Here is a 70,730-nt window from a genome sequence, read left to right as displayed (position 1 = left end):
GGGGGGAGGGGAGGGGAGCTCTGGTTGGAGGTGCTCTCCTGGGGTTTCGTCTCCAAACCAGGTATTTAGGCCACACCTGAAAACTCAACGCACAAGACAAAGTCCTTCCGTGTGTCACGTGACGTGCTGTACACGTGGTCTCAAAAGCCAGCAATGGACGAGGGAAAGAGAGAGACCCGGCAGAGGAGGGGATGGAGGGGGGTGAAGGAGAAGGTGGAAGAAGCGATGACGAGCCAAACATTCACCACGGTGTCCTGATACATAAGCCCGACATGGGTTTATACTCGCTGGATATTATACCACAATTGGAAAGAAGGAGATGGAAATAGGTCACACTATCAGTTTTTAAAAAAAATTTTTTTTGGCGGGGGGAGTGTTCAGGGCCATCCCCGGAGGTCTCGGGGCCACTCCTAGCTCAGTGCCAGGGAGGGTCACTGTGGGAGGTGCTCAGTGACCGTGACCAGGGACCGAGTCGGGGGCCCCCCGCATGCCCAGCCCGTGCTCAGCGCCCTGAGCTGGCTCACGCAGCCCCAACATAGCGTCTTCACCAAGCGTTCTCCGGACACGTGTCCACCACACACAGCGCATCACGGGCCGGAAGGACTGCCCCCGGGAGCCCTACGCCTAGGAGACCCGGTTCCGTTTATGGCAACACACGGTCCTTGAGCACTGAGCCAGGAGTCACCCCTGAGCAACCCAGATGTGGCCCCCAAACCAACCAAACGAAAAGGAAGTTGCAGGGCTGGAGCGATAGCACAGCGGGGAGGGCGTTTGCCTGGCACGCGGCCGACCTGGGTTCGATTCCCAGCATCCCATAGGGTCCCCTGAGCCAGGAGTCATTCCTGAGTGCAGAGCCAGGAGGAACCCCTGAGCATCGCTGGGTGTGACCCAAAAAGCCAAAGAAAAAAAAAAAAGTAAGTTGCTGATGAATCCAGAGCATGTGAATGTTAAAATACCTACAACTGGGGGTCGGGGAGGGGCGTTGCACACAGGAGGCCCTGGGATCCATCCCCCGTACGAAAACAACAACAACCCACAAAAGCCAAGGAACGAAGCCCTGGGAGATACAATCCCAGCAGGACCCTGGGAAGTGCAGGAGGATTGGGAAGGGTGATGATTCCATTGTTCCTGCTTCTCAGACCTTCCAGTTTGTCCCTCCCCTCCCCTCGCCCTTTAACCTCATAGTTCCAATATCGGTGACAGCCTAGGTACCCAGTGACACCTGGGCCTTTGCCTCGGCCAGCCCCTCCTGCCCCCTGCCCGCCCCTCACTGACTCGTCCCTCCCTTCCTTCCTCGAACACTTTCCCCGGCCAGTCTGGACACGACCTTTCTACCACTGGCCTGTCTTTCCTTCAAGCGCGTTTGCCTTTCACACGACCACGGGCTTCCCGGGAAAGGATATGAGCCGCGAGCCAGGCAGGAAGCAGGGCCCCGGGGAACCGGGTACCGTCCCCAGCCGTTTGCCTTTCACACGACCACAGGCTTCCCGGGAAAGTCTATGAGCCGCGAGCCAGGCAGGAAGCAGGGCCCCGGGGAACCGGGTACCGTCCCCAGCACGGCCAGCAGTGACCCAGATACCGCAGGGTACGCCCAAAAGACAAAGCCTGACCCCAAAGGAGGAGAACTCAGAGAGCCAGAGGGGAGAGGGAGGGAGAGGCAGGGGGCTGGGCTTTCTCTCCAGCTTGGCTCTTCTCCCCACGTGGGATTCGGGCCCCACTGGTGTTTTCTGTGGCCGACAGCATCTGCCTGAGGACACAAACGGGCACTGTGTCCGCTGGGAAACCCTCATCCTTAGGAACAGCCAGGTGTGCACTGGAACGCATTCTCGGAGGCACGATCTTCACCAGAATAAATGCATGTCTTGGGGTGTAGGTCTGTACAAATGAAAGAGAATAACTGCAAACCAAAGTTGGGAGGCGACGTTTGAGCAGGCCGGGGTGTGGTTCCACGGGACAAGCCGGCATTAGCCCCCGGGCCCAGCTCCTGGCACTGCAATGGAAATAAACGACAAAACACAGATGTCGGCCGCACTCCTGGGCTCTGTGCAAGCAAGGAGGGCTCGCTTGCAGGAGGCAGAATGGAGGGGAAGGAGACTGATTTCAGGGAAACCCACCGCTGACAACCCCGAGAGCTCAATCGTCCAGACTCTCAGGAAGGAACCGTTCCTGGAAACCTGCGAGAAATACCCCCGCTGTCTTTCTGCAGAGGCGCTGGGAGGCGCCCTTTTCTCATAAGGGAAGCTTGTGTCAAAGGGGAAGAATTGTATCGAGCCTCAAGGTCTGTAGCACTGTATCACTGTCCTCCCGTTGTTCATCGATTTGCTCGAGCGGGCCCAGTAACGTCTCCATCGTGAAACTTGTTGTGACTGTGTTTGGCATCTCGAACACGTCACGGGGAGCTTGCCAGGTTTTTCCCTGCAGGCAAGATACTCTTGGTAGTTTGCCGGGCTTTCTGAGAGGGGCGGAGGAATTGAACCCGGCCCAGCCGGGCCGGTCGCGCGCATGGCAAATGGCCCTACCGCTGTGCCATCGCTCCAGCCCAAGCCTCAAGGTCGGGGATGAAGAAATAGTCCAACAGCCTGCAGGGCACTTGCCTGGCATGTAGCTGACCTGGGTACCTCACAAAGCTTGGGGGCAAGCACGTCAGCAGTAACCCCCGGGCTGGAGAGACAGTGTAGGGGGAAGGGCGCTCACCCTGCCAAGTGGCTGACTGACCGGGGTTCGATCCCCACCGTACCCTATGCCCCCGAGCACGTCAGGAGGGATTCCTGAGTGCAGAGCCAGGAGTAACTTCTGAGCTCTGTGTGTGGCCCAATAATCAAAACCAGACAAAAAGCAAGCTCGTTACCTCCTGAATACGGTATTTTTTAAAAAAGGGGGAGGTAGAGAGAATTGGTGTTTTTTAAAAATGTACAGGCCATGGGGGCGGGAGTGATAGCACGACGGGTAGGGCGTTTGCCTTGCCCGTGGCCGACCCGAGTTCGATTCCCAGCATCCCATATGGTTCCCCTGAGCACCACCAGGAGTAATTCCTGAGTGCAGAGCCAGGAGTAACCCCTGTGCATCGCCAGGTGTGACCCAAAAAGCAAAAAAAAAAAAAAAAAAAAAAGCAAAAAAATTGTACAGGCCGTAAAACACTATTCAGTCTTTATGGTTCTGTGTTTCTAGATATCTTTCTAGCAGACTTTCTATTTATCTACCGCTCATGCATGTGTGTGTGTGTGTGTGTGTGTGTGTGTGTGTGTGTGTGTGTTGTGCTGAGGTCCAATCCAGGGCGCGTGTGTGTGGTGTATGTTGCGCTGGGGTCCAATCCAGGGCGTGTGTGTGTGTGTGCATGTGCGTGTGTGTGTGTTATGCTGGGGCCCAATCCACGGCATGTGTGCGTGTGTGTGTGTGTGTGTGTGTCTGTGTGTGTTGTGCCGGGGTCCAATCCAGGGCGTGTGTGCGTGTGTGTGTGTTGTGCTGGGATCCAATCCAGGGCGTGTGTGTGTGTTATGCTGGGGTCCAATCCAGGGCATGTGTGTGTGTGTGTGTGTGTGTGTTGTGCTGGGGTCCAATCCAGGGTGTGTGTGTGTGTGTGTGTGTGTGTGGTGCTGGGGTCCAAACCAGGGTGTGTGTGTGTGTGTGTGTGTGTGTTGTGCTGGGGTCCAATCCAGGGTGCGTGTGTGTGTGTGTGTGTGTGTTGTGCTGGGGTCCAATCCAGGGTGTGTGTGTGTGTGTGTGTTGTGCTGGGGTCCAATCCAGGGTGTGTGTGTGTGTGTGTGTGTGTGTGTGTGTTGTGCTGGGGTCCAATCCAGGGTGTGTGTGTGTGTGTGTGTGTGTGTGGTGCTGGGGTCCAAACCAGGGTGTGTGTGTGTGTGTGTGTGTGTGTTGTGCTGGGGTCCAATCCAGGGTGCGTGTGTGTGTGTGTGTGTGTTGTGCTGGGGTCCAATCCAGGGTGTGTGTGTGTGTGTGTGCGGTGCTGGGGTCCAATCCAGGGTGTGTGTGTGTGCGTGTGTGTGTGTGTGTGTGTGGTGCTGGGGTCCAATCCAGGGCCGTGCAAAAGCAAAGCCCTCAACCGCTGCGGTGCTCTGTTCCCAGTCAAAGGTCCGGCCGGCCAGTTTCGGCGGTTGGGTAGATGGTTCAAAGGGCTGCTGGTCACGTGTTTGTTTTTCACTTTTCTTTTTTTTTCTTCTGGTTTTTGGGTCACACCACGCAGTGCTCACGGCTTCCTCCTGGCTCTGCACTCAGGGATTACCCTTGGCTCTAGGACCGGATGTGCTGCTTCGGATCGAACCCTGGCCAGCCACGTGCATCGCTCCTGCCCCCGGGGTCACATGTTTAACACACCAGAGGCCCGGGTTCCATTCCAGGTGGCTGGACTATGGCCCCCAGCACTAAACCAGGCCCCCCCCCCACCCCGCCAGGTGTGGCCCCCAGAGCCTAAACAAATAGTGTCATTCCTGCTTCAAAAAGCAGCGTAGCCCCGGGCTGGGCTTTGGAATCCCACCGAACAAGCCGAACCCCTCTCGGTGGGAGGCAGAGTTCAACGCCTGGCAGAGCACATGCCACCTCGTGGCACGAGTGAGTGTGGCCCCTCTTCTAACATATGAATCCATACATGCGTGCGTGTGCATCTATACACACGTACGCAGCAGGGAGAACCCCTCACAGGGCAGCGGAGAGAGGGGACAATTCCAAATCCACAAGGACCAATGGCCCGAGGCCACCCACATCCCCCGCGTCTCTGCGTCTCCGGTCTAGCCTCTCTTGGACTGGGGCAAGCGCGTCTCAGCTTAGGCATTCCAGAGTTTGTCAGGGCATTTCTTTCTTTCTTCCTTTCTTTCTTTCTCAAATATTAAGAGCTGGTTTCTCTTTTCACTTTCCTTTGATGAGGTCTGTGCCTTCTTTATTATTATTATTATTATTATTATTATTTTTGCTTTTTGGGTCACACCCGGCGATGCTCAGGGGTTACTCCTGGCTCATGCACTCAGGAATCGCTCCTGGCGGTGCTCGGGGGACCATATGGGATGCTGGGAATCGAACCTGTGTTGGCCATGTTGGCTGCGTGCAAGGCAAATGCCCTACCCGCTGTGATATCGCTCCAGCCCCTCTTTATTATTTTTTAATTTTTAATGAATCACTGTGAGACAGAGCCTTAAAAAGCTGTTCATGATTGGGTGTCAGTCCTACAGTGTTCCAACCCCCGTCCCTCCACCAGGGCACATTTCCCAGCACCAGGGTCCCCAGGTTCCCTCCCATCACCCCCCACCCCCCACCCCTGGAGTTTTTCTTCTCTCTCCCTGTCTCTCTGTCTCTGTTTCTCTGTCTCTCTCTGTCTCTCTGTCTCTCTGTCTCTCTGTCTCTCTGTCTCTCTGTCTCTCTCTCTCTCTCTCTCCCCCTCTTTTGGGCATTGTCATTTACAATATTGACACTGAAAGGTTATCAAGAATATCCCTTACTACTTGTAACCCTCAGATCTTGTCCAGCGTGATCCTTCCCAGCGATTATTGTCATACTGGTCTCTTCTCTCTCTCTTCTCTGCCCTCAGCCCCACACACACTCGTGGTTGATTCCAACCACTTGACCAGTCCTCCTGACCCCATTTTCCCTGGCCATGGATATTCGTCTTATGTATATGTTTATCTTCCACAAACGGACGCAGTCCTCCGCTACCTGTCCCTCTCCTTCTGACTCATCTCACTTGGCACGCGACTCTCCGTGTCCATCCCTTTACAGGCCACTTTCATGACTTCCTTTTGTGTCAGGGCGTTTCCTCATCTGCCGAGTCTGTGCTGACCAGCCGGTGTGGGTTTACGATAGTGACTTTAGAATTTTCCAGGAGAGCTGTTTCTGTTCTGTTTTGGCTTGGTTCTGGCTTATTTCTTTATTAATTATCCTGGGCCACATGGGAGTGGAACACCCCCCCCCCCCTCCACCACCACCACCATCACCACCTCACGCATGCAAGGCAAATACTCTGCCACTGAGTCACATCCTCCAGCCCAGGACGGCGGCGACTGAGCACGAAACCACACACGGAGCTGGGCTGGCGTGTGAAGAAGTTCCCGCCACTCGGTTACTGCTTTGGGTTGCCGGTATATGGAATAAGCCACAAGGGCTAAAAAAAAATTTCTTTTTTAAAGGCTGAAAATGACTGTTCTAGAATCAAAAATCCATACAAACTGTGCTCTCTCCCCCTACATTCCAGGGTATGGAAAAAGATCCTCCAACTTTTCTTTCAGTCCAGGCAGACACCCCAAGGCTTAGGAATTATTTCCGAGGAAGCGAAACTTTTCTGTGCCGTATCTTTATGAACAAGGCTGAAAAATCACCAAATTCCTCTGTGTGTAGTTTGCGTTTCTTTTGCCTATGACAGCATGCCAAGCTAGGCTTCCGTATATGCTGCTGTTTACACAGTGATTATTTTTGTTGGTCCTGTGTTTGGGGTCACACCTGGGGTCACACCTGTTCGGGGCTTGCTCCAGGCGGGCTCGGGGGACCAGATGGGATGCGGGGGATCAAACTTGGGTCAGTAGCGAGCAAGGCCGATGCCACAGCTGCTCTGGCCCCGGTGATTTCTCACTGAGGGCTTTCTAAGGCAAGGCTCCTACAACCCGAGCCTAGAGACGTCCCTAAGAAACCAGTCGCCCTTGTGGCAGGACTTGGAGATGCCGAATCTGCTTCAGTGGCTGCTTCCCAATTTTAAAAGTCCTGATCCCGACCAGAAAATATGCAAATATTAGATTTTCCTTGTTAACTCTCCGAACTGGTTCAGGACAGAATTGGGCGCCTCTGAGGAAAGCTCAGGCCAAAGTCACTGTGTTAACCGGGGATGGGGGGGAGTGGGGGAGGGTTGGGGGTGGGTGGGTGGGTGAAGCCCACCTTCCCTCCATGCCTGGGGACTGCAGGTGGCTGGTGACGAACGCTTGGTCCGAGGAGCCCAGGCCCAGGAAGCTTCAAGCCTGAGACGCGAGGGGGGATGCACAGGAAAGAGACCCTGCCGGCAGCAGCAGCGCATTTTACAGACGCACACGGTGACGCTGCCGGGTGTTTGTGGGGTCGGCAAAGAAAGTGGCTTTTTAGGAGGAGATCGGGGGCCGGGCAGATGAGGCACTTGCCTTGCACGTGGCTGACCCAAGTTCCATCCCCAGGAATCCATCTGGACCCCTGAGCACCTTCAGGAACGAACCCTGAGCACTGCCAGGTGTGTTCCAATAAATAAGTGAATAGGGGCTGGAGCGATAGCACAGTGGGGAGGGCGTTTGCCTTGCACGCGGCTGACCCGGGTTCGATTCCCAGCATCCCCTAGGGTCCCCCGAGCATCGCCAGGAGTTAATTTCTGAGTGCACGAGCCAGGAGGAACCCCCTGTGCAAAGCTGGGTGTGACCCAAAAAGGAAAAAAAAATAAACTGGAAAAAAATTTTTAAAAAAATGAGTAAAGAGATAAAGCCTAAAATAAAAAGGTGCAAATTTTAAAATAGTTTTTAAGAATAAAGTAGAAACAATCCATGTGCCGCCCAAGGCACAACTGTGAATTAACTCTGATATCTAACACCATGATCAGGGGTCTTAGACAGTTAGACAGTGCAGGGAGGTTAAGGGACTCGTCTCGCACGCAGCCAACCAGGACTCCATCCCCGTCCCCACAGGACCCCCGAAGCCTCAGCTCTGCTGCTGGGGCCAGACCCTGCTCCTTGAATGAACCCGTATATGCTTTACACCCGCACTCAGCAGATGGCTTTCTGGGGGGGTGGGGGGGGAATCTTCCTGGACTCTTGAGTCTGGCTCCTGGGTCGAGCAAATCAAGCAGACAAGGCGGAAAGATGAGATCTTGGTAAGGCGGGGTGGGGGGGGGAAGCAGGGGAGGTTTAGTCCTCTCGAAGCGGCTGGTAGCTCGGGTTCGAGTCTCGGGGAGTCTTAGGATGGGAGATTAGGAGGTGAATCTGGAGAGCGGGCCAGCTCGCCCCAAGGCTTGCAGGGAGAGACGCTGAGCTGCCTCCCAGCCCCATGGGGGACCCCCGGACCCCGGGAGCTTCCGTGCGTGCAACCTCCATCCCGGCCAAGTGCTCCGTCCCTGCAAACGGCCATCACAGTCCCAAAGACGGGACGGAAGGGTGGGCTGGAAGCAGGATGGGGGCGGTTCGAGCTGGCTGGGAGGGCAGAGTCCTCTGCTCCTCGCCCTAGGGGAGGCGGGGCCCTGACAGGAGTGCTCCTCAGACTGTGAGTCAGAGTCAGGCCAGGCTGGGCCGGACGCTGTTCCCCGGGGGCGGCCGCCACCTTCAGAGCCTTCAGCCTTTAGGCCAGAGGGGAGCCCCGTCCCTTCCACAGAAAGCTAAAGCAGGTGCAGAAAACCAGAAGTTACGGAACACGAAAGGAATCTGTTTTTTTTTTTTTTTTGCCTTTTTGGGTCACACCAAGCAATGCTCAGGGGTCACTCCTGGCTCTGCACTCAGGAATTACTCCTGGTGGTGCTTGGGGGACCATAGGGGATGTGGGGATCGAACCCGGGTCGGCCGCGTGCAAGGCAAACGCCCTACCCGCTGTGCTATCACTCCGGCCCCAGGAATCTGATTTTGAAAAGTAGCATTGTCCTCCCGTTGCTCATCGATGTCTTCGAACGGGCACCAGTAATGTCTCCATTGTGAGACTTGTTACTGTGTTTGGCATATCGAATACGCCACGGGAGCTTGCCAGGCTTTGCCGTGTGGGCGGGATACTCTCGGTAGCTTGCCGGGCTCTCTGAGAGGGGTGGAGGAATAAAAAGATTAAAAAAAAAAAACAACAACATAACCATGAAGAGACTGGATAGTGGGATAGGAAAAAAGAAGAGCACTTTGGGAGTTCTCTCTCTCCTTCCTCCTCCCCCACCTCCTCTTCGCCTCTTCCTTTGTCCTCATCCTCCTTTTTTATTTCTTTTCCCAGCAGTTCTTGGCTCTGCACTCAGGGATGGCTCCTGGTGGGCTCCAGGGCGTCATGGGGGATGCTGGGATCACCCCCAGGCAGACGCCCCAGGCAGATGTGCCCGGCAGACGCCTCACTGCTGCACTGTCTTCCGAGCCCCTGGGAGTTACTCTTTGGTTTGGGGTTCTGTGTGTCTAGCAAAGTCCTCACCTCCAGTACATTTAAAATTTTTTTTGTGTAGGAGTACTGCTATTTATTCAGCCACTGATTAGCTGATTGAATTGGGCATGAACTCCACCTTAATTTTTTTTAATTTAATTTTTAATTTTTATATTTATTTATTGTAAAGGCCCTCCCGTTGATCATCGATTTGCTCGAGCGGGCCCAGTAACGTCTCCATTGGAGACTTTGTTGTTACTGTGTCTGGCATATCGAATACGTCACGGGTAGCTTGCCAGGCTCTGCCGTGCGGGCGAGATCCTCTCGGTAGCTTGCCGGGCTCTCCGAGAGGGGCGGAGGAATCGAACTTGAGTCGGCCAGGTTGGCCATGTGCAAGGCAAACGCCCTACCGCTGTGCTATCATATTGAATCACTGTGGGAAAAGTTACTAAGCTTCCAGGTTTAAGTCTCGGTCATACAATGATCAAACCCCTTTCCCTTCACCAGTACTTATTTTTCACCACCAAGAACCCCAATATAACCCCCTCCCACCCCTTCTGATGCCTGTGAGGCAGATGTTTTCTACTTAACTCTCTCTCTACTTTGATTACATTCATTATTTTGACAAAAGATGCACCATTATTGTTTAGAACTCCCCCCCAACAATCAGAACTGCTGAAAAGGCATTGTGAAATAATTTGTTTTCTATAGTTGGTTATGAGAATCATAGAATGTCATGCGGCCACAATTTTGGATTTCTGCAAAGAGCCAGATAATTATGAGATTGGTTTCTGTGTGTCTGGCATTATGGCCGTGCCAGAGAGCCACTCGTGGGAAAGGGTGCTGTTCTCTTCCGCCTTTTCCTCCCCTGGCAGCAAGGTGGCCACCACCTCAGAGCTTATTGGAAAGCCAGGTATGAGCCGGCAGTGACGGGGCAACTGCAGTCTCATGGGAAGGGGGGCGGTACCAACTCATCCTTCACGCCCTACCGAGGTCACGAGTTGCCCCCCACAAGCGGCTCTCTGGCATGGCCATGGCTCCAGAGGCAAAAGGACTTAATCCAGAACCCGGCAGCTTGTGGCAGAAAAGTGAATGGACCATGCGTTAAACTGATTTTTTTTTAGTTTTTTTTTTTAGATTTTTGGGTCACACCCAGCGATGCACAGGGGTTACTCCTGGCTCTGCGCTCAGGAATTACCCCTGGCGGTGCTCAGGGGACCATATGGGATGCTGGGAATTGAACCCGGGTCGGCCACATGCAAGGCAAACGCCCTACCTGCTGTGCTATTGCTCCAGCCCCAGTACATTTTTTAGAGGATGAAGGAAGAGATTTAAATATTTTTGTTTGTTTTTTTTGTGTGTGGGGGCCGCACCCGGTGACGCTCAGGGGTCACTCCCGACTCTGCACTCAGGAATTACTCCTGGCGGTACTCAGGGGTCCACAGGGGATGCTGGGGATCGAACCCGTGTTGGCGCCCTCCCTGCTGTGCGATATGGCTCCAGCCCCGGTTTGAGAATGTGAGAGATTCAGCGAGACAGGGAGGGAGTGGAGGAAAGAGTAAGAAGGTAGAGAAAGGAAAGGAAAGCACGGAGGAAGACAGAGGCACATGTGATGTAGGATGCTAAGGGCTTGTGCTTGTTCCAGCTCAGGCTCCCTGAGCACCACTGGGAATAGCCACGGTGGTCGCAGCATTTCTGGGCTGGGCAGTGCCCATCACTGACCCAGCATTCAGCCTTCTGCTACACAGAGCCACGGATCCAGGTCCCCTGAGGGCTACTTAAGGGGGGGAGAGAAAGAGAGAGAGAGAGAGAGAGAGAGAGAGAGAGAGAGACAGAGAGAGAGACAGAGAGACAGAGAGGAGAGAGAGAGAAAGAGGGGGGGTGTAAACATTGGAACCGGAGTGACAGCACCGGGGTAGATGCTGGCCTTGCATGCAGCTGGCTCCGGTTCGATTCCCAGCATCACATCTGGTTCCCCCAATACCACTATGAGTGACCCCTGAGCACTGTCAGCTATGGCCCAAAAAGAAGCAACCAAGAGACAGATATTTACCAAGAGGTAAAACTAATGCTTCGAGACAAGAGCTAGTGGTAGGAAAGGGTTCTAGTACTATGTGGTTTCTGTATTGATTGTATGTCTCATCACCGCAAGCGATATGATTTTATTCCCCACTTTAAAACGGCTGTCCCCATCAGAGCCTGGGATAAATACCTCACTCAGCTACTCAGCTGCCTCGAGACACCCACGATTATTCATTCCTGGCACATCCTGGATAGATCTGCTGGCATTTCAGAAGGTAGAACCCACTGGAGGAAGGCCCACTAGAAGCTTCTTTCCTCTCCTCTGGCCCCTCTATCCTTCCCTCCTGCATTGAATTTAAGACCTAGATACCACATTTGAATGCATAAATTATAGGAACATTTCATGACACTGAATTCTAGAGGCATCTTCAAAGATTCAACGCCGTTGGCCACGCAAACGGACGCAAAGGTCAACAAACGGAACCACATCAAATTAAGAAGCTTCCAGACTGCATAAGAAACATTGACCATGTGGCTGGAGATGATAGCACAGCGGGGAGGACGTGTGACTCATACGCGGCCGACCCGAGTTCGAGTCCCAGGATCCCATATGGTTCCCTGAGCACCTCCAGGAGTAATTTCTGAGTGTGTGATCCAAGAATAACCCCTGAGCATCGCCGGGAGTGACCCAAAAAGAAAAAAAAATTAAAAAAGAAACTGTCACGGTCCTCCCGTTGATCATCGATTTGCTCGAGCGGGCCCAGTAACGTCTCCATCATGAGACTTGTTACTGTGTTTGGCATATCAATTACGTCACAGGTAGCTTGCCAGGCTCTGCTGTGCGGGCGAGATACTCTCAGTAGCTTGCCGGGCTCTCCGAGAGGGGCGGAGGAATCGAACTCAGGTCGGCCATGTTGTCTGCGTGCAAGGCAAACGCCCTACCGCTGTGCTATCGCTCCAGCCCACAAAAAAGAAACACTGACCAGAATAAAAAGACAGCCACAGACTGGAAGGAAATATTTGCCCACCACTCAGATGATAAAGGGTTAATAGCCAAGAGACATAAAGCACTTATAAAACCCAAGAAGAAATGACAACCAACCCCCTCAAAAAATAAGGGAAGAGAGGGACAGAAATTTCCTTAGGGAAGACACACAGGTGGGCAGCAGAGCGAAGGGGGAGAGGGTGGGCACGTTCATGAGGCTGTGCTGTTGGAACAGTTGGCATAAAACCCCACCACTAGGGGCCCAAGCGATGGTACAATGGGTAGAGTGTTTGCCTGGCATGTGGCCGACCCAGGATCGATTCCTGGTGTCCTCTAAGGTCCCCTGAGCACTTCCAGGAGTGATTCCTGAGGGCAGAGTCAGGAGGAATCCCTGAGCACCGCCAAGTGTGACCCAAAACCAACCCCAAGAAAATCATTTCGTAAAATCCCAACGTCTAAAATAAAATTAAAAATTTTAAAAATCTTAAAGAACAAGTTCATTCTTACGAAACAATGTCCTAGGCTGGAGAGATAGCACAGCGGTAGGGCATTTGCCTTGCACATGGCTGACCCAGGTTCGATTCCCAGCATCCCATACGGTCCCCTGAGCACCGCCAGGAGTAACTCCTGAATGCAGAGCCAGGAGGAACCCCTGTGCATAGCCGGGTGTGATGCAAAAAAAAAAAAAAAAAAAAAAAAAACAACAACGTTCTGCCACTCAGACAAGTAGTTGTGCTCATTCCTTGAAATGAGTTCGGAGCCGCACTCTGCTGTACACTGCGGAGTTTCTACCACAGGCCTTTCACTCTCATCACACTACACAGCAAATGTGCTACTGGGCCGGAATGGGCTGTTTTAACCCTCTTCTCTGGAATTCACCAGGTACAAAAGAGAAACAAAATAAAATTTTAAAAAGAGAAAATCATTCTTTATCTGAAGTGTGATGTTCAGATATTCCAAGCTTATTTTTTGGATTCCTGTTATTGCAGAGCTCGCTGTAAAGTTAGGACTGGACAGAAGAATGAAGGCACCAGTGTTCTTGAACAGCCCCAGTGTGGTGGGGGGTGTACCCATCACCCCAGGATGCAGTTACAGTCCTCGAGTGTTGGATATTAACCCTAAGTGGTTAGGCTTCATCAGTGAACTGCCCCTTTCCCTCCTCCCAGAGAAGCTTCCAGAGAAGCTTCCAGTTCTCTTGTGAGCAACCCTAATCCCCTGAGTTTATCTTTAGCCTTTCCTTTGTGTTTTACACCTCATTGTCACAGTTCCCCAAGTCAATCTTGGTTACTTTATATATAAGCCAAAACTTTCTGGTCATTCCAGATTTTGTATTTGCAGTGAATGACTTGCTTTTCTATTTCCCCTATAGCCTTTTCATCTTTTACCATAGAGCAATGTTCTTTGGTTAAACACAGAAAGAACATTAATGCTATGCTCCTAGTATTTGGGAGCTGATTGACTCTGAAATATATCTACTCCTGGGCATAATTACTTGGTCAGAATTACTGGACTCAGGCTTCAGTTGCTGCAGTTCCTAACTTGCTGTGGGACTGGGATGGACCCGGGGCGAGTGGCAAAGCTACCCCGGCATCGAAATGGTACACTCTAGAAAGTAGAAATGCATGCTCTTGGTGCAAGCTTTTATGACTTCAGAGACAGACCCCCATGGGGAAGGACAAGCTGAACTGGCCTCAGGATTTAGTCTGGGGTTTATGGTAAAAGCCTCACCTGCTCTCAGAGCCCAGAGAACTAAGTTTTGGGATCTTTATCTCTTACTGTGTTTATCCAAATGACTGCAAGTATTGATAAGAAGTAGAATTTTTTGTTTGACTAACTGACTTAATTGTTTGATAGGTACGACTAGAAGGAAAGAGAAAAGCAACACAGATATCCCTGGAGACAGAGCGTCTCTTTGAGTTCATTTCCCTCTGAGGATTGCCTCCGCTGGAATGTTTTCCCTCTGTAAATCACATGGGCATGCAGTCCTTCACCTCTGACCCCTTCGGATGCTTTATGAGGATGCGAGCAGCTCTGCATTAAACGTGCCATTTTCACCATCAGGCTGTGGTCCTGTCTGTCTCTCTGTTGGGTAGGCCGGGGGGTCGGGGGAGGGGGAGGATCTCGGCCACCGAACACACACGCATCATCACAGCGCCCACAAGGACTCCGTGAACTCACACTCAGGACAGATAATGACCTATGGGGCAACCGGGGGACACTCTGTGCACTTAAAGAAGGCAGATTGCACAGGGAACCCTGAGAAGCCTTGTTTCCTTAAAGGCTGACTGTAGGCCAAACACGTTTGAGAACCTCTGTGGAGGAATTTGAAGTCCAAAGGCAAAGAGAGGAAAAGAGCATTAAGCTAGAATCAAGTGCAGGATTGGTTGTTTTTTGTTTTGTTTTGTTTTGTTTTTTGCTATGAGTTTTGGTCTTGGGCTTTGGGCCTGCTGTGCTCAGCAGGTTCTGTCCCCTGGTTCTGCATTCCGGGGTCTGTCTTGGTGGGGCTCAGGGAACCATATGCGGGGTCAGGGATTGAATTCAGGTCAGCCAGGCACAAAGCAAGCTTATCCACTGCACTCTCTCTCTGGCCACAGGGCTGTTACGGCAATAAACAGAAAGTAATAATGCAGGCTCTGGAGAAATCTCAGGACATACATCTTAGAGCCAAGGCCCAGTCCTTGCCTAGACCCCGGAGTTTACTGGTCAGGAGAGAAGTACGAGCCAGGAGTGTCACGGCAAGCCACCAGACCTCAGGCAGGAGGTGAAGCCGGGGATGCTTGAGGGAGGCTATGGGCTGACTTGGGCTCAGCCAGCAATGGGAGGATTTGGAGGAACAAGAGCTGGAGAGCGCCAAAGGAAGCAAGGTACCTGGTTGACAGAAACTGAGGCGAGGTTGTACCAGCCAAACTCTGGAGAGGGGAGACAGGAGCAGGGGAGAACGCCAGAATGCATGTAACCGGACGTGAGGGTGGACACTGAGAGTTTCACTGGCACGGTGGAATGCTGAGAGCTCAGAGGAGGAGAGATGGAGCTCAGGAAGGAGGCCCGAGAGCTTGGCTAGGGTTTGTCTTGGTCTCGAGGGACGTTTTCTGGCCCTCTTGTCCACGCCCCGACACACTTTCTGTGCTTCGTCCTGGTTTTCCGAACTTGCTGCAGCCGTCACTCCCAATTCCCTCCATCATTTCTTGGCAGTTAGTCGTTAATGATGACAGATTTCATAGTAGAACGTGACTACTTGGGGGATAACACAGAATGGGGCTCAAGTCCCTGGCTAAGGACACTTTTGGGGTCTGTTCAGAGATCCTCTCAAACTGCTCCTAGGTTGGGAACTGAGGCTGCAAGACAGGAGACGGCTCTGCTCCCCTCTCCACAGGAGTTTTTCTCTTTGCCGCCTCAAGACTGTTCCCACCAACTGAAACAGGCCCCCGGCCGGATGGGAGAGCAAGAAAGAGCTCAGCGTAGGTGTTCAAGAGAAAAATCAGCCGGATTCGGTCCAGGATGCTGCCACTCAAACAACAGAAAGTGTTCTCTGATACCATTTCAAATATAATGCCTTTTTCAAAGACGGGGTACTGGTGAACCCCCCCCCCCAGACTCATGTTAGGACGCCAAGGGTTAGTGGGGGATTGTTTTATTTTTTGGGGGGGGGGGCGGACCCTGGAGGTGCTCAGGGCTTACTCCGAGCTCTGACCTCAGGACTCAGTCTTGGCGGGCGGGGGGCCATAAGGGGTGCCAAGGATCGACCCCCCCCCCACACAATCTAGTAGCACCTTACCATAGCCTCGCCCTGCATTGGGATCTTCCATCCGCACCCCTGAGTAGGTCCTTCCTTTGGCCACGGGAGGAGCAGCCACGCTGCCACCAGCCAAGCCCGATGCTGTCCCTTCCCTTACCCTGTCCCCTGTTCCCTGTCCCCCCTCCCCCCGCTGGCTGGGCTGCTGTCCCGTCCTGGAATGGCCCACAAAAGCCAACCAACCCGGCTGCCCTCCGCCCGCCCGCCCCGGCCGGGAGACACGCCCCGCGGGACAAACGTGTCCCCCGCGTGTGATGCGCACGTGGGGGTCCCGCGCTCACCTGTCATCCTCCTGGGGGGTCGTCCGGGGCGGAGAGGGGCCTCGCTGGCAACGGTCAAAGTCCCGCTTCCCGGCCGCGGGGGGCGCAGGCCTGACAACACGGCCACGACAGAGAGGGGCGCCGGGGGGTGGGGTGGGCACGGCCAGCGCCCTGCACTGGGCACGCGAGCGACGCCGACGGGGTCCCGCGGCCCCGCGCAGCGCAGCGGCCCAGCACCCAGCGGGGACCCGGCGAGCGGCGGAGGGGCGGGGCCGGTGGGCTGTGCCCGCCCAGGGGGCGTGTCCAAGGGCAGCGATAGGACGCGGCGGCCGGTGGGCGGGGATGTGGGCGGGGCCAGCGAGGGGCGGGCGGGGCCTCGGCGCAGGCGCTCCTCAGCATCCTCATCCCGGACAAAGCGGGCGCCGTCGCCGCCGAAGTCGGCCGCCCGCGGTGCTGATGCTGCGCGTGAGCCCAGGCCCGAGGCGGTGGGTCCTACTCAGCCGCAGCCGCCCCGGGAGCGGCCAGCGGGCGCCTTGGCTGCGGGAAAGCCTTTGCTCCCGAGCTGAACCTCTGTGGGCATCAGAAAGGCCACTCTGCACAAAGGTCTTCTAAAAACAGCGGCGTGTGCAACATTCCGCGCCCACAGCTGCAGCTGCAGTTGCGTCCGACTCCGGGCACGTCTCGGAAGCCTTTGGAAGTGCAGCAGATGTCGGAGTGGGCCCGAGCGCTGCTGGTCTCAGTAAACACCCCAGAGTTCCCACTGGAGAAAGGGCCCGTGCGTGTAGGGGGTGTGGGAACGCCCAGCTCCTGCCGGGAGGAATCCCAGAGAGGTACCGGAGTCCAGCAAAAAGCAGAAAGGCGTCTGCTGAGCTGAGCTGAGCTGCTGAGCCCCAGAAAGCCCCTCCCCGTGCAGAAAGTTCCAGTATAGGCCGCAAGAGCTCTGCCGCGCTCAGACACACAATCCGTTAAACAGAGAAAGGCGTTTCAAAGCTAAAGGCCCGGTGGACTGACTGTCTCCTCCCTCCCCCACACCGAGGCTGCAGCTGCCCAAGTTGCACCCCTGAAGTCACTTTTTGCAGTGTTCCCCTGGAAGAAGAGGCCGCTGGAAGCCAGCACTAGACACCCCTTCCTTTCTCCCAAGTGACTGCGTGTTTTTCTCACCCGTTGCTTCTGCCTTGCCCCTCATGTTAAGGAATGTCCCTAAGGAGTCGGAACAATAGCACAGCGGGTGTAGTGCTTACACACGACCCATCCTGATTCTTCCCTGGCACCACCTATGGGCCCCAACACAGCCAGGAGTGATCTCTGAGCGCAGAGCCAGGAGTAATCCCTGAGCTCAGAGCCAGGAGTTAGTCCTCAAGAACCACTCCCAGAAAGAAAAAAAGAGCAAGAAAGAGAGAAAATAAACAGAGAGAGAGAAAGAAAGAAGGAGAAGGAAGAAGAAGAAGAAGAAGAAGAAGAAGAAGAAGAAGAAGAAGAAGAAGAAGAAGAAGAAGAAGGAGAAGAAGAAGGAGAAGAAGAAGGAGAAGAAGGAGAAGAAGGAGAAGAAGGAGAAGAAGGAGAAGAAGAAGAAGGAGAAGAAGAAGGAGAAGAAGGAGAAGAAAAGGAGGAGGAGGAGGAAGAAGAAGAAGAAACAAATGTCCTGAGCCTGAGTGGTCAGTGTTGACCTACAGGGCAGCTGTCCAGGAGAGGCCAGAGTAAGCAGCAGGACTAGCCCGGTGGCTGTGCTCAGACCATCCCAGGCATGCCCATGCTCTGCGATGCTTCAGGTGGAATCTGGCCGGAGCTCCAGAAACTCCAAATCCATGACCACACAGTCTCCGGCCTTCCTGTACTGTGCTTCTAGACGCTTCCTGCTGTGCTTTATAAGCTCTAAGGCCCAGCCTGAGAGTACATAAATTTGGTGAACAAGGCTACCTAGTCCCAGGCTGCCAGTACCTAACTCAGCCTGGTTTGGGTTTGTTTATTGGGGGAGGAGGGAACACCCGGCAGTGCTCAGGGCTTCCTCCTCGCTCTGTGCTCAGGAGTCACTCCTGGCAGTGCTCAAGGGACCATATCGGATGCCGGGGATCAAACCCCGGTTGGCTGCGTGCCAGGCAAACGCCCTCCCCGCTGTATGCCTCATCCTCCAGCCCTCGGCCTGTTTTTTTCTTGTAGCAACTATCCTCTCTCGAAACAAACACCCAGACTTGGGACCCAAGTGATCCAAGAATTTTCCATTTCCCAACGGTATACACGTTTTCCAGGCCTGGAGCTATCTCCTGTATCCTTATTGGGTTTCTTCCCGCCAATAAAAAAATCTTTCATTCCACACAGCTCTTCAGAGCACCTTCCTACTGGCTAGGTAAAATGTTGCCTGTTTCATGAATTGTTGAATTTGAATTTTTAAATTAAACTGAATTAACTTGTTTAGTCTCAGACCACACCTGGCTTGTTCCTGGCTCAGCCCTCAGGGATGACTCCTGGTGTCATGCCAGGGATGGGAACGTTCGGCTTCAGGCAATGCCAGTGCCTTACCCTTGTACCACCTCTGTGACCCGGCATCTACATTTGAATCTCATTGTTACAGCACATGTCTAACATGTATGATAACTTGGCTCGCCAACCCCCAATTACATTATGTTAAATGCAAAAGGTTGAATTTTGCAATATCATTGCCAAATACTTGTTACTTATTTTGACATATGCAGACATAGCAATCAAATATTCCCCAGGTGAAAAAATACAGAATAATGAAGTATTTTGGAAGAGGTAAATTTCACTTTAAAACAAAACCAAAAAGATTGGGATAAGTATGTACATTTATCTCAAAGTATTTTCACATTGGCCAACAGTTGAAACCTGGCTTCTAGAAAAAGTTTCCTACAGTTCATTGACTCTTTGTCTCGGTGTTCCCAGTTGTCAGCTACAAGTTGGAAAGTCTGGATACCAGATGCACAGTTGGATTTTAAAAAAATCAGCGGGCACAGACAAGAGAGCTCAGGTTCCCAAGAAGTGGAGAGAAGAAGACAAGACAGAGTGATATAAAAACAAAGGAGCTTAAACCTTACTTTATTGAAGTGATTTTATGAACAGTAAGATGTCATTTTAGTCTACTGTCCTTTAACAGACATTTAAAAACAATGGCCAACAGCCACACGTGCTAGGTGAAAAGGAAGCTCAGATGGAGAAGAGAGCACCAAATAAAGGGTGTTGTGAGGACCCTCCCAGAGTGGGAGAAGCATGCTAAAAGTAGTCTATAGACCAAACATGATTGCCACTCAATGCCTCTCTTGCAAAACACAGGACCCAAAAGAAGAGAGAGAGAACAAGGGGGAATGCCCTGCCACAGAGGCAGGGTGGGATAGGGGGGGATGGGGGGTGGGGGGATGCTGGGACCCGTGGTGGTGGAGGATGGGCGCTGGTGGAGGGATGGGTACTTGATCATTGTATAACTGAAACCCAAGCACAAAAATTTATAAGTCTATAACTGTACCTCATGGTGTTTCACTAATAAAAAAAATTTAAAAAAAAAAGAAAAAAAAGAAAAAAAAAACAAAAAAAAAAACAATGGCTAAGAAGCAATTCTACCACAGGGGCTGGAGCAATAGCACAGCAGGTAGGGCATTTGCCTTGCATGCGGCTGACCCAGGTTCGATTCCCAGCATCCCATATGTTCCCACGAGCACTGCCAGGGGAGAGATTTCTGAGTGCATGAACCAGGAGTAACTACTGAGCATCGCTGGGTGTGACCCAAAAAAGCAAAGGAAAAAAAAAAAAGAAGCAATTCCACCAATCGACTACAGGGAGTGCTCCCTACCTAAGTAGCACTCTGCTGACTTGTAAAACATCTGGACACTAGAACATTTTGGTAGAAATTAGATTACGTTGGGACACACCCAAACTCTGTGCTGGAATCTAATGGCCAATGAGTCATCGTTGGAGTCAGAACACTCAGTTTTTGTGGCCATCATTGGACCACTTCACCCACCGAACAGCCAATGAGAACTGTGGGATCAGGAGGCCAAAACAACGGACCATTGATTTGCATCGTCACTGCTGATTTGCAAAGGCAGGACTTAGTTTTGCTTAAGCCATTCAGACAAGTGACTCTAATAAATTAAATGTAATCCAACCAAAATTTTGTCACTTCGCAGATGCCGATATGGGAGGGAAAAAGGAGCTCAAGGTAAATTCATGTTGAGATGTTTAGTGCTGAATTTTAGGCAGATCCTCCACCAACCCTGCCTCAAAGAATATTTTTCCACCATTAGCATGAAAGAAAAGATTTGTTCGTTCTTAAAGAAAATAAAATGTCAGGTCTGATATTGAAGAGTTCGTCTAGCCCTACTCATTCTCTGCCAAGGTTCCTTTAAAAAATCAAATTACACTTAGAAAAAATCTTTTTCCCTAGATTACGTGCTAATAATTATTCAAGTAATTCTTTAAAGCATTGGAACGTGGAAAAAGTTCACAACAGAGAGTGGGATCAGCTACATGCAAGGCAGAACCTCATCCCCTGCAACTCTCTCACTTGGCATCTTCTTCTTCTTCTTTTTTTCTTTCTTTTTTGGGACACACCCAGCAATGCTCAGGGGTTCCTCCTGGCTCTGCACTCAGGAATTACTCCTGGCGGTGCTCAAGGGACCATAATGGATGCTGGGAATCGAACCTGGGTCGGCCGCGTGCAAGGCAAACGCCCTCCCCGCTGTGCTATTGCTCCAGCCCCGCGGCATCTTCTTTTTAATCTAGAAGGGATTTAGAAATTTAGACAGAACTATATTAAGTGTAAGAACATCTTATCGAATAAACACTGGCAAATTCTACCAACATGTTTTAGATGGACAGGCTGCACATAAATGAAAGGCAAACATAAATCAGAGTTGAGTGAAGTTTATTTACATTAATATAATTTACCATAACAATACCCACATGGTAATAACCATATGGCAAATTCACAGTCATTGCACTAAGTTTACTTCGAACAGTCCATTCTTCATGACTATTTGCATAACTCCCAGGAAGATTTAGAAGCCTAACAGATGCATGCTCCTTTAATAAGTCATAATAAAACACGGATGACTTCAACACAGTGGTTTAAAAAATAATACCGCTCTTCTTTCTGTTTTTGCCAGCGGTGACAGTTTCAGGGTCTTCAGGTGAAAAAGCCCCCGTCAGACTTTAGGCTACACTCTACCAACTCTTTTGTTCAGCCTGCCAATCCATCTCAATCCACCTGCCACCCCCGCCCCACAACCACAGGGTGACAAATCACAGCAATTAGAGGCGACCCATTACCCCATGCTCCAGGGACCATTGGTGGTAGAGACTGAACCCGTCAGGTTTTCATCCTTTGAGCAATATTCCTGGGGTTAAAAAAAAAATTCTTAATTTTGCAGTGCTAAATTTTGCTAATTTCCAGAAGCTCACAAATCCAAGGTAAGTGCTCGACCACGAAGCTGCATCCCTGATTCCTGCTTCACTGATTTTTGTGGGGGCGGGGAGGGATTTGGGGCCACACCTGGCAGTGCTCAGGGCTGACTCCTGGCTCTATGCTCAGTGATCGCACCTGGCAGGGCTCAGGGGACGATGGACGGTGTCCGGGATTCGAGCCGAGGTCAGAAGCATGTGACCCTACCTACCTGTTACCCTCACCCTGGCCTCCGTCAGTGGTTCTTCAAACACTTAAGTCCACAACATCACTCATCATTTCCCACCCTCCATTTTTTTTTCTTTTTGGGTCACACCTGGCGATGCACTGGGGTTACTCCTGGCGGTGCTCAGGGGACCATATGGGATGCTGGGAATTGAACCCGGGTTGGCAAACGCCCTACCCGCTGTGCTATCTCTCCAGCCCCCCACCCTCCATTTTTAAAGCAAGAGGAAAAGTGTTAGGAAAATAGAACCAAAAGGAAACCTATATCCACAGATGGACATTTTATACTTTAGATTTACCTACTGGTGACTGGAGAATTATTTCGCTTTTGTTTTGGGGCCACACCCGATAGTACTCAGGGCTTACTCCAGGCTCAGGACTCAGAAATTACTCTAGTGGGGGCTTGGGAGAACGCGATATAGCACTGGGGATACAATACAGTTGGCTGTGTGTAAGGCAAGAGCCCCGCCCGCTATATGGTCATTCTGTCCCCACTTGGGAAATCTCTAAGCTCCTAAATACAGGTTATTAGTATCTGTATCTGTCTCCTTCTCTCTTTCTCCCTCTCCCTTTCTCTCTCTCCCTCCCTCCCTCTCTTTCGGCAGTGGTGGTAGGGTGTTTTGGGGAACCCCTGTCATATGTCTTCACCCCCAGGTTCTGTATTCTAGGTGATTATATTCTCTCCTGTTCTATTTCTCTCTCACCAAACTTCTTAGAAACAAAAACAAGAACCTGAAACTGTTTCCTTTTTTCCTCCCAAAGGATAATTCTTTATTAATACAGGCAGGAAAACTCAAGGTTTCTCTTCTTCCACTCCCCAAAAAGGCAAGGAGAAAATATGCATTGTTTAGATTGGTCCCTTTCTTCCTAAGAAGCCTTTAAATAAAACTTAAAGAAAATAACCAACTCCTGATAACAGAGTTTTAAGGTACACTATACCATTTTTGTTTTTCTTGTTTTCTACAACAAAACGGTGTTAACATTCTTAACGGTGTTTTTCTCCCATCCTGTTACTCCAGATACTCTGCACACCACTAGGCAGCAACAGTGTAGTTTCAACACTCTTGTCCAGTTTTTGGGTTTGATTCTTCCTCCCAGTCTTTGCATCTATTTCTTCATTTGCCAATAGTCAAAGGTTCTTCTCAATTATTAAACTGCTTTACGGGATGGAGGACAAGCTTTGCACTCCCGAGACCTGCATGAGATTCCCAGCACTTCAAAAAACCAGACACACAAAAAGCCTCATTTTTGTCAAGAGTCCTTCGGGATAAGCATCAATAATTTACAGTTAACTGGTGGAAGCATCCATACAGTGCCATTCCTTCTGATTTTCTTTTACTCTAAAATACATCTGTATCTACACTCACGCATACAGCAAGTTCATACCATCTGTAGAAATAAACTGCATTGATAATTCCAAGCACACAGCTAGAGATTCACATTTTAACACCCGACATACAGGCAGATAAAAAAAGCACAATTTTACACTCCCGATTCACAGCAGGCTGAAATATAGAATTTGTTCTAGATTTATTCCTTGTTATGAGACTTAGAAACAGTCAAACGATGACAATGATAGCTGTCGCCTCATCACTTGATATTACTTTACAAACACCCCAACTTGCTGATGCCATCACAGAAAGTGATATGGACATACTATATACAAAACAAACAAAAAAAAAAGAGTTAGCCATCATGGAGGAAACTGTATACAAAGCACTTGGCAACATCAGCATTTAACTTTGTCTAGCACTGACACTTAGGCTCAGTACCTTTTCTGACATAAAAGAACAGGCACATCTCTACAGTTTCTTAGTTACCGAAAGGAATAAATTTGGGATAGAGATCATAAGATTGTGACGGCTGGAATACATAGTGCATTTTGCTTTTTTTTTTTTTCCCCTTCGGCTTTTTTTGTGGGGGTTACATTCAATGATGCTCAGGGCTTACTCTTGGCTCTGTGCTCAGGAATCACTCCTAATAGTGCTCTGGGGACCTTATGGGATGCTGGGGGTGGAACCCGGGTCGGCTATGCGCAAGGCAAGCCCCCTCCCCGCTGTTCTATTGCTCCGTACATCCCAACAGTGCATTTTCCTAAAGAGGCTTATGACTCAGTCATGCCATGTTATCTGTATTCAATCCTTTTACACCATTATATTTCATTATATTTACCACTGACTAGTCCAGAATCCAAAATACAGAAAATTTGGGTTTTAGATTTACGCTGAGGCACAATTATTAAAAACAAACCCTTGTAGCTAGCACACTGAGTAGTCATCGAAATACTGATGAGTTTCGACAAATCTGAAGGCAGGAACTATTCATATATATGAGTGAAGAAATAAATGACCAACAGTAACCCAGAGCTGCCTAAGAGTTTTGAAAAGGAGAAACTTAACACCCGGCAGGTGTATCAAAACCGCTTTTTCATGAGCTTCCTCAACTAGAATTACACGCATACACTGAGTGTGTTCAGTGGAACATAAATACGAAGCGGGTGAAGTAGCTACTGAGGGGACACTGACTTGGATTTGATCGAGGGAGTCATGAGGTGGCTCTGGCACGGTGGACAGTGGAACGAATCAGTGACTTGCCGGTGGAGAAACTGCAAACTCCAGGTGAAGCAACTGCCGTCAGGCCCACCGTCCGCTGGAAGCGAAGCTTCTGCTGAAGGAGAAGTTGACCTCAGAGTTCTTGTACTTGCCCCATGCGCCGAAAGGCACCACCACGGCCGTGCTGTTGTCTTCAGTGCCGTACTGGATGGCCTGGGAGGGGGGCAGGGAGAGAGCAGAGCACTGCAGGTGAGCGGAAGGGCGGGCCAAAGGAGCGGCGAGAAAGGCCTCTAAGCACAGTCTGAGAAAGGAAGTGAAAGTATATATATATTTGCAATGTGGAATATGCTTTGTAGGAAGTTCTTGGGATACCCATGATGAGGAGTGTGGAATATAGCACTGCACTGTCCTCCCGTTGTTCATCAATTTGCTCAAGCGGGCACCAGTAACGTCTCCATTGTGAGACTTGTTGTTATTGTGTTTGGCATCTCGAATACGCCACGGGGAGCTTGCCAGGCTTTGCCGTATGGGCGAGATGCTCTCGGTAGCTTGCTGGGCTCGCTGAGAGGGTGGAGGAATTGAACTCGGGTCAGATGGGTTGGCCACATGCAAGGCAAACGCCCTACCCACTGGGCTATCGCTCCAGCCCATGGAATATGTACATATATATATATATATTATTTAGCTGGAGTGATAGCACAGAGGTAGGGCGTTTGCCTTGTACGCAGCCAACCTGGCCGACCCGAGTTCGATTCCTCCGCCCCTCTCGGAGAGCCCGGCAAGCTACCGAGAGTATTCGATATGCCAGACACAGTAACAACGAAGTCTCCAATGGAGACGTTACTGGGCCCGCTCGAGCAAATCGATGATCAACGGGAGGGCCTTTACTTTACTTTAATTATTTATACATATTTGCAATGTGGTTCGTAGGAAGTTCTTGGGATACCCATGAAGAACAGGAGTGTGGGGAAGGTCAAACACACATGCCCAGCAGACCCGCTGGCACCAGCCATGGGGCTTCTTACCTGGCGGGTGTGGGTCTGGGTTTGGTTCAATCAAACAAGCGAATGCAAACGACTCGTAAAACTGTGCAAATGATCATTTCGCTTCACTCACAACAAAAAGGGGTAAATTCAAACTCTAAAATTTTCTTTTTTGCTACGGGAGGACCAGGGGGTGGGTTGGGATACCCCGGCTGCACCCAGGGGTCACTCCTGGCAGGACCTGGGGGCCATAAGCAGGCCAGGCGCAAGGCAAGCACCTTAATCTCTGCACTCTCACTTGGGTCCGAAAATTTCAGTTTCTAGTCACCAAACTGAGCGGAATTTAGAGAAACACACTATCGTGGCGATGCTACTGAAGAGTAGAAATCACTTCTGTCTACTTGGTCTGAATTAGATTCACAACCTAATTATGAAATTCACAGCCCTACACTTGGGGTTGCCTGCACTCCAACGTGGGGTGTCACAGAACTTCCTGGGTGTCTCTCTTCTCGCTGTCCTGCTGTCTCGATATATCCCCCCTCTGTCGCTTCGCCATCTTCTCCAGAACTGCCTTAACTGCAATCGCAGATCTTGTCTGCTGGAGAGGGCGGGTGGGGCAGTCTCAGGCTGATGTTCCTCTTCCTGCAGGGAGCATCACCAGGCCTCAGGCTGAGAAGCACCATCTGGCAGGTGGCAGGAAGCCGACCTCACGCCTGCGCCTGCTTCCCAGAACTCCTAGGGTGCAGGTACGGTCCCGGGGTCCCGCCTTCGGGGGCAGCATCCCCGCAGTGAGGGGCACGGGCAGATTTCTGAGCATGGAACTCCAGATGCTTCCCCGCCAAAGTCACAGCAAGGTGAGAGCTAGCTGGGGGTGTTGGGGAGGGGGGAGGAGACTAGCACAGCCCCTGCCCCTGGCGTGCCCCTAGGCCCCCACCAGCAACACCGGTCTTTCACGGGTGTGCGTGAAGAAGTGTGCAGTTCACAAATAAATGCTGGTGGTACAAAACACAAAAAAATGATAATTACCACAAATAAAACATATATATATATCCAGAAAAATTATGAATGCAAAAATTGACCCATGAAATTTTATTACAGTGCCACTCTAATTATCAAGCTACCGAGAGTATTCGATATGCCAGACACAGTAACAACAAAGTCTCCAATGGAGACGTTACTGGGCCCGCTCGAGCAAATTTGCTGATGAGGGGAACTATTCGATGAAATATAATGTGCAAACACGGCAGCCTACTATGCTCTCATTACAAATATCACTGCAGTGCAGCACCGTAGCCCTATAACACTGTCAGAGGCACTGGCACACAATCACGTTGCTCATCGATTTGTTCGAGCGGGTACCAGTCACACCCCCATCATGAGACTTCTTGTGACTGTGTTTGGCATCTCGAATACGCCACGGGGAGCTTGCCAGGCTCTGCTATGGGGTGGGATACTCTCGGTAGCTTGCCGGGCTCTTCGAGAGGGGCGGAGGAATCGAACCCAGGTCGGCCATGTGCAAGGCAAATGCACTACCCGCTGTGCTATCGCTCCAGCCCACAAATATCACTCACAATTTAGAGGGAACATTTAAGAGAGAAGGAATTAAAATTTGAAAGAAACATTCATTGGACTGGGTCGAATTTTTAATGTCAAGAGCTTGATATTAGTCCAGTGAATAATTCACGCTTGCCTGACAATTAGCGACAACTAATGCTCTCTTTTTCATCTGTTTTTGGGCCACACCTAGCAGTGCTCAGGGCTTACTCCTGGCTCTGCACTCCACGACCACTTCTGGCAAGCTCAGGGGACTGTATGGGGCCTCAGGGATGGACCCTGGGTTGGCCGTAGAAGACAAAGGCCCTATGCACTGTACCATCTCTCCAGCCGTAAGCAAATCATGCTTTTCACTGAAAGATCTGATGTATTAATTACAAATACTATCCCTTAAAGGCTTGGGCAACATTTTGACTCCCCAAACATAAAAATTGGGAAATGCAAAAAGTAACTGTTGAAATAAAACAAGTCTCTAATGATCAATGATGGCTCTAACTTGAGAGTTTGCTAGCTTAAAGGACGATTAAACACTGAAAATTTCACATTTTCTTGGACTGTCCAGCTACCAAGTTTTAACACTGCCAGAGACATTGGCACACAATCATTTTTTTTTCCTTTTTGGGTCACACCCAGCGATGCTCAGGGGTTCCTCCTGGCTCTGCACTCAGGAATTACTCCTGGCGGTGCTTGGGGGACCCTATGGGATGCTGGGAATTGAACCCGGGTCTAGCCATGTGCATGGCAAAAGCCCTCCCTGCTGTGCTATCGCTCCAGCCCCCAGGCACACAATCTTTTTTTTTTTTTTTATTCCGCCCACACCTATTTCTCAAAATCAAAAGCTGACGACACTACAGTGCTCTGATCTATGATATTTACTGGGAGAGTAAGAGTTTCTCAGTCAAGTGGTTAGACTTGGGAGCTTGCCTGTCAGTCTGAAGTCCAGCTTTGCAATCTTGAATAAATCACCTCCTCTTTTTGGCCTCTTGTGCCTCAGTTTGCCTCGTCTATGAAAAGGGCTGATGCTGACGCTAAGCACAGAGTATCGTGGAAGATCACCTGGAGTTCAGATAGATGAATCGGAGCGTGTGTGGCACATCATATGAGTACCACGGGGAGGGGTGGTTTGGGCCACACCTGGAGGTGCCCATGGGCGTTCCTCGGCTCAGTGCTTAGGACTGACCCGAGAGGTGCTCAGAAAACCTGGAATGGTGCTGGGATGGAACCGTGCCTGAGCAATTCATTTTGTTCTGCCCCCTTCCTGTTTACTAGTACCACAATTCACCATCATTGGAATGAGCATTTCAAGATGCACACAAAACCCAGAGATAAACAGCCCGTTACCGTAGCCAACTCAATTCACTTAACTACTTGGGGGAACTGCAGAAAAACCCTAAAATCAGAATTATTATGGAATCAGGGGAAAATTTCACTGTGGTGTAGAAGTTCCATGACAAGATTTTTCTAAGAAGCGTCAAGTTCCTGGGGGTCCCCCGGCTGAGACGCGCCCCTGGTGCTGCGCTCACCCCCATCCCAGGCCCCTGGCCCGGCCCTGGGCACCCACCTGCTCAGTGACTGCCCGGGCTGCTTCGTTGGGGTCGTGGCACTGGTTGACAAAGTCGCAAATCTCCTGACTGTTCACCATGAAGTTGATCCCATCTGTCGTGAGGACCAGGAAGCTGTCGTCAGCGTGATGAAGCTGCAATGACACCCACCGCAGAGAATCACACACTGGGGACCCCGACGCTGCCTTCTGCGTTTGGGAGGGGGCGGGCAGCGGTGACACGGGAAAGGCCAGACTTAGGCTAAAGCAGCAGCGTGCGGTCCTGATGGCCCAACCTGACGCTCCTTAGTGACCAACACGCAAGAGGTTGGACGGGGGCTGGAGCGATAGCACAGAGGGGAGGGCGTTTGCCTTGTACACTGCGGACTCGGGTTCGATCCCTAGCATCCCGTATGGTCCCCCGAGCACTGCCAGGGGTAATTCCTGAGTGAAGAGCCAGGAGGAACTCCTGAGCATCGCCGGGTGTGACCCAAAAACACACACAAAAAAAAAGGAAATTGGACAGTGGGGGCAGAGCAGCGGGGAGGAGGGGTGGTGGGCTGCCCGACGGGCTCCTGGGGGCTCCTGACACATTTCTCAGCAATGCAAGCAGAGGGAAGGAGGCCCTCATGTGACGAGGTCTCTTTTCCCTTGTTTTTTTCAGGGGGTGGAGGTGGGGCTTAGAGGTCACACCCGGCAATGCTCAGGGGTTCCTCCTGGCTCGGCACTCAAGAATCACTCCTGGCGGTGCTCGGGGGACCATACAGGATGCCGGGGATCGAACCCAGGTCGGCCAGAGACAAGGCAAGAGCCCTCCCAGCTGTCCTAGGGCTCCAGATTTTGTTTTCTCTGAGAAAGGGGGGCAAGGCCTTTTTGGAACAGAGTCTGGTGCAGAGTAGACCCTCTGGGGATACTTATTAGATGGGATGGGTTCTTTTTTCTTTTTTTTTTAATTAGTGAATCACCGTGAAGTACAGTTACAAACTTACGAACTTTCGTATTTCAGTCACACAATAATTGTTTACCGAGATGGGTTCTTTCATTTAGTCTTTGGCTTTTGGGTCACACTCAGAAATCACTCCTGGGACGCCGGGGATCGAACCTGGGTTGGCTGGGTTCAAAGGCAAGTGCCCTCCCCGCTGTGCTACGGCTCCAGCCCTGCGCCCTCGGAGTGGGTAAGACGTCATTCTGATGTCCAGTGGTCGCTGTGATTAGAGACTGCCTAGCAGTGGGTGCTGGGGAAGGCCGCAGACAGGGATGTGCTCACAACTCTGCGTGTGTGTGTTGGGGGTGTCGTGCAATGGGGTCCACGTTGTGGGTGTCTCAGGGGTGACCTTGTAGTCTGGCGCCAAGGGGAAGTCAGAGTGGGCTTCCCAGTGGAGGTGGTGCCAGCTGCCCGGGTACCATGAGTAAGTGGGGAGTGGGGTGGGGGTGGCAGTGCCCTGCCAACCCCGGTGGCCCCGACACCAGGGCGCTTGCCCTCCCGCCCACGGCCAGGGCAGACCTGCGCCGCCCTCAGGGCCCCCCACAGCGGCTGCGTCCCGCCCACCTTGATCCGCTTGGTCTCGGGCTCCGCGATCACGCCACTAGCCTTCAGGTCCAGGTCCCCGAGGCTCCTGGTCATGGCGAGGCGCCCATTGACGTGCGGCTGCCCCAGGCTGTTCCAGGCCACAAAGCCGCCGTGCTTCTTGATCCTGCATGGCACAAGGGCAGAGGGTGACGGGAGCCGGGAAGATAAGGTCCACCCACTTAACAGAACTCAGGGCTCCCGGGGAGCCCAGATGCTGGGTGGGGACAGGACCCGAGTGCTCCCCCCAGGGGATAGGGGAGCCGGGCTGATTTCCTCTTGCTGTCGTGGTCTTCTCAGGACACAGTTCCAGGAACAAGATTACAAGAGCGTGCGTTTGCTTGGTCAAGAAGAAAGGGGAAGGGAGCTCTCTGATGAGGTCCCCTCCCCTCCCTGCAAGCCACAGGGACACGGGCCCCTGGAAAGCCCCAGCACACGAGGTGACGCCAGCAGCACCGCCTGGGGGGGGGGGGGGGAATCCCGGCACCTCAGAGGGAGGCCTCTGCCTGCAGCAGCTTCCGTGCAAGCCCGGCTCACCGTGACCAGAAACAAGCAAAGGGAAGAGGGAAAGGAAAGGCGGGAGGATGAAGGAACAACGGGTAGGAGGGAGGGGCTGACTCGCTGGCAGGGCCGGGATCCACCTGGGCTCCCCTATGGTCCCCTGCGACGACACCCAAAAGAAGGTAGGAAGGGAGAACGAAATGAATTTGTTAAAGAAAAAAGGAAGCCAAGGCAGTTGGGATTAGCTGGAAAAGCCACCGTCAGGGCCCGAGAGACAGTGCCAAGGGCGGATGTGTCCACACGCCGGAATGCATGGGGGCATCCCACGATGGGGCCCCGGAACTGGGAAGGAAACGAACTGGATTCTTTTCTCGCTTTTTCCCTTCTGGGGTCACACCCAGCATGTCAGGGCTTACTCCTGGCTCTGCATTCAGGAATCACTCCTGGCGGTGCTCCAGGCACTATCTGGGATGCTGGAATGGAACCCAGTCAGCGGAGCGCAAGGCAAACGCCCTCCCTGCCGCACCACTACTCCTGCCCCTCTTTTTCCTTTTTTTGGGTTTTGGGCCCCACCAGGTGGTGCAGGGCTTACTCCTGACTCTGAGTTCCAGGGTTACTCCTGGAGGGCTCGGGAGACCATCTCTAGCACACAACACCAGCAGCCCCGCGGGCTCCAACCCAGCATCCATGAGCATCGCTCCTGTTCTGGTCCCCGAGAACGAGCATTCTCCTGTTCTGCTGCCCGTGCGCATGTGCATCTGCCTGTTCCGGTCCCCGCTTGCACGAGCATCTCCTGTTCTGATCCCCGCGGGCACGAGCATCCTCCTGTTCCGGTCCCCGAGAACAAGCATCCTCCTGTCTGCTGCCCGCGCACATGTGCGTCTGCCTGTTCCGGCCCCCGCGCGCACGAGCATCTCCTGTTCTGGTCCCCCTCCCCGCGCACACGAGCATCCTCCTGTTCCCGTCCCCGCGCGCACGAGCATCCTCCTGTTCTGGTCCCCGAGAACGAGCATCCTCCTGTTCTGGTCCCCGAGAAGGAGCATCCTCCTGTTCTGGTCCCCGAGAACGAGCATCCTCCTGTTCTGGTCCCCGAGAAGGAGCATCCTCCTGTTCTGGTCCCCGAGAACGAGCATCCTCCTGTTCTGCTGCCCGCGCGCACGTGCATCTGGCGGTTCTGCTGCCCGCGCGCACGAGCATCCTCCTGTTCCGGCCCCCGCGCGCACGAGCATCTCCTGTTCTGATCCCCGCGTGCACGAGCATCCTCCTGTTCTGGTCCCCGAGAACAAGCATCCTCCTGTCTGCTGCCCGCGCACATGTGCATCTGCCTGTTCCTGTCCCCGCGCGCACGAGCATCTCCTGTTCTGGTCCCCCTCCCCGCGCACACGAGCATCCTCCTGTTCCCGTCCCCGTGCGCACGAGCATCCTCCTGTTCTGGTCCCCGAGAACGAGCATCCTCCTGTTCTGGTCCCCGAGAACGAGCATCCTCCTGTTCTGGTCCCCGAGAAGGAGCATCCTCCTGTTCTGGTCCCCGAGAACGAGCATCCTCCTGTTCTGGTCCCCGAGAAGGAGCATCCTCCTGTTCTGGTCCCCGAGAACGAGCATCCTCCTGTTCTGCTGCCCGCGCGCACGTGCATCTGGCGGTTCTGCTGCCCGCGCGCACGAGCATCCTCCTGTTCCGGCCCCCGCGCGCACGAGCATCTCCTGTTCTGATCCCCGCGTGCACGAGCATCCTCCTGTTCTGGTCCCCGAGAACAAGCATCCTCCTGTCTGCTGCCCGCGCACATGTGCATCTGCCTGTTCCTGTCCCCGCGCGCACGAGCATCTCCTGTTCTGGTCCCCCTCCCCGCGCACACGAGCATCCTCCTGTTCCCGTCCCCGTGCGCACGAGCATCCTCCTGTTCTGGTCCCCGAGAACGAGCATCCTCCTGTTCTGGTCCCCGAGAACGAGCATCCTCCTGTTCTGGTCCCCGAGAACGAGCATCCTCCTGTTCTGGTCCCCGAGAACCGAGAACGAGCATCCTCCTGTTCTGGTCCCCGAGAACAAGCATCCTCCTGTTCTGCTGCCCGCGTGCACGTGCATCTGCCGGTTCTGCTGCCCGCGCGCACGAGCATCTCCTGTTCTGGTCCCCTCCGGCTGCGCACCAGCATCCTGTCCTGGTCCCCGCCTGGCACAAGCGTCGCTCCTGTTCTGGCTGGTCCGCAAGGCCAGGGCTGTGCCCTCCTGACTGCGGCGGTGGCCCCCCGACGTACCTTTCTTTCTCGTCTTTTCTCTCCGGGGTATGGTCAATAGTCAGCTTCACCGCCTTTCCTTTTCGGCACAAAATCGCCCGGCTGTCCCCAACACTGGCTACCACCAGCTCGATGCCGTCCCGCAACAGGGCGACCGTCGCCGTGGTCCCAGAGGTCAGCAGGGTGGCTGGAAGGTGACGAAAGGTGCGTGTCAGTGGCTGTCCGAGTGACACAGCCACGTTCAACTAATGCGGAACGCGTGGCTCTAAGTCAAGGAGAGCGAGGCAAGATAAGGTTGCAGATGAGATGTGTGAGTAAAAGCATGCAGAGGAAGAAGCATCTGACTCAGCAACAAGGCTCCGTGCAAACCCCAGAAGCTGCCAACGGGATGATTCTTAACAAGGAGACAAAGAGCCTGGCGGTTCCCAGCGCCTCCAGTGACCCCCTAGTACAACTGGCTGGAACTGAACACGATGCCACTGGCCTTTGGGCACTAGGTGTCATGATGGGAAGAATTATGCTTTAATGAGATTGGCTAATACGGCGAGAGAAGTGGGCCAATTAAGACCACTCGGACCTGCTGACTTGTTCTGTTTGAGGGATTTAAATTTCTCTCCTTCCACAATGATTCCTACGAAAGCCTCGGGCCAGGGCAACCAGCGCATAACATCTGCACTTCAGGTGCGATATTTTATATTTACTCTTTCCCATTTATCTTTGTCTTCCCCTGACATGAAACAAAGTTTTAGCCATCACAGTACCAATGCAGTATTGGGCGTGCCAGGGAATGAAATCCATCCCAGTTCCCCACAAGCCGGGGCAGTTCCCTGAAGGAGGATTCGAGATCATATGCCTGCTGGGAACTAAAGGGCAGCTCTGCTCCCTGGACATTCTAGGGAACAGGGTTTCTTGGAACCGACAACAAATAGGTTCTCAGTTGGACTTGGCTGGAAGCTGCCTTTTCCCGTAGCCAATTCAAAGTGCACTTGTGCGTCCTTCTTGTATTCATTCTAACACTGTCGGCCTGAGTTCTGGCTCACTGTTATTCTGAGTTCTGGAGGTGCATTGAGCCTTGCCCAAAGGAGGAGAGTATGAAATTAAGGGCTAGAAAAAGGAAAGTGGACTGGAAGGAATGGAAAAAGACAGCATATTTAAAGCAGGTATTATATCTGGAATCATGGCGATTATTTAAAAGAATTCAATACAACATTGAGGTGATCATCCAAAGATAATTTTAGCTTCAAAGATAGATTCAGGACAAATGAAGTCCTATTGATTTTTTCAAAGAGACTATTTAAAATATCTCATCAGTAATACATTTTGAGTATATGTGTATACATATATTCCAATCAGTATATTAAAATGCCTGCTTTAATCGGGAAAGTCCAATAGGAAAACGCAAATGGATCCTACTTTTTAAATTCATGCCAAATGATTTTATTGAGAAATAGCATCTCTAGTTGCACTATCTTTCTTTCCATTTATCTCTTGATTTTGGAACTGACGTGCCCCAGTAATAAAAATAGCTTGGCAATGCAAAAATATAGTATACTATTTGTCTGTATGATGTCTTAGTATAACAGTGATGTTTATACTATAAATGTCCTGAGTTTCCAAATAAAACTATATGGAGGTTTGGGGTTGGAGGATAGTCCAGTGGGGAGGGTGTTTGCCTTGAGTATGGCTGACCTGGGTTTGATCCCCAGCATCTCAAATGGTCCCCCAAGCACCGCCAGGAGACAACTCCTTAGCCCACAGCTAGGAGCAACCTCTGAAAATTGCAAGGTGTGACTCCAAAAACAAAACAAAACAAAAAAACAAACCAAAACCAAAAAAACTATATGGAGGAATCTTTACAGTTTATGATCACCATCCTTTTCAGTATTTGAAGAGCAAGACAAGAAAATCCAAAAATTTACTCAAGAGATTTGTTGACAGAAGGTAACATCTATCCCTTTCCTTTTTGGTTCAATCACCCAGAGCAACTTTTTAAAAAAGTGGGTTTTGGGGTTTTAAAAAAAGGGTTGTAGAGATGGCATAGGGGTTCAGGTGCTTGCCTTGCATGCAGCAAACAGGGTTTAACCCCTAGTACCACATATATCTTAATCACTATCAACAACTGCCCACCAAAAAACTGAAACAGAAGTGGGAGCGATAGTACAGTGGGGAGGGCATTGGCCTTGCATGCAGCTGACCCGGGTTCGATCCCCAACATCCCATATGGTACCCTGAGCACCATCAGCAGTCATTCCTGAGTGCGGAGCCAGGAGGAACCCCTGAGTATTGCCAGGTGTGTTCGCCCCCCAAAAGCATTTTTAAGTAGCGAAACGCCAAAAGAATGAAAAATTTTCATTTTTCGGACATGAAAAATGTCAAAATTCACAGCTCAGGATTGTTCTCCGTGGCATTGCCAGATTTAAGAGTCTGCTTTTTTTCACCACCCAAACCCAACTTCCAGAAGAGTTCCAAAATCAGGGATTGATGGCAGCCTTTCCAAATCTAGCAATTCTCCCTCGTGCGCCAAGCAACCAAGAAAATAACTATTAAACCAGCATTATCTTTTTATTTAACACAGAAGTAAAAATCTCATTGTTGCCGTTGTGTGTGTGTGTGAGTGTGTGTGTGTGTGTGTGTGTGTGTTTCCCTTCACAACAAATTCTGAAACGAAGACATCTTTCAGTAAGTCCTTCACGCTCACTGGCCTTTCTCTACTGCAAGGCAGTCAACTACTGAGACAAAGAGGGCGTGGGAACCCCCCCGCCGTCCAGGCTAGGAAGGGCCGGACACCTTCACCTGAGACAATATTAAGCAGGTTTCTCTTTCCGCCGAAGCCCAGCACTGAGTGTCCACGGGCTCAGGCCTACAGGTGCTGCCCAGGTACAGTTCTCTGCCACAAATAACACGCACAGGGGCAAATAGGAAATTCACCCACTTTACACGCCTGTAACACAGGGGGGGAGGGGAGAGGGTGGGGGGAGCAGAGAGAGCTGCAAAATAAGGGGGAGGGGTTTTACTCGGGTGCAAATTTCACTCACAAATGACGTTAACATCGCAGGAGATGCCGAAACGACCGTTCCAAAACTCAATGCGCCCGAAGTTGACGGTATTTTACAGCTGCGTGTTACAGAGTTAGCGTTTCTTTCTCAGTTCTGTGGCTTCCCAAGGTAGGAAAAACACAGATACAAATTGCACCCACACCAAAACACAGACCCCCTCCATCAATGCATACACAAACATGCACACATGCACGCACACTCAATCAAACAGTCTTAAAAAGTCAATCAACGTCTGTATGGATGGGGGGGGGGGGTTGCAGGGGGGAGCACTGTCCGTGGGTTGGGCAGGTTCCCATCACAGAAGGGGTGACTCATGACAGAGCACTCAACCGTCATCTGTGACAGCGGCTCCTCATCTGAATGTGAACCACACAACACTCCCGCATGACTAGGGTTCAAGCAGACACCAAGGCAATCCAAGCCTCTCAGACTCAGGATGTAAGTCTGTTGATGGCGCCCATCCAGGGACTTAGGGTCTCCGGGCAGTTTTGGAGAAGGAAGCTTGAATCGCTGAAGCACCAGTCAGTGATGCTGTCGCTCTAAGGTAGCTCTCTGATTTCTCAATTCAGGAAACCCTGAAGACTTCCTGCAGCTGTCCCGGTGCCCTGCTCGCAGGCCCACAAAGCAAGAGGAAAGTGATCAGGAGTTGGAATGGTACCAGGAAGAGTAAAAAGCTGATTTTTCCAAGTAACTACTGGCAGGTGACGACTCAACTGAACACAATTTGGCTAAACTAGTATAGTTTTAGTAGGCATTAACAGAGGTGTTCTGAGAACAAGTACCAAAGACGGGGCCGGAGGGACAGAGTACAGCGGGTAGGGCACTTGCCTTGCACGCCACCAACCTGGATTAATCTACATCCCATCTGGTCCCCTGTGCCCACCAGGAGTGATCCCTGAGCACAGTTGATGGGACCCAAGATCAAAAAACTAAAAAACACTGAAGGCCAAGAGTTGGGCTGAAAGAATAACAAGAGTGCAGGAAGAACAGCTTTCAAGACTGACTCAGTGCAATGGCTGGAACTAACCACAAGTGTGTGTGGGGCTGAGGGTAGGTAAGACAGAGAAGAGACGGCTATGACAATAAGAGCGGGAATGATCACACTGGACAAGACCTGAGGGTAAAAGCAGGTAAAGGGATATTCTCGATAACCTTTCAGTATCAATATTGCAAACCACAATGCCCAAAAGAAGAGCGAGCAAGAAAGAGAGAGAGAGAGAGAGAGAGAGAGAGAGAGAGAGAGAGAGAAGAAGAAGAAAAGCACCTGCATAGAGGCAAGCAGGACTGGGGTGTGGGTGGTGATGGGAGGGAACCTGGGGACCCTGGTGCTGGGAAATGTGCCCTGGTGGAGGGACGGGTGTTGAACACTGGTCGGACTGAAATCCAATCCTGAACAGCTTTGTAAGGGTCTATCTCGCAGTGAGTCAATAAAAATGTTTTAGAAACAATAAAATAAAATTTCTACTTAAAAAATTTAAAAAAAAATCTGACTCAGTGCCTGTCTTCGGGCTGCCCCAGTGTAGGTGGGGTACTCAGAATCGTGGTCCTTCTTCACACAGAGCGTTGGGTCCTTTAATTCTTCCAACAACTCCCACACAGTCATTTTTTTTTTTTTTTGTGGAACTGTTTATCTCTGCAGGAACTTAACTTCCTTCCAACATTTTATTTTGTTTCTGTTTTGGGGCAGTGCTCAGGGCTTGGGATCACTCTGGTGAGGCTGGAAAGCATGTGTGACTGGAGTCTCTCTCCGCCAGCTCCTGCTTTCAAATGGAAGCAAGCTAAGAGCACTCTGAAGCACGGACAGACTATCAGAGAGTTCATCTAAGTTTTCTAGCATCTACGTAAAACGACAGTGTATCCACAAACCAGAGACTTGCTGGAGATCATTTAGATTTACTGTCAGATTTCACCGATGTCAAAATAGATAGGATCAGCTGTCAATCGAATACCAAAAAAGTAAAAGATAACGAAATTAGAATTCATAAAGAAGGGTAAAAGGTAAAGGCCCTCCCGTTGATCGTCGATTTGCTCGAGCGGGCCCAGTAACGTCTCCATTGGAGACTTTGTTGTTACTGTGTCTGGCATATCGAATACTCTCGGTAGCTTGCCGGGCTCTCCGAGAGGGGCGGAGGAATCGAACTCGGGTCGGCCGTGTTGGCCGCCTGTAAGGCGAACGCCCTACCGCTGTGCTACATTTTTTTTTTGCTTTTTTTTTGGGGGGTCACACCCGGTGACGTTCAGGGGTTACTCCTGGTTCATGCACTCAGGAACTACTCCTGGCTGTGCTCAGGGGACCCTATGGGATGCTGGGGATCGAACCAGGGTCGGGCCGTGTGCAAGGCAAAGGCCCTACCCGCTGTGCTATCACTCTAGCCCCAAGAAGGGTCATTTAACATGTGCTACCAACAAACTAGCTGGAGAGGTGATGAGCACGTGTCTTGCATGTGTGAAGCTCAGGGTTTGATTCCCGGTATCCAATACATAATAGTAATAGCAATAATGGTAATAGAAATAGTCTACATTTTTCTTCTTTGCTTCCGTGCCACACCCGACAATGTTCTGGATGTTACTGCTGGCAGTGAATGGGGACCATAAGGGATATCAGGGACCAGACCTGGCAAGACCCTGTCCACTGTACTATCTTTTCAGCCCCAACACTTTAAGACTAGGTTCTTGCTGGGTTTTTGATAAGTGGCATTCTAAATTGTATTCTCAAACTAAGCTCAGTTTAAACTATAAACTAGAGTAAACCATTTTAAATGGTAAATATTTTAGGGGTCTGAGCAATAGTACGAACAAGAGAATACTTGCCCCCCAAAACCAAACTGTCACTGTCACTGTCCTCCTGTTGTTCATCGATTTGCTCGAGCGGGCCCAGTAACATCGTGAGACTTGTTGTTACTGTTTTTGGCATATCGAATATGTCACGGGGAGCTTGCCAGGCTCTGCCATGCGGGCGAGATAGTCTTGGTAGCTTGCTGGGCTCTCCGAGAGGGGTGAAGAACTCAAAGGTGGAGGAATCGAACTTAGGTCAGCTGGGTTGGCTGCGTGCAAGGCAAATGCCCTACCCGCTGTGCTATCACTCCATCCAAAAAAAAAAAAAAACACAAACAAACAAAGAGTAAATATTTTAAATGCTCAAGTACTATGTACAGGTATGACATCTTCAGCCAAAAGTTATGAAATGATGATAATGTCATATTCACTTTCTCTCTTTCTTTTTCCTCCCTATATTACCACACCTAGTCATGCTAGGGCTAACTCCTGGATCTGTGCTTAGCGATCACTCTTGGCACAGCTCTTGGAGGACTCTCTGGGATGCTGGAGATCGAACCTGGGTTGGCCACAAGCAAAGCAAGTGCCTTCACTGTACACCATCTCTGCAGCGCTAACACTCACTGTCTTTTAAGAAAGCTAATACCCAGCACTACACATAGCTCCAAAGTACTGCCAGGAGTAATCCCTGAGCTCAGAGCCAGAAGTCGGCCCTTATATTATATGATTAAGGGGGCTTTCGTCTCATTTATGCCACAAATTGCACCTTAATTATTCATTCCTATAATTTAACCAGTCTTTTCAGGTTATTCCTGCTTAAAGTCTATCCCCTTTAAAAAAAATTTTTTTTTTTTTTTTGCATCACACCTGGCAATGCACAGGGCTTACTCTTGGCTTTGCACACAGGAATTACTCCTGGCGGTGCACAGGGGACCATAGAGGATGCTGGGAATTGAACCCGGGTCAGACTCGTGCAAGGCAAATACCCTACCTGCTGTATTATCGCTCCAGCCCCTAAAAACAAAATGTTTGAAACTTCATTTAAACACCGTGATATACAAAGTTATTTATAATATAGCTGTTTCAGGCACTCAATGTTCTAACACCAAACCCACCATCAGTGTGACCTTCCTTCCACCAATGTCCCACCCACCCCCAAGCATGCCCCCTTCGCAGGCACCAAATAAGTTACTTTATATTGCAGGTTACATCAAGCATCTCACAGCGGTGTTACTAAAGTCAGTGTCTGAGGATGTCCTGAGCTAGTTGGTGCAAGCCGGGCCTTCTGTGTTACTGCTTTTGCTCCCTGAGCTTGGTGGGCTTATGGATAATCCTCCCATCTAGTATGCGGTGCTCCTACAGGGCTGATGATACTGAAAAATCTGGAGGCATCACGTGGCCACAGGTGCTCCAGCGGGAGCCGGGACCCGAGATGAGTCGGGAGCTGTGGAGCTGGGCCATCCGTGCGCCTGGAGAGATCAGCTCGGGCAGGGAGGATGCCAGGTGTGTTGGGGTGCGGGGCTCCCCCATCCTGGGCAGGCCCTGAGAGCCAGTCTACCCGGGACGGCTCAGCTGCGCCTCTCTCTCAAGACTGATCCTTACGCCACTCACTTAGAAAGGGCCTGAGAAGGGAAAACAGAACTGATTCCTGAGAAAGTAGGAAAAAAAAGAAAGTAGAGAGGGAAACTCCACTTGCTTCACAATTTTATTAGCACTGGCCCTACTCCTATCTTTGTTCCAGGAGTATTAGTTACTCTCGTAATACCGGCTCTGCTTCAGTTCTTATTAAGAACAAAAGCCAAATGATGCGATGAAATAACCACTTTGGAATCTGAAATGGAGTTTCACTTTCCAATTTTTCCCTATGCATAAATTGAAAGGTAAAAAAAAAATACAGTATTCCATTCTTAGTTTAGTATCGCAAACTAACTTTAATATATTTGATAAAATAGGTTCTAACTGTTAAAGAGAAATCTGTGCCATCTTTGAAAGTCTAGGGACACCCCTTAAGAATAAACTTTAGAATTGTTCTCAAATTGCTAGTTAAACACACAAGCAGGCGAGTTGATCGGTTAATAAAAGAGACAAAATAAGATTTCCTGAGAAATAAAAAGTCAAGGCCAGAAAAAGAGTACAGGAAACAGGGAGCTTGTCTTGTACCTGGCTAACAAGGTCAATCGCTGGTACCCCAGTGGTCCCCTGAGCCCTGCCAGGAGCGATCCCTCGGCAGGCGCCAGGAGTAACCCCTGAGCATCACTGAGGAGCTCAAACAACAAAGCAAAACAAAACAGAAAATGGAAAGTCAAAACAGGCCTTTTGTTTCTTTTTATCTCTCCACTAGTATCTCCCTGTCTTGTTTCATTATACTTGCAAAACCAGCCAGTAAGTGAAAAACAAACCTTAGACCATCATGTAAAGATTCTGTAATCAGGGATCAGAGAGATAACACAGCGGTAAGGCACTTGCCTTGCACGGAGGCTATGAAGGCTCCATCCTCAACATCCCATGTGGTCCCCCAATCCCACCCAGTGATTCCCCAGTGCAAAGCCACAAGGAACCCCAGACCACAGCTGGGTGTGGCCCCAAAACAAAACAAGCAAAAAAACTCTTCAGTTACTACCTCAGACCATACAACAGAGGAAGTAAATGAAATAAACACATTTAAGTTACATTAGCACTGTAGCACTGTCCTCCCGTTGTTCATCGACTTGCCCAAAAAGTGTTGTTACTGTGTTTGGCATATCGAATACAGGTAGCTTGCCAGGTTTTTGCCGTGCGAGTGAGATACTCTCGGTAGCTTGCCGGGCTCCCCGAGAGGGGCGGAGGAATTGAACCCGGGTCGGCCCGGTCAGCCGCGTACAAGGCAAATGCCCTACCCGCTTTGCTATCACTCCAGCCCTAATAAAAAGTTATCACGGTCACACTCCTCCCGTTGTTCATCGATTTGCTCGAAGGGCCCAGTAACATTGTGAGACTTGTTACTGTGTTTGGCATATCGAATACGTCATGGGTAGCTTGCCAGGCTTTAATAAAAAGTTATAATAATAATAATAATAATAATAATAAGTTACATTATTAGAAATGAATTACATTTTGATGATAACCTTTTCACAACTTCCTATAAAAGTATCTTTAGAAAGTTTCTTTTAAGGCAATAAAGTTAAGTAACTTCTCTTCCTAAGTTAAACATCCCCTTAATTATAATGTTTCTTTTTTCTTCTCTTTTTTTCCTCTTTCTTTCTTTTTTTTTTTAATTTTGAGCAAAGCTCAGGGCTTGCTCCTGAATCTGTGCTCAGGGATCACTCCTAGCAAGCTCGGGGATCAGAGGGGATGCTGGGGATCAAATCTGCTGCTGGCAAGGACGTGCCCTACCTCTGTGCTATCACTCCAGTTCTATAGTTCATTATTTAATAAATGGGAGCAGTCCTTTATTTTACAGCCAAACTGTCGCTGTATTAAGCAGCTGAGATTATTAGACCCTTGAGCACAGGGCCGGCCGCAACCGTGAAGGGCTAAAGTCTTTGGTTATTGATCCCATTTCCGTGATAAGCCTGAATACCCTCCCCGGAAAGCCCCAGCAGCTGGCATCTACAGAAGGCTGCATGCAGAGAAGGCGGGCGTGGCTGCAGGATGACCAGCTAGTACCCGGTGCCACAGGAAGCTGCCCCGAGGTGGATGCAGGGCCAGGGCCCTGGGGTACCCAGCAGGGACACCAGCTTGCATCAGGAGTAGCTCCTGAGCACTGCCACGTGGTCCCCACTCCCGAATCAACCAGGGAAAGGTCAGACAATGGAGAGCCAGGGCCCACAGACAGGAAACTCCCAAGGCGGGGCCCCCCACGCAGGAGGCTGGCGCTGCTGCCCAGGCCCAGAGGGGTGGCGGGAGAGAGAAGAAACACTCTTGCTCGGGGCAGGCCAGTCTCTCCAAGAAGCAGAGGAAAGAGCCTTCCAAGACCAGCTGGATGGAGCCGTCCTCAAGCCATTAGGACCCGGGCCAGGGACTTCCTGGCACTCGGTGTGCGAGGGTGAGAACTCCCGTTCCCGTCTGGAGAGCGAACAGGACGTCTCTGCGTGTGCTTGAGACAGAGGGATGACCCACACGCAGGTGCAAGGGCAGCAGAGGCCGAGTCCAAGTCTAAATAAGGTCTAAATATGCATGCACACGCGTGCACGCACACACACGCATACCCACACGCGTACACACACGCACAAACACACACACGCATGCACACACACGCATGCGCTCTTACACACACACTCACACACACAGTGGCTGTGGACCTTATCACGGCACCCCTCATAATTGAACCAGCAGCCTGGAGGTGGGCGGGGGGAATGTCAGGGACCCCAAAAACTCAAAGCAGGACCAGAACGGAAAGAATCTCGGGAGCTGACAGCGAGAACGCATTGGTTACATTTTCCTGAAATGATTGTGATAAGCGGAGTCAAAATCTGAAACATTTTCCTTGCAAGAGTAAGGATACAATCACACATTTTTAAACGAAGCCGCCATGCCCTTGGGCTGAGGACACAAACAGAAATATCTCTCCTTGCCCCTAGAAAGCTTTGAGATGAGACAGGGATTTCAGAAGTGGGGGGTGGGGGGTGGGAATCTTTATCTTTTCAATTATCCCAAGGCGCACACATGATTCGGCCTTGTCTGTTCCCATCTCTGAGCAGCGAGCAGTTTTCTTGTCCGGATATTTACTGTCCTAGCTAAATGAGATTTCTCTGTCGTGTGGTTTCAGTACTTACTCGTGAGATTCATCTAAAATACCAAAAACTTATCGCTTTTAAGTTGCTTGTAGTATGGACATCATGTCTATAAAACAAGCAATCAGACAGTTTAAAAAAATGTTAGACTCCTTTAAAAAGACTGCATCTCGATACAGAACCACCGGAGCTTTCATTTCTGAAAAATTCTGATTGAATTTCATTTAAAAGCGAGGTACTCACATTAGTTTGGCCTTCAAACAGCGCTTAAAGTGATTCTTTATATAATAATCATTTCAACGTAAGCACACTTTTTTTTTTTAAGGTTCTACCTTAAAGGCTTAAGTTGCTGCCATTTTGCCCAGATCCCCGCCCAGAACGTTAAGGAAGGTGGTTTGTTTTACTTACCATCAGCAGACAGGTGGGCGTGCCTGGAAAAGGCTTTATCTATTTCTAGAAAAGCCAAAGTCAAGACCGTTTCCAAGTTTTTCTCCTTAGGAAGCAAATCCCTTTGTGGGAGGGGGAAAAAAAAAAAGCTCTGAAAAATCACTTTACTGGTTTTTTTTTTGTTTGTCTTTTTTAATCTTTTGAATTTTCTCATCTTCCTCCAGGGCACGTGATGACCTGCATCCCTTTCCAGGCCTTGGAGATGGCGAAGCCCAAATACCCAGCCTTAAGAGATTAACCCCCACTCCAACCCCGGAGGTTGAACCCCTTCATGTTAAATGAAGTCACTGACTGCCCTGGTGGAATAAGGCAAAATGCTCACAGCTGGACAGACGGACAGCATGAACAACTCTACCCAGGAGACAAGTATTAGTCACCTGGCCCTAATGGCCCACGGTCCCTTTGATTGTAGCAGGAGCACAATTCTGAAAGGACGTTACTCATTACAGTCAACACTAAACTCTTTCAAGAGAGTCAGGACACCCACACTGATGCCAATTCCCTAAAGCTACTTTCAACAGATCATCAAAGGCCTCTACACTGCTTGGAAAAAGGATAAGCGTGTGCTGTCCTCCCTGGCAGCAGCTGAGATAGAAAGGTCTCCCCTGTACTTGCATTGTTAGCACCCAGAATTTTAATTTGACTTCACCCATTTATTCTTGTTTGTTTGTTTTTGCTTTTTGGGTCACACCCGGCGATGCTATGGGGTTATTCCTGGCTCTGCACTCAGGAATTACTCCTAGCGGTGCTTGGGGGACCATACGGGATGCCGGGAATGGAACTCAGGTCGGCCGTGTGCAAGGCAAACGCCCTCCCCACTGTGCTATAGCTCCAGCCCCATCCATTTCTCCTTGGCTATTTGACTACTCCGGGCTCACTCCTGGAGGTGCCACACGGACCAGGCCAAAAGCAAGGCCAGCACCTTAAGCCCCATACTTCCCCCGCCCTGGCAAGAAAACTATTTTAGGCTGAGATCAACTGAGGCCCTTTGAGTTCACTGGCAACTGTACCGCTTTCTTGGGGTCTGAGAAATAGGACGAATGGGAAGACACTTGCCTAGCACGCAGCTGACCCCGATTCAATCTCTGGCACTGCATCTGATCCCCTGAGCACTTATGGCAGTGATTCCTCAACGCTGACCAGGAGTACGCCCTGAGCACTGCCAGGTGAGGATCTCAAAACAGAACAAAAAAACCAAACTCATAAAGAAAGTGCATCTCTCCCTTAAGTACCTATAAAATGAGAGGTGTTTCCCAGAACGAGGGCTATTACTGAAACTAATCACTCTATCTAAGTAAGCCACCGGTATGGCTGGCAAACACCTATTTAAAAAGCGTCATGTGACTCACCCTCTCTTTCCTCTCTCCTTCAACCACCAGGACCCAATCCGACTCAGCAGGTCAGGACATAATACATGGGCCTGAGAGATAGGACTGGGCTTAACATGCTTGCCGTGCACAAAGCCTGATCCCTGGCACCCCATATGGTCCCCTGAATACTGCCAGGAGTGATACTTGAGCACAGAACTAGAAAGATCAGAGCTTAGCCAGGTGTGGTCTTGGAACAGAACAGAACAAACCAAAACACACACATACACACACACAGGAATTCACCCCTCTAACACAAAACCCCAAGGACGGCAGAGGCACCTATGTAAGAAAGTTTAGGTATTAAAATGCCGAGGGTTGCAAATGTGCACCCCAGAAGGACTAATATATCAGGAAAGATCAGGACAGATAACAAATATCTGCTAGCAGCAAAAGTGCACCAGGCAAGTATAGAATAAGGTCGTTTAGGGTCTTTTAAATGCAGGGACAAGAAGGGCAAAAATAGACTAGGAAGTTGCCAGGATTTCTCTGGGTTCCTGCTGATTGGTTATGTAAAATATCCTGGCCTCTGATCTTCAGGTACCTACTGAATATTGATGTGCTTATTAACTATTCTTACTCATAAGTTTAAGGCATATTATTAACTATTCTTAATGTGTCACTTAACAATGGTTTACCTGGCCAGAGACACAGACCAGTGGGTAGGGCACTAGTCCTGCACCTTGGGTTCAAGCTTGGAACACCATGTGGTCCCTAGCACCACCAAGAGAGACTCCCAAGGGCAGAGCCAGGAGTAACCCCTAAGCATCACTGGGTGTGGCCCCAAAACTGTAGCACTGTAGCACTGTCCTCCCGTTGTTCACGATTTGCTCGAGCGGACCCAGTAACGTCTCCGTTGTGAGACTTCTTGTTACTGTCTTTGGCATATGAATACGTCACAGGTAGCTTGCCAGGCTTTGCCATGCGGGTGAAATCCTCCCAGTAGCTTGCTGTGCTCTCCGAGAGGGGCGGAGAAATCGAACCCGGATCGGCCGGGTCGGTCGTGTGCAAGGCAAATGCCCTACCCGCTGTGCTATCGCTCCAGCCCCCAAACTAAAAAAGAAATAAAAGAACAACGGCTCCCCGGCTGAGATCCCTGGAGGGAAAATGATACTACCTTGAATAACGGGCCTGTGCGACCACTGAAGGCCTCCCAGAAGCCCTAAAGCTTGGACAGTCCATATGTGTGCTTGTCTGCCTCACACATGTTCGTTTGTCTCATCTCTGCCACTGACTCTGCTGGACGAGGTTGAGGCGGCAGGCCGACTGACATTATCTATCTGGCCCCACCCAAAGATGTAAGGGGTGGCATGAAGAGCCAGCACACTCGCCTGGCAGAGCCACTGAGATCTCAAGAATGTTCCACTAACTTGTCTTCACTTCAAGGCCCATCTTCAGGAAGGTGACACGTAGGCTGACCCCTTCCTCCCCAGCAGCCCAGCCGCAGAGGAACGTGGCTGACTGCTGCGGCCGTTCCCAGTGGCTGCCGGGGCCAGATGGGGTGGCAAAGGATGTGAAGAGTCCATGCTGGTCAGGGCTGGAAGCTGAGCTGCCCACAAGCAGAGCCCGCACTCCTTGGCTCCCACTTCATGGCCTGTTCCCTGTAGAAACAGCTCCTGTGACTGCACAGGGCAGGTGTTTCTCTCAGGACACGGAGGTGGCATCATCTGAGTTGCTAATAAAACTCTTTCTCAACCATCATGTTTCTCAACAGCCTAGTGCCTTGGGTCAGCAGTAGGCTGGACTTTGGTGACAAACACCCCCCCCCCCCCCCACACACACACACTCCACTCCACTCCCTTTCCCTGGAGATCCTTAAGTCCCTGCACACTCCCAGTGGTCACCCATCAGTGGACAGCATTCAATAGTGCTGGTTCCAGGGGCTGGAGAGATCATACCGTGGGGATGGCGTTTGCTTTGCACATAGCCAACCTGGGTGCAACGCCCCACACCACATTTTGTCCCTCAAGCTCCACCAGGAGTAGTTCCTGAGAGCAGAGCCCAGGAGTATGCCCTGAGCATTACAGGGTATGGCCCAAAATTAAAAAAAAAAAAAACAAAAACCAAAAAACTAGTGCTGGTCTTAAAAGTTTCCACTGTACAAGCTTGTGTGAGCAGTGGTTGACACTTGGGGTGTGAAGCTACCCCTTTCACAAGGCTCAGACAGAATGAAATCCTCCAAGCCTGCAGTTCCCAGGACGTCTCAGGTGTTGTTACAGGGCAGAGGACTGTAATTAAGTTTTCATCTTCCTAATCCGTCTGATGTTAATGTGACTATTCGACCCACCCTACAAAACACCCCAGAGGGGTAGGGGGAAGGTTCTCACAGAAGCAAAGGTTTCTTATCCACTTGCTTGTTTTGGTTTGGGGCCCAGCCCTGACAGGGCTCTGAGGGGCTAAGTGTCAATTCTAGCTAGGTCTAAAGTCCTGTCCTAACTCTCCCCTGCACTTAACGGATTATCCCTCAAACTGTGCTGTTTGCCAGTTGAAATGGTGACAGGCAGGTCAAGCAGGGTGGATTTTTTCTGCTGCTATTATTTTGGGAGTCACACCCAGCTGACTCCTGGCTCTGTGCTCAGGGCTTGCTCCTGGCAGTGCTCCGAGGATGCTGGGGTTCGAACTGGGTCAACCACGTGCAAGGCAAGCGCCCTCCCCACTGTGGCTAGGGCTCAGCATTGTGGACTGGGTTCAGGGAGTCGCTGGAGTCCGTTTCTGCCATGGTGAACTGAGGATCCCACCACCCCCAGGCCTTCCCTCCCCGAACTTCCACAGAATGTGCTCCCTCACTTCCCCAGTACCCACAGGATGCGGTCCCCCCACCTCCCTGCCCAGTTTGGTACCCAGAATGTGCCCAGCTTGGTACCCAGGATGCGCTCTCTGGCATCCCCGTCCCGCGGTACCCCCAGGATGCGCCGTCCGCCCCACCTCCCCGCCCAGTTTGGTACCCAGGATGCGCTCCCTGACCTCCCCGCCCCCGCGGTACCCCCAGGATGCGCCATCCGCCCCACCCCCCCGCCCAGTTTGGTACCCAGGATGCGCTCCCTGACCTCCCCGCCCCGCCCCCCCGCGGTACCCCCAGGATGCGCCGTCCGCCCCACCTCCCCGCCCCGTTTGGTACCCAGGATGCGCTCCCTGACCTCCCCGCCCCGCCCCCCCGCGGTACCCCCAGGATGCGCCGTCCGCCCCACCTCCCCACCCAGTTTGGTACCCAGGATGCGCTCCCTGACCTCCCCATCCCGTGGTACCCACAGGATGCACCATCCGCCCCACCTCCCCGCCCCGTTTGGTACCCAGGATGCGCTCCCTGACCTCCCCGCCCCCGCGGTACCCCCAGGATGCGCCGTCTGCCCCACCTCCCTGCCCCGTTTGGTACCCAGGATGCGCTCCCTGACCTCCCCGCCCCCGCGGTACCCCCAGGATGCGCCATCCGCCCCACCCCCCCCGCCCAGTTTGGTACCCAGGATGCGCTCCCTGACCTCCCCGCCCCGCCCCCCCGCGGTACCCCCAGGATGCGCCGTCCGCCCCACCTCCCCGCCCCGTTTGGTACCCAGGATGCGCTCCCTGACCTCCCCGCCCCGCCCCCCCGCGGTACCCCCAGGATGCGCCGTCCGCCCCACCTCCCCACCCAGTTTGGTACCCAGGATGCGCTCCCTGACCTCCCCATCCCGTGGTACCCACAGGATGCACCATCCGCCCCACCTCCCCGCCCCGTTTGGTACCCAGGATGCGCTCCCTGACCTCCCCGCCCCCGCGGTACCCCCAGGATGCGCCGTCCGCCCCACCTCCCCGCCCCGTTTGGTACCCAGGATGCGCTCCCTGACCTCCCCATCCCGTGGTACCCCCAGGATGCGCCGTCCGCCCCACCTCCCCGCCCCGTTTGGTACCCAGGATGCGCTCCCTGACCTCCCCGCCCCCGCGGTACCCCCAGGATGCGCCATCCGCCCCACCTACCCGCCCCGTTTGGTACCCAGGATGCGCTCCCTGACCTCCCCGCCCCCGCGGTACCCCCAGGATGCGCCGCCCGCCCCACCTCCCCGCCCGGGTACCTACAGGATGCGCGCCTCCATGTGCGTGTGGCAGAAGTCGGCGGCGCCGGGGCCCCCGTGCCCGTCGAACACGGCGAAGTAGAGCACGTCGTCGGTGAGCTGCGCGAAGTCGAAGCGGTCCTCGTTCTCCCGGCGCTTCCCGATCTGCGAGGCGCAGCCCACGCGGGCCAGGCTCACCTTGGGGATGGGCTTGCCGTACTTGATGCTGGGCGGCAGCAGGATGGGCTCGTCGATGCGGTTGTCCCAGATGCCGAAGCTGTCCCAGGTGGCGGGGCGCCCGCTGCCATCGGGGTCGAAGCGCGAGAAGCGCGGCGCGGAGGTGGCGCGGAGCCCGGCGCAGGGCGGGTGCCCGTCGGCCCGCGGCAGGCGGCGGCTCAGCAGCGCCCTGGGGCGCACCCGCGGCCCGCCACCCCTGACCAAGGTCAGCAAGGCGGCCGTGGACATCCCTCGGGGCGGATGGTGCAGCTGCGGGAGGAGAAAGGTACCCGGCGTCAGTCGTTCCCAGGACAGGGTCCCTCGGCCGCCTCTTCCCAGTAGCCCAGTGGCCCACTGGGCCGACAGGGAAAGTCTCACTGCCTGGGTCGATTCCGTGACCGCGAGGATGAAAATAGGGTCAGGGAACCTGACCCCACCTATAGCCCCGCGGGGAGATGGGCTGTTGGGGTGTTTAGGCAGGTAGACAGGGAAATGAGACTTAGGTCAACAAAACTTCTGGGAAGGAAATTTTTTTTTTTTTTTTTTTTGCTTTTTGGATCACACCCAGCAATGCACAGGGGTTACTTCTGGCTTTGTGCTCAGGAATTACCCCTGGCGGTGCTCAGGGGACCATATGGGATGCTGGGAATCAAACCCGGATAGGCCGCGTGCAAGGCAAACGCCCTACCCACTGTGCGACTGCTCCAGTCCCAGGAAGGAAAATTTTAAGACTGATCCACTCTATGGATACGGGAAAACAAAGACCTGATAAGACCCTCAACTGACCCCGAGGAGATTGGACCCTCCCCCTGAAGTTCCTCTCCTCGAAAACCCTCAGACTTCTCCTTTGATTAACTTTAAAGATTCAGCCCTGAGAAGACGCCAGAACTTCTGGATCAAGACAACCCTCGGAAGAGTCTACAGAAGCCACCTTGAACAAAGGAAGGGCGCACAGATGCTGCCCGAGCCCATGTGCTGCTTGTGCCCGCGTGGCCGAGCATCTGCGGTGCCTGAGCACATGTGTCACCCGCATCTCCCCTCTTGAGAATGCGGACTGTCATGCTTTCCTGTCTAGCGCTGGGATGTGTGTAGGGGCTCTCTCTGCCCTTGGAGAAGCCGGCGTTCTCTCCTGAGCGCGTTACTCTCTCTTTCTCATTCTCGCCCCTCCCACGCCTTCAAAAACCCTCCACATAAAATCTGTTTTACGTCACTGCTTGTCTACTCCTGAGATTCTTTTCTGCGAGGCAAGACAAGAACCGAGTAACCCTGGGTGGCAGAGGCGGCTCAGGAGAAAGTGACCGTCTTTCTCTCCTCCCGACTCACGTGAGCCACCCGTGGGGTCCACCTACATCGGGAGTAGACCCTGATATTCTGGATTTTTTTTTTGGGGGGGGGACTAGGTGGGGTCACATCCGTCAATGCTCAGGGGTTACTCCAGCAAGGCAAATAATCCGGCTGGATTATCACTCTGGCCCTGGATTCTAGATTATTTTTTTTTTTACCTGCTTTCTGGAGAGGCCAAACTATTAATGTAGCAAAACTAGAAAACGTCAGTGGAGATAGTGTAGCAGCTAAGGTGCTTGCCTGGCACTGGCCCACCCTGCCTCCATCCCAGGTACCTGGTGTGGTCCCCCTAGCACTGCCAGGAATGATCCCCGAGCGCACAGCCAGGAGTAAGGCCCCCACGGGTGCAGGCGCCAACCAACCAAACAACAGCAAAGAGCACAGTGCCGAGGGCTTCCTCCTGGCTCTGCTCAAGGATCATTCCTAGCGGGCTCGGAGACCATATGGGACCCAGGGACAGAGCAGGGCTGGCTGTGTGCAGGACACGCATCTGAACCCCTGCTCTGTCTCTGAACCCCAGCATCCGTGCTTTTTCTTCCTTTCACCAAAGGAAAGGAACCTATTGCTCTGAAGAAAAGTTCTTTACCAATAACAAAATCTCTTAGGCGTGATTGAAAGAAGAAAAGTAACTCGCTAAGATTTCTGAACTGACAGGCCAGAGGTACAGCGTGGGGGCTACTGAGCTTGCCTTGCACGCGGCTGGCCTGGTTCCATCCCTGGGCCCTGTATTTGGCCCCCAAGGACCGCCCGGTGCTACCTCGTCCTTCCCCCACCAAACAAATATGAAAACAAAATCTCTTAACTTACTCGACTTGATATACTACACGACTGTGGTTATGGGACCGGGTTCATGCACGTTATTTCTAGAGGCAGAAGGGTCAAGATGTGTGTGACCTCAGGAATTAAGGGGCAACTGCACCAGTGACCAGCAGTCACACCACACACACGTGCACTAACACCTGTGGCTCTCCTCTTCCACAGGAAGCACATACAGTGACAAACTAGGCCTTGCAGTCCAGGGAAAGAACCAGGTTCAGTAACAGCTATGTGCTCAACCCAAACGTTCACGAGACTTCTGCCGGATTCAGCGGCCAGAGGCCTTCCCCTTCGCCAAAAACCCGTAGAAATGAAGACCAGTGACTTGTAAGCAAGTAGAATGCAGAATGAAGAAAAAGCTCCCCCCACCCACCTCCCAAAAAAACCCTTTAAAAGAAGAAAAAGTTCTTTACAAGAGTGACAATTAGAACATCAAACGTCTAAGGGTCAGGGAAACAGCTCAAAGGGCTACTTACTATACACGCTTGGCAAGACAGAGGTCTGGGTTCATTAACCACCATGCCCAGACTAGGAAAGTCTCAGAGCACTGTTAAGGTGTGGCCCCCAAAACAAAGCCCCCAAATGCAAACACCTACTGATCAGTTTTGGGGCCACACCTGGCAGTGGTCCCCAACCAATCAACCAATAACATAGCCTTAATTCCCAATCAAAATAAAAGAGAAGAAAAAACGGATATGAACTGAACACATAGCATTATGGCACACATTAGATTCTACTAGCAAGAAGGAGCTTCAAAACAGGTACTAAACAAAAAAGTAAAAGAGGATTGGAGAGACAGGACAGAGCTTTCAAAGAAAAAGAAAAAAAAAAACCCAATCCTGTCAACACCTTGATCTCAGACTTTTGCCTCCAGAACTGAGACCATGAACAGTGGCTGATGTTTGTTGAAGCAGCTGACTGTGGTCGTAACCTTGAGCACCTCTGGGAGATGGGTCTGACCCAGGCTCAGTTCCCAGCACTCCATAGGGTCCCCCAAGCCCTGCCAGGAGTCACTCCTGAGCACCCCTGGGTATGGACCCCTCCACCCCCCACAAAAAGAAATAACAGTACCTGTGTTGAAATCCTCAATAAGGTCATGTAAGCAACATACTCCATTGATCAAAAGGGGAAGAAAAAAGTCTTCTCCTGAGGCCCAATTTTTTCCAATTGTTTTCTATTTTCCAATTCAAAACAAAAATGTGCGTTGACAGTTATAGAAACAAAGTATTTCACAATGCCTTTTCAGCAATTCTGATTGTTGGGGGGGGCTGGTAAATTCTAAACAATAATGGTGCATCTTTTGTAAAAATTATGAAGGTAATCAATATAGAAAAGAATTAAGTGGAAATCATCTGCCTCACAGGCATTGGGAGGGATGGGAGGGGGGTATATTGGGGTTCTTGGTGGTGGAAAATGAGTACTGGTGAAGGGAAAGGTGTTTGATCATTGTATGACCGAGACTTAAACCTGAAAGCTTAGTAATTTTTCCCACAGTTATTTAATAAATAAATATAAGAGAAAAATAAATAAATAAAATTATGGGAAAAAAAGTAAGGTGGAGTTCATCCCCAATTCAATCAGCTAATCAGTGGCTGAATAAATAGCATTACTCCTACATAAAAAAAAAAATGTGGGTTGAGGAGGAGAACTCAGAGCACTGCAGCACATGCTTTGCACAGCTGAGGCCCACGTTTGGGCCTGGCACAGTCTAACTCCCAAGCACCAAGCTGGGCATTGCCCTTGGTGCACGCATGACCTGCTGGCATCCCCCCACCCCACACCTCCCATGTTACTCACAAAGTTACTTTAATCCCCTATAATTTTCTCCCCACACTTTTTTTTGGTTGAATCCAAGAAGATTTGATTAGAAAAACCGAAGGACGTTCTCAGTGTGAGAGGGAATCTTGAGTGGAAAACCAATGATACTCAAATTCAAACACATCCAAAAAAGTCTGCTGTCTTGTGAAGAAATAAGCACCTGCAAAGATTTCCTTTTTCATCACTTCTGCATGATTCTGTGAACTCATTTCCTGTCCCATTCCCTCAATATTTTAATTGGTTAATCTGACACTGAAAGGCTCCAAAACCAAGATATTGCGGGGGAGGAGGGTCAGGGGAATTGGACCCTGATGAACTATTTTTTATTTCTTTATTTTGCTGTATGGGTCACACCCACGGCTGCTCAGAGGATCCTCCTGGCTCTCTGCACTCAGTGGTTGCTCCTGACTAGAGCTGGGGAGGGTGCTAGCACCCTGGCCCCTCCTGATTAACACATCTGACCAGCACGGGGAGGGAGATCTGAGCCAAACCTTCACACGGACAGAAGGTGAGGACCAAGAATAGGCCTAGAGATTGTGCAAGGGAAGGAAGCGAAACCCAGCACTGCGTCTGCCTCTGAGCCGCCACCAGGAGGCAGGAAGCGGGTCGGGCTTGCTGGGAGCCTTCAAAAGCACCCACTTGATTTCGTTTTATTTTGGCTGGGGGGACCACACCCGTTGGTGCTCAGGGACCATCACCCCTGGTCGGGCGCGCGGGACCAGGCGGGGTGAGAGATGGAGCAGCGTGCAGGGGATGTGCTGGCTCTCGGGCCCCGCATGCCTGATTCCAAAATAAAGGGAGAGATGCTGACCGGTCGCCGCCAGCACCGTCTGTGCATCCTGTTCCTCTGACGACCATTTTCCAGTCCCCCGGTAGCTCCAACACCTCGGACTTTATTTTTGGAAAAAGGGCGGCGCTCGCGGCCGTTGGCAGGCGCGGGCGGTGGCTCGCGGGGCGCGCTCGCTCCACGCGGAAAGCGGGTCAAAAGGACAGCGGGTTATCAGCATTGCCAACACCGGTGCCAGCCTTGCTCTGCGCCTCCCGCCGTGCCAGGGGAAGCCCGCTGCGCTCGTCCTTCCTGGCCCGGGATTCCGGGGGGGGCCCAACGGTGGGGGGGCTGGCGGTCCGGCTTCTGGGTCTTGAAGGTGGTCGGGATCGCTGCCATCCGACACTCGTTTTTCTGTGTGTTTGCTTGTTTTTCATCCTTCCTGCCGTTGCAATGAAACTGGGACACCAGGAAGGAACCGCTGCTGTTTCCCAAAACCGTCGGGTCACCTCCACTTGGCACGCGCGCGCACGCGCTCCGGGTGCAGCCGGGGGCCTGGCTGGGGGGCGTGGGCGTGGTCCCTGAGGCCCCCCACCCCACCCCAAGTGCTCATTGCTCCGTCCCGGCTCGCCCACCGTCCCCGGCAGTGCTCTCGGTGCCCGGGGCCCGAGAGGGGCCGCGCCAAGGCCGCGGAGCTCGGGAGCGCCCGCCGCCAAGTCGTCGGGCGCCGTGCGCGTCGCGCCCCCTCTTTGTCGCCCAGCCCACCCGCTCTCTGCGCTCCTGGCTGCAATCGCAGGGCGGCGGCCGGCACCCCCCCGCGTCCCCGTGCTGCAGGCCAGTCCCCCGGGGGGGAGGGCAGCTCCCGCCTGGCCGGGTCCGGGTCCGGGCACCCCGTGGCTCTCCTCCCGGGCTCCGCCGGCGCCACGTCTCCGAGCCCCGGGCCGCGGCCCACCGGGCTCTGCCTCTGGGGTGGGGGGACAGGCGCCTACCACTGGCGGGGCAGCACCTCGCGGACCTCCGAGGCCCACCGCGATGGGCAGCATCCCCCCAACCCCCACCCCGGAGGGGGGATCCCAAGCGGCGCGGACTCGGGTGGGACCAGATTCCCGACTCGGGGTCGGCGGGAGGAGGAGATCCCAGCTGCAGGCGCCGCCCCTGGGCGCCCTCCTGCGCAGACGACCCCTCCCCCCGGGGGTGACCAGGGTCAGCGCGCTGCGAGCCCCCGCCTCGACAGGACCCGGGGAGCGATTTGCAGGCAGGGGCCAGCGGAGCGCATCTCCTCCGGGGCTCTTACCTCCTGGCGTCCCCGGGGAAGCGCTGCCCTAGCTCATGCAGGGCGGGAGAGGGGCCCCTCGGCCGGCCGGTGAGGCTGCCCCCGCCGCAGCTCCTGGCCTCCCGAGGAGTGGGCACCGGGCTCGGCCACCCGCGCCCCGCCGCCACCGCTCGGGAATGTGCCGCTCGCTGTAGGCCAGATGGAGAGGGGAAGTCTGCGCCCGCCGACGGACGCGGGCTCCAGCCAATCGGCGCGCGGCTGGGCGGGTCCCCGGGCGCCCGGGAGCCAATCGGCGCCTGCGCCGGGAACGAGCCTCCCGGCGACGGCTGTCGGACTTGGCTGACTTTCAGCGGCGCGCGGCAGAGCGACGTGGCTGCGGGCCAATAGCGGCCGGCGCTGACGCCCCGCCCCCGAGAAGGCCCGGGCGCGCCGGCCAATGAGAGGGCGCGGCCGCGGTGGGGCGGGGCCAGGAGATTTGGTACCCGGCCAGTGGGATGGGGAAGGGCGTGTGCGTGTCCCTCGGGCCGAGGGGGCGGTCGTTGCGACAACTAGACGGCCCAGAACTGATCGCCCGCGTGTGACCCGGGCGAAGGGCTTGAAAGGCATCTGGGTTTCGGTGCCGTTCCTTTGAAAACTCGCTGTCACCCGAACTGGGTCGGCTCGCGCTCTGTGTCCACCGAGCTGCTCGGTGCCGGGATCCGGGGGCGGGGGGTGCAGGGGGGTCGGGGGACGAGGGGAGGAAGGAAGAAGAGCAGGAAGGCAGAGGGATGAATCATATCGAGGAAGGAAATAGACAAGGTGTGACTGCTGAAAGCGAATCGGAGAGGCACAGCGCATAGGGTGATTTTTTTCGGAGATAAGAAATGCAGAGCCCTGGCCTGGGTGTCGCTCTGCAGTGGGTAGAGCCCTGGGCATGCATGTGTAAGGCCCTGGGTTTGATGCCTGGACACTGGATGCGGGGCGCGGGGGAGGGCAGGGGAGACTTGAGAAAATTGCTGGCGGACTTGTAGGTTCTTCAGGGCTTGGACAAATAATTATCAGACGGACGGGCCAGAGGAAAAATAAAAGGGGTTTACTGATAACCTTGGAGTTCCTTTAAGGGAGTTTATTGATGACCTCCTGCAAACTGTGAAGTCAGCAAAGCTGAGCAATGCCTCTAATGGTACCAGCGGGATTGTTTCATATATATACATATATATATATATGTGTGTGTGTATGTGTGTGTATATATACATATATATATATATTAGAGTACCATTACATATCCCAGAGTATGTTTTACCCTGTCGTGAGGCACGGGGATATTCATTCTAGAGATTCTGCTCCCCTGGCTTGGGGGCAGGGAGGACACAGTGCCTGGATTGAGGTCAAACTCAACGCAAGGACTGTCATCCACCCACCTGCACTCTCTCCTGGCCAGGAATGCCACCTTTACAGAGATTGTAATAAGAAGGTGAAGGGCCACTGTACTGTATTAAGAAGGAGAAGGGGCAGTGAAGAAGAAGGGAGGAGCAAACACACTGCAGGTGCCAGGTGCTAAGCTTCTCTCCCAGAAGGAGCTCTCCCTTTGTCCATGTAAATGTGTGTTTTTTTTTTTTTTACAGGTAGTCCCCTGGGCTCAGGGAGACCAGCTAGAGGGGCTGAGTTTATGCTTGTGCTTCTTGGCACTCCAGAATGTGACCTCCAAATCACAAAACCAAAACAAAAAAAATAGTAAAGCACCAGGTAACCTCCCTGAAATGAATGTTTTACCAGAAACATCTGGGGGTGGGACATGTTTTTTTTTTTTCTTATCATAATAAGAGAATGTTGTTAGGTTTGGGTCTTGGGATAGGGTGGCGGGATTGTAGGGCCCTGAGGTGCTGGGATCCAGCCCAGGTCTCCTACATGCCAGGCATGTGTTCTAGCCCTCTGAGCCATCTCTCAGCCCTATCCAGGACTGATTGATTTATATTATTATTCACCATGAGATACACAGTTACAAAGTTGTTTATGATTGGGTTTGGATCACAGTGTTCCAACACCCATCTCTTCACCAGTGTACATTTCCCACCGCCAATATCCCAAGGTCCCCTCCTTCCACCCCTACCCCAAGTCTGCCTCTATAGCAAGAAATTTTCCTCTCTCTCTCTCTCTCTCTCTCTTTCTCTCTCTCTCCCCCTCCTCTGTATCCTTTTGGGCATTATGGTTTGCAGTACAGGAACTGAAAGATGATCATATTTGTTCCTTTACCTACTATCAGCACTCAATTCTTGTCCCAAGTGACATTTCCAGCTATCATTGTCCTGGTGGTCTCTTCTGTATCCTAACCACTCTCCCTCACTCACTTGTGGCAAGCTTCCAGCCATGGGCCCATCCTCCTGACCCTCATTTCTACTGTCTCTGCTTAATAGTCTCCTACTATGTTTTTTTTTTTTATTTTTGTTTATTTTTTGCTTTTTGGGTCACACCCGGCGATGCTCAGGGGTTACTCCTGGCTCATGCACTCAGGAATTACTCCTGGCAGTGCTTGGGGGACCATATGGGATGCTGGGAATCGAACCCGGGTCGGCCATGTTGGCTGCGTGTAAGGCAAACACCCTACCCACTATGCTATCGCTCCAGCCCCTGTTTTGTTTATTTATCCCACAAATGAGTGCTATCATTCTTCATCTGTCCCTCTCTTCCTGACTCATTTCACTCAGCATGATACTCTTTATGTCCGTCTTTTTAAGGCAGATTTCATTTTTCCTGGTCTCTATGTAGTTTATCATGTAGCTGTACCGTAGTTTCTTTATCCAGCTGTCTGGCACGCGGATGTTTCCAGATTCTGGCTATTATGAATAGTGCTGCGGTGAACATAGAGGTGCAGATGGCGTTTTTGTTGTGTGTTTTGGGGACCCCAAGGTATATTCCCAGAAGCGGCATTGCTGGGTCACAGGGAAGCTCAATTTCTAGTTTTTTTCTGAGGAATTTTTAAGAGAATTTTTATGCTGAGAGTACAAGAGGGCCAAGGAAATGAGTCTGCCAGCCGTGCCCTGGAAGTGACGGCAGTTTGGGGTGGAGGTGAAAGCCGGGCTTTCACCTGAGGTAGGAGACGAGCCATCGCAGATGGCATCCTGGGAGACCCGAAAGACCCATCAGCACAGATCTGGGGACAGCGCACGACTCAGACGGGTGAGGCAGGCCGACAGCAGACCACGCTGTCCGGTCTTTGTATTATCTTGCATTGAAAACAGAACTGGTAGCATTTTTCACATTTGCTGTTCACATTCTTCCCCTTTTCCTTCCTTGTTGCTTTTGCTGAAGTCATCATTTCGGCTGAAGCACTCTCTCGCTCTCTCTCTCTCTCTCACACACACACACACACACACATACACACACACACAAATACTTGGCTGTGGTTCTCACACACAAAGTGCTCACATACTTGGCCACAACACTCCCCAAGGTTTACCCTTTAGTTGTGCTACCTATGAGCTTTGTGTGTGTGTGTGTGTGTGTGTGTGTGTGTGTGTGTGTGTGTGTGTGTATGCATGCGCGCATACTCCGTTTGAGGTGGACAGTCATGGTTGTGTTGCTCACCAGAGGTGGCGTTTACTGACTGGAGTCCTGACACATCTTTCTGGTGGAGGGTTTTCCCAGGACTGACCAGCACAGCGGCTGGATCAGGCAGCACTGCCATGGGCACTCATGCATATTACATGTGACACCAAGGATTTGAACTTGTGACTCTGCATCTGCCAGGCCAGCAGTATCCTGAGAGACTGTGCTCTTCTGGGCCTGCGTTATCCTGCAAACGGCATGGTTTTCTAGGGAGGCTTTTAAAGTAAATGAGTGAAAAGCTCTGGCTCGGATGTTCAGTCACTTTGGCTTTTGTGTAGAGTCGGGCGTATGAGGTGATTGGAAGACTGGGCGGGGGCTTTATCGGATGATAAAGTGGGAGAGAGCCTGGCTGACACCGGTGACTTCATGAAGGAAGAGGGTTGAAGATTTTAAAAGGAAACCGCTAAACGGAAGATTTTAAAGGGTCGATATTGCAAAGCCAGCACTTCAGGTATGCTGGTCCTCGGGCGACTGTTCTGAAGCCAGTTCATTAAATATTCTCATAGAGTAGAATTCTCCCACCGATGGCTCACGAGCTCACGAATCCTGGGAAGGACACAGGATTTCAATGCTGGATTGGGATTTAACTTGAACGGGCAGGCTTCTTGGAGCTTTTTTTTTCTCCTATTTTAAAATTCTTTATTATTAAAATTTTTCCAGTGGAACCAGTATTACAATTTTAGAATTTCAGTGTCATTGTAGCACACCAACGACCAGAATGCAGAGATGAGATGCATCCCTATTCCCTCCTCCGGACATAAATCACAGTCACAGTGATTGATGTTATCTCAAGGTTTCTTTCCCAGGGTGATTATCTCGTCTCTTGCTTTGTTCCTTTATACTCTACATACGGGCAAGAACATCTAGCGTTTTTTTTTTCCTTGAATTCATTTCACAACCCCCTTTAATTCCCTCCAAGTTGCAGCAAACTGCAAGATGTCAACTTTCCTCATAGCCGTGTAGTATTCCACTATGTGCATATACCACTCTGGGTGGGTGGGGGACGCTGTTGGCCCTCTCCGAGCCTCCCTGGCAGTGCTCAGGGGCTATTCTGGCTCTGTCCTCGGGAGTGACCCCGATGGTGCTCAGGGAGGGACAGCAGCTGCTCCTATCTCTGAGGACTGGTCCCTTCCTCTCAGCTCTCCTGAACGGGCATGCAGGTAGAGGCGGCCCTGCAATCAGGGTCTCGCTGTGCAGGCATGCAGGGGTGTGGCCGCTTGCCTCTCTGGGGGACTCAGCTCCTTTTCTTCAGCACCGCTCCCTCTGAGGTGGGGGTGTGTAAAATGAAGGTCAAGGTGACGACAGGACTTCTATCCACAGGCGTTGGGCCTGGGGGCCCCCTGGAGCCTTGCTCGAAGCAGATCAATCAGCAGAGCTGAGCACGGGGAGCAAAGTACCCCACCCAAGCACTCCCTTGGAAAGAAACCAGTTTGATCCAGAGTGGTGGTGGACCCCCAAAGCCAGGGGCAAAACCCTGTCCTGCAGGCAGGGAAGCTGGGTATGACCAGTGCCAGACCAGGAGTATCGGGACGGCTGGAGAGAAATGAAGGGGAGACCCGGAAGGGCCCCCAACACCCGTTCTCCCTGTGCTAGGCACCCACAATAGCCGCTGCTGCTTTGGGGGGCACCATCAAGGGAGGGCTTTGGCTGGTCGACTGGCTAGTGTCCCAGTGACTAGATGGGGGTCTCCGCCCCACCCTCCAACGGCCTCCTCACTGATAGCAGGGGGGTAAAACTTTTTCTTTTTTAACACATTGACGTCCCACGCCCCACACTTGAGTGTGTTTCATTAACACAAATTGCAGTGTCAACACGTTAAAAGGCAGTTTTGATGGAAGCATAATATATGCACAGAGAACTGCACGCACACAGTGTCTGCAACGCAGCGAATCTTCATCACCAAGCACACCAGTGTCCCTAGCACCCAGACCCAAAGTGCCCGCTGAAAACATGCATGCAAAAATGTCCTCTGCCTCTCAGCCACATGCCGAGGCCCAGGGGAGCGTTAACAGTACAGGGAGTGAGTCAGCTTTGCCGCTCCTGGCTTTCAACAATATGAGATTATTTTGCCTGTTGTTGCATTTCATAAAGCTCTAGAACATGGACACTGGTGGAGGGATGGGTCCTCAAGCATTGTATAACTGAAACCCAAGCAGGAAAGTTTGGAAGTCTACAACTGTACCTCACGGTGTTTCACTAATACAAATAAATAAATAAATGAAATAACAGAAAGAAAGAAAGAAAGAAAGAAAGAAAGAAAGAAAGAAAGAAAGAGGAAGGAAGGAAGGAAGGAAGGAAGGAAGGAAGGAAGGAAGGAAGGAAGGAAAGGAAAGGAAAGGAAAGGAAAGGAAAGGAAAGGAAAGGAAAGGAAAGGACAAAGAAAGGAAAGAAAGAGAGAGAGGAAAGAAAGAAAGAAAGAAAGAAAGAAAGAGAGAGAAAGGAAGGAAGAAAGGAAAGGAAAGGACAAAGAAAGGAAAGAAAGAGAGAGAGAAAGGAAAGAAAGAAAGAAAGAAAGAGAGAGAAAGGAAGGAAGAAAGGAAAGGAAAGGAAGGAAGGAAGGAAGGAAGGAAGGAAGGAAGGAAGGGAAAGAAAAGAAAGAAAGAAAGAAAGAAAGAAAGAAAGAAAGGAAAAGAAAGAAAGGAAAGAAAGAGAAGGAAAGAAAGAAAGAAAGAAAGAAAGAAAGAAAGAAAGAGAAAGGAAGGAAGAAAGGAAAGGAAAGGAAGGAAGGAAGGAAGGAAGGGAAAGAAAAGAAAGAAAGAAAGAAAGAAAGAGAAAGGAAGGAAGGAAAGAAAGAAAGAAAGGAAGGAAGAAAGGAAAGGAAAGGAAGGAAGGAAGGAAGGAAGGAAGGAAACGAAAAGAAAGAAAGAAAGAAAGAAAGAAAGAAAGAGAAAGGAAAGAAAGAAAGAAAGAAAGAAAGAAAGAAAGAAAGAAAGAGAGAGAAAGGAAGGAAGGAAAGAAAGAAAGAAAGAAAGAAAGAAAGAAAGAAAGAAAGAAAGAGAAAGGAAGGAAGAAGGGAAAGGAAAGGAAGGAAGGAAGGAAGGAAGGAAGGAAGGAAGGAAGGGAAAGAAAAGAAAGAAAGAAAGAGAAAGGAAGGAAGGAAAGAAAGAAAGAAAGAGAAAGAAAGAAAGAAAGAAAGAAAGAAAGAAAGAAAGAAAGAAAGAAAGAAAGACTATAGGACATGAAGTGTACCAAGTCTTCTGTGCTTGGCTGCTTCAGTCAACTTCATACCTGTGAGACTTCTGTTCTGTCGTGCGTAGCTGCCGATCGTTCGTTAGGCGTGTGGGAATACGCGATCCATGAGTTCGCTCTTGAGCACCATAGTCACCCCTTTGGAGCTATCACAGTAAGACAGCGCTACCCAGGGCCCTGGGGAAAGCTGGGGGCTGGGGCCCATGTCCCGCATGTGGGAAGCCCAAGTTCAACTCCAGGCCTTTAGGTTCCTCCAAACACCACCAGGGAGTGACCCTGAGCACCCAGCTGGAAACACCCTGTGAGCACCGCAGAGTGTCACCACCTCTCACCCCACCTCCGCGGACAGTTGTAGTGAGTCTTTTAGTCTTTTGTTGAAGGACTTTTCTTTGATGGAGCATCACGGCGGCTGTGTTAGCTCACAGGGCCAGACCATGTGCTTTACTTGCAGGAAATCCTGGTTTATTCCCTGAGTACCACTCGGGGTGACTCTTGAGCACTGAGTTGAGATTTCATCCCTGGCACTGACATCCACTGCTAGGGGTGACCCAAAGGGCAAAATAATTGTATAAAAAATTCTATTGTGGATTCACTCACTCTCTTTTCTTCTGCTGTTGGTGCTAGTGTTGCAATCAAGGGGACTCACACACATTCCAGATCCAGGATTCATGCTCCAGATTCAGTATTCACACTCTGGATCCAGTAATCCCACCTCGGGTCCAGGATTGACATTCTCGATCCAGTACTCACACCTTTGGTTCCAGTATTTGCACACGTGGCTCCATTATTCACACCTTGGCTCCTAGTTTCACACACTTGGCTCCTAGTAATCACACTTGGCCCCTGTCTTCACACTTGGCTCCATATTCACGTACTTGTCTAGGTATTCTCACTCTCGGTCACGGAGCTGGCCGGGGACCGGCACACTTTTCAGCGATGGTGCTTGTACACTTACAAGTTGTGTTGTAGAGTCCCAGACAGCAGATCAGGATTGAGATCGTGGCAGGTGGGCCTGGGGCCTGGGCCACCCGTGCTTGCAAGGAGGGTGCTCAGCCCCTGAGCTGTTCTGGTGCCTTCAAGTTGCTTTTGAATTTGTTCACTGTAGTAGAACCCATCATTCCAATAGCCCAAACATTTGCATCAACCTTTGGTACAGATCGTGACGGCTTCTGCTCTCACAAACGCAAAAACATTGGCAACAACAAGGAACAGCCAACAGGAAATCTTGGTTAGCATTCTGAACTTTGGCTCGAATGTCTACGACGTCTTGAATTATGCTTTGTATTCATTTGTAAGCTGCTTCTGGAAACATCCTGACTTAGCCACATTCTTCCACTCTACTAGGCAAATGGGTGTGATCCACACTCATTTTTTTTTTTTAATTGAATCACCTTGAGATAGAGTTACAAAGCCTTCATGTTTGAGTTTCGGTCATACAATGCTCGAACATCCATCCCTCCACCAGTGCACATTTTCTCATTCACTGTGGTATGACCTAGAGATATGATCACAATCTCTCTCTCTCTTGCTTTTTTGGGGTCATACCCGTCAATAATCAGGGGTCACTCCTGGCTCTGCACTCAGGAATTACTCCTGGCGGTGCTCAGGGGACCATAAGGGATGCTGGGGATTAGAACTCAGGTCGGCCACGTACAAGGCAAGTGCCCTACCCGCTGTGCTATCACTCTGGCCCATCTGCAGTTTCTCTTAAGAAATAAATTTCCAGATTCTGGCTATTGTAAAGAGTGCTGCAATGAACAAACAATTGCAGATGTCACTTTGACTAGGATTTTTATGTGAACTGTGTGTTTTAGCTATTATATACAATTATTATACCATAACCACGAATTATAAAAAATATATCACATTAATGCAAGATATTACTAATAAAATTAACAAGGTGGATATAAGAGAACCCTGTATGTTTTGTTAGATTTTTCTTTAAACCTAAAACTGCTCTAAAAATAAAGACTCAATTTTTATTTAAAAAAAAAAGAAATTTCCCCTTTTATTTTCAAAGGGGAAAATGTACAGCTCCCTTTGGGGCACAGGGAAGCAGAGAGTTTTCTGCAGACCTTGGGCTCAGTTGCCTTTAGGTCAAGAACTCCATATTCCAGGCCTGAGGAACAGCTCAGGGTTCTGTGTGCAGGCTCTGCGTGCAGGGGACCCAGATTTGATCCACAGCATGGCCTGGTTCCCTGACCTCAGCCAGAAGTGACACCTGAGCACTGAGCTGGGGAGTAGCCCTTGATCCCCACCAGATACCCCAGCCCCCAGTCCATATACCAAAGGGGCATACATTGGGTGACCTTGTGGTATGCCTCACTGATTATTCAAAAATGCCTAGTCCTGGCTTTATATTTATATTTCTGCCAAATGTGGAAAGGAAGAGTTTTTAATTCACTCAACCGTTTTTTGGTTCCCAGGGGCGTTAGTAACCCATCAGAAAAATGATGCTTGTTGAGTGACTTCACGGGAGGTGCCGAGATGGAAGAGGCTGTAAACTCTTGTGGTGGTGTCGCTTGGCAGGCCTGTGGCAAGGCATGGCTGCCTTCCAGTCAGAAAGTCAAGTCCTCACAAGTGAGCCCCAGGGTTCCGGAGTTTCCAGTAAGGGCATTCCCTAAGTCAAACTCAACCCTTTTCTTTTTGCTTAAATTCAGAAGATCGCATTTAAAATAAGGTTTTTTTTTTTTTTTTTGCTTTTTTTGGGTCACACCCGGTGTTGCTCAGGGGTTACTCCTGGCTCTGCACTCAGGAATTACTCCTGACAGTGCTCAGGGGACCCTATGGGATGCTGGGAATCGAACCTGGGTAGGCCGTGTGCAAGGCAAACACTCTACCCGCTGTGCTATTGCTCCAGCCCCCGATCTTATTTTGTTTTAAAGATGGGGTAAGAGTGGAGGAAAAGGACAGGAAAGTTCACATTCCTAAAACATTCCTAAACAATTTCTCTGCTTCCTCCTCTATGTTGAAGTTTGAGGTTGTTTTTGGTTTGGGGGGGGGCACACCAACTGAGTTCAGGGTTTTCTCCTGGCTCTGCGCTCAGACCTCACTCTTAGTGGGGTCTAGGGACGAAATGCAGTGGCAAAATTGCGGGGGCCCCCGCCAGACCACTTTCTGGCCCGCGGAGGAGGTCCTAGGATCCGTAGGTGCAGGGAAGGACCGACCGAATGAACACAAGACACAAGAGACAGAATGCAGCTCAGAAACAGAGAGAAAAAGGGACAGACTTTATTGGGGGCAATCAGGGTATATATCCATTAGTGAGGCAGCTACACTAAAGGTCGTGCCCATATATGGTTAGGAAGGTTTGTGTTCACATCTCACGCATAAAGTTTATGCGTATCTTGTACCAGACACGAGGTGGTTACACAAAGGGCCGTGTCCATATGATTTACCAGACATGAGGTAGATACACAAAGGGCCATGTCCATATGATTTACCAGACATGAGGTAGATACACAAAGAGCCATGTCCATATGATTTATAAAATTTACATGCATCACATACCAGACACGAGGTAGTTACTTCTTGTTATTACTGACAGCCATGACAGATGTTCTCTCAGGATAACCATACATCAAGATAACCATACATAGCACTGGCTTTGCCTGTTGCAGGGTCACGTAGGTCAAGACAACCATACATAGCACAGGCTGTGCCTGCCTCGGGGTTGTAGGTCAAGATGACCATACATAGCACAGGCACTTAGGCCCTTGGTCATTTAAAGGGCCAGCTTCCCACACAAAATCACACCGGTTAGCTGTGTGCAGGGCAAGGGCCCTACCCACTGTGCTGTCATTCCAGACCTCGCTATAGCACTATAGCACTATTGTCCCATTGTTCATCGATTTACTCGGGTGGGCACCAGTAACGTCACCATTGTGAGACTTGTTGATACTCTTTTGGGCATATCGAATACATCACGGGGAGCTTGCCAGGCTCTGCGTGCAGGAAACATCTGCAGAAGTTTTTTTGCTTTTGGGGTCACACCCGGTGATGCACAGGGGATACTCCTGGCTCTGCACTGAGGAATTACTCCTGGCGGTGCTCAGGGGACCCTATGGGATGCTGGGATCAAATTTAGTTTGGTTACATGCAAGGCAGATGCCCTACCTGTTGTGCTATCGCTCCAGCCCCGGTATATTAAAGGTTTTTTTTTTTTTCTTTTTGGTTCACACCCGGTGATCCTGGCTTTGCACCCAGGAATTACTCCTGGCGGTGCTCAGGGGACCATATGGGATGCTGGGGATTGAACCTGGGTCGGCCTTGTGCAAGGCAAAAGCTCTACCCGCTGTACCATAAAACCAAAGTTTCATTCCCAAGTGTCGGTAGCATTTCTAACCACGTCTGGCTTGGTTATTCCTGATTCACATCAGCATTTTCTCATTCTATTTGTTTGTTGTTTTTTGTTTGTTTAGGGCCACACCACAGAGCTTACTCCTGACTCTGTGCTCAAGGGTCATTCCTGGCAGTGCTCAGGGGATCATGGTTAGCACCGGGGATTCAAACTAGGGTCACAGGCCCCCCAGCTGCATGCAAAAGAAATGCCTCACCTCCTGTCAGAGCTGTTGGCCCTTGTTTTCGCTCACTCTTACGGGGTTTATGTCTCCGTTCATGCATTGAAAGTATGATGCTGCTGCCTCATCGGCCTAAAGCTCCTGGTTTCCTCAAGACTTGGTTGTCCTTTTTCTTTTGCTTTGTTTTTTTCATTTGGGGACCACACTCAGCTATGCTGAGGGCTTACTCCTGGCTCTGTGCTCAGGTTTAATCCTGAGGGTGCTCGGGGAACCATCTGTGGCGTCGGGGACTAAACCCTGGTCAACCTTATGCAAGCATTCGCCTTACCAGTGGTGCTAGCTCACTGAGGTTTCTGTGTCTCTCTGAAGTTAGGAATTATTTTGTGGCAGAGTATTATATCTAGATTACCTAGAAATAATAGGAAAAAATGTTTCCAAGTCTTTGTTGTGGTTGTCGTTTTTGGGGCCACAGCTGGCCTCGCTCAGGGGACCATGCAGGATGCTGGGGATCGAACCTCGGTCAGCTGCGTGCGAGGCAAATGCCCTCCCCGCTGGACTATTGCTCCGGCCCTTTAGTTCTTAACCCATGTCTTAGCAGGGCCGTGAGACAGTACCGAGGTTAAGGGGTTGCCCGGCACGTGGCAGAATGTGACGCAAGTCGCGGCACTGACTATGGTCCCGCAAACACTCTCAGCAGTGATCCCTGAGCACAGGGCCAAGAATCAGCCCTGGACAGCCAGGTGTGACCCGAATATCCCTGTCCTCAAACATCTTACGCAACTGAGAGATGGCTCGTGGGGCTGCTTTTCCAGATCTACCCTGAATCATGAGCTTCCCTAAGCCCTCTTAGGAGTAAGCCAGAGCACAGAGGCAGGAGTAGCCCTGAGCAATGCAGGACATAGCTCCAATTAGAAAACAAAAAGGGGGGGAGGGGGCTCTCTGGCGATACAGTCTCGCATAAGGCTCTTGCCCCGCGTGTGGTCCAGCCCGGTTTGACCCTCTGTACCAACCCCAGGAGGAGCGACCCCTGCTCAGAGCCAGGAGCGGGCCCCGAGCAAACACTGGGTAGGGTCCCCACGCCCTGATACCAGGCAGAGCAGAACGGGACACAAGGTCTTTGGGGTCTGGGCGTAGAACTAAAGGTCTATGTGGCAAACCACACTCCCATCCCTGGCACCTCGCTGGCCCTGAGCCCTGCAGGGTGATCAGCACAGCGCAGCCAGTGGGCGATGCTAAGGAGTTCAGAGAGCGTTCCCTGGTCTGGGCACTGCTGGGGCACTGTCTACCACCTCCAGGCCACTGGGAATTATGGGCAATGCCCTGCTGAGCCTGGGCCCGGCTCCAGCATGTTTGGACCAAGCCGTGATTTCAGACGGTCACTAATCTTCTTGTTGGGGGGGGGGGGGTCACACCCAGCGATGCTCAGGGGCAACTCCTGTCTCTGCACTTAGGAATCACTCCTGGTGGCCTCGGGGGACCATATGGGATGCTGGGGATCGAACCCGGGTCGGCCGTGTGCAAGGCAAACACCCTCCCCGCTGTACTATGGCTCCAGCCCTCAACGAGGCACGAATCTTACTGGATTCCTGTAAAATAATAGCAAACAGAGCCGCTCTTGCCCAGCTTCCATAATTGCTGCGGTAATTAAATTAGGCAGAGAAAGTAAGTATCCCATAAAAGTCAGCAGTGTTACTCTTCTTTGAAGATTTTATAGTGCATTAGAGGATCCTATAAACAGTCTTCTTAAAAAAAAAAAAACCTTTTAATAGATGCACCTATAAAACAACATATAAGCAAATTAACGAGGTGCCCTTCTCCCGGGGGGAAACAGCTACAGAATGGCAGGGTGAAATTTATACCCCAGGAAGTGAGTACCCGTGGGGGACTGTCCAAGAATGACGTCGTGATGTATTGCTGCTAGAATATGACTAGCACAGACGACAAAGATTCTCTGATCACACTTTATAAAGAACGATAGCACAGCGGGTAGGGCGTTTGCCTTACAAGCGGCCAACATGGCCGACCCGAGTTCGATTCCTCTGCCCCTCTCGGAGAGCCCGGCAAGCTACCGAGAGTATTCGATATGCCAGACACAGTAACAACAAAGTCTCCAATGGAGACGTTACTGGGCCCGCTCGAGCAAATCGACGATCAACGGGAGGGCCTGGGCCTGAGTCCGTATTTTCGGCTGGGCCCGTCCCTCAGCAGTGGAGTAACTACTTTGGTTTTGGTTTTGTTTCGTTTGAGTAACTGCTTTTTAAGTGGGAGGCCCCGAGTTCCTCTCCGGCACTGCAAAATCTACTATTTTCTTCTTAGTGGAATCGAGTGACTAGACGCATGCATTTATTTTCTAGGGTTTTGGGGCCCCGTCTTCAGCAGTGCTCAGGGGCTACTCCTGCCTCTGTGCTCGGGAATCTCTCCTGATGGTGTGCAGGGACGGTCTGTGCTGGGTGCTGGGACTGAGCCTGGGTTGGCCTCGGCCACGGCAAGTGTCACCCACGGAACTACCTCTCCAGCTGAGTGAGCACATTTCTAGTTACTTTTCTATAAGCGGGTAAAAAAAAAAAAAAAATATATATATATATATATATATCTGCAGGGTGGAGGATGCATCTTACTGGTAGGGCACTTGCCTTGCCCACGAGAGGCCCTGGGTTTGATCCCCGACACCACACGTGCCTGCACACACACACACACACACACACACACACACACACACACACACGTTCATTTCCAGTTGGGGCTGGAGAGAGAACTCAAACGGCTGTGCACGTACTTCGCGATTAAGAGCCCTGGTTTGGTTCCAGCCCTGCATGCTCCCCTGAGCACTAAGCCTGGAGCAGTTTCAGGTATAAACATCACCCCCTCCCACCCTCCACAATAAAAAAAAAAAGCAACGAACTTGCTTGTGAGGAATAGTGTCACTGTCTTCAAAATCCGTAACATCAGAGCACTTAAATTCCTAAGCTGTTGGGACATAACCTAATTTTTCTAACCCCTTCCACTTGTCCGAGGCTCGCTCCGACCAGAGCACAGAACTCCAAGGTGAAGCTGTAAACCATGATGAAAGGCACGTTTGTCACCGGTTGTCAGGCAACCCAAAGCACGACTTCTTGGCACGGAGAGCCACTTCTTATTTTGTACACAGAGTGGGTGTAGGTGTCGAACTGCTTTTCCATTGGTCCGTTTCTGTTCCAATGACGGAAGAGAAAGTATTTATTTTCGAAAGCACGCTCTGGGAAGAGGCCCAAAAGTACGTCTTTCCCGAGCAGTGCTGATAATAGGCCTTAACTCTGAACTTTGCCTTCACCATTCACAAGTGAGTTTGCCTCTGGCTGATCCAGATTTTTCTATACGCAAAAGGCTTTGGAACGGATTTTTAGACTTCAAGTGAACTCCTAGCCTTGCGTGGTTTCGCCCCGAGAAGCAAGTCAGGCAGGGAGCCCCTTTCCAGCACTCACTAGCCCTGCCCCAGGGGAAAGAAGGGCCCGGTCTGAAGGGCTGCAGGCGGAAACCAGCAAATCCTTCCCCAGGTCACCCGGGACAAAACCAGTGCTGAGCAGCCTCGGCCTCAGTGCGTGGGCCAAGGGCTACAGGGGGCAAGTACGGCCCCCAGAGTCCAGCAAAGGAAGGAAGAGGCGGGGAGAGAGAGACAGAGACAGAGACGGAGACAGAGAAAGAGGAGAGAGGGAGGGAGGCAGGGAGGGAGGGAGGGAGGCAGGGAGACAAAGAGAGACAGAAACAGAGAGAGAGACAGACGGAGGGAGAGACAGAGACAGACAGAGGCGGAGAGAGAGGAGAGACTGAGGGAGAGAGAAAGAGAGACGGAAGGAGGGAGAGAGGAGAGACACAGACAGAGAGAGAGAGAGAGAAAGGGAGAGAGAGAGAGGAGAGTCAGAGGGAGAGAAAGAGAGAAGGAGGGAGGGAGAGAGGAGAGACAGAGACAGAGAGACAGAGACAGAGCGTGAGCTCCCGGCCTTGGGTCTGCTGTCCGAGGGCCTGTCCTGGGGCTCGTGGGCATTTGAGGTTATCTGCTGTCGTGTACAATGTGCTCAGCTGTTGGGGATGAGGGCTTGCTCCTTCCTTCTTTCCTTCCTTTCTTCCTTCCTTCCTTCCTTCCTTCCTTCCTTCCTTCCTTCCTTCCGCCCCCTTCCT

The 70,730-nt window shown here is 51.5% G+C and overlaps 1 protein-coding gene across 1 annotated transcript; it reads right to left on the bottom strand.

Annotated features, from left to right (window-relative positions):
- Positions 1–20,961: 20,961 nt before the first annotated feature.
- On the bottom strand, positions 20,962–55,451 carry PPM1K (protein phosphatase, Mg2+/Mn2+ dependent 1K). Its single transcript, XM_056111406.1, has 7 exons — positions 55,303–55,451; positions 49,074–49,534; positions 43,618–43,718; positions 32,688–32,853; positions 29,919–30,063; positions 28,391–28,525; positions 20,962–24,505 (listed from the first exon to the last, which is right to left on the bottom strand). Exons 2-7 carry the CDS (start codon positions 49,511–49,513, stop codon positions 24,374–24,376), a joined length of 1,119 nt encoding a protein of 372 aa, XP_055967381.1. The 5' UTR covers positions 49,514–49,534; positions 55,303–55,451; the 3' UTR covers positions 20,962–24,373.
- Positions 55,452–70,730: the final 15,279 nt, after the last annotated feature.

Source organism: Sorex fumeus, unplaced genomic scaffold (genome assembly GCF_029834395.1).
Source record: "Sorex fumeus unplaced genomic scaffold, SorFum_2.1 ptg000013l, whole genome shotgun sequence".
NCBI lineage: Eukaryota > Metazoa > Chordata > Mammalia > Eulipotyphla > Soricidae > Sorex > Sorex fumeus.
The sequence above is the reverse complement of the archived record's forward strand: the minus strand, read 5'-3'. Positions and strand labels throughout refer to the sequence as shown.

Bases quoted from the DNA above. Each gene is read 5' to 3' on its own strand.
- PPM1K (XM_056111406.1), bottom strand. From the start codon at position 49,513: ATGTCCACGGCCGCCTTGCTGACCTTGGTCAGGGGTGGCGGGCCGCGG. The intron at 43,719-49,073 runs GTAGGTACCCGG...CCTCCCACAAAG, and splicing joins CACATGGAGGCGCGCATCCT to GGATTTGCTTCCTAAGGAGA. The intron at 28,526-29,918 runs GTGGGCGGGACG...GTGTCATTGCAG, and splicing joins CCGAGACCAAGCGGATCAAG to CTTCATCACGCTGACGACAG.